A 70,928-nucleotide genomic window follows, 5' to 3' on the forward strand; every position below is an offset into this window, starting at 1 on the left:
ATTATGATAATCCATGGGAAATTGAGAGGAAATGTACAAAATCCTCATTTGGATACTTAATTGTCATGTTAAAAATGTACAAAAATCCTCATCTAGATACTCATTGTCATGTTATATATTTGCCAAGTCAAATTGATTTCGTCTTTTTCTATCGTAACTAAAGGTATTTCAAAGAGTAAGGCACGTGGTTGGTGTGGCAAGAGCACATAATCATAAATATTTTTCATCGGGATATACATGAAAAAGATGTGTGGTTCTATGCCCTTGCCATGTCAGTTGTGTACCAAAACCACGTGCATTCATCATTATTTTATTTTAAGTGCTCTTTTTCATCGGAATAAATGGATATCTTGTACATTTGAAAAAGTGATATGGGTTTTTGAAGAAAATATTTGATTTTAGTGAGTTGGGTTTGCGAAGAAAAGTTGAAGAAAATGTTGGAATTTAGAATATTGAATTTGAAAGCCCTTTAATATTCAATGGATTTAAACCATACGATAAAAATCAAATCTCACTTTATACTTTATACTTTATGTTTGATTGCACATGGAAAATAGGGTGGAAAATCAATTTTCATGAAAAATGACATTTTCAAGTGTTTGATTGCACATGAAAATGGAAATTCATTTTCCACCTCAAACAAAAAATCCACTCATATTTTCCATCCCTAATTCTTCCCTACCATCATCATTACACTAACCTCGTCGTCGTCGTCATCATTGTCACCGTCGTCACCATCGCCGTTAGCTCCATCTCCAACCACCTTCTCTCTCTCTCTCTCTCTCTCTCTCTCTCTTCTCTTCTCTCTCACCTATTCCACCACCACGCTCCCCTCATCATCATCTTCCTCACTTACCTCCGTCGTCGTCACCTCCGCCGCCTCCGTCACCACATCCTCCCCTCCCTTTTCCTCATCCTCTTCTTCTTCCTCTCCCCCTCCTCTCATCTTCTTCCTTCTTCTCCTCTTCTTCTTTTTTCTCATATTTTTTTTATGATTTTATCTAAGTAAAATCAAACAATGGAATTTGATTTTCCAACCCTACCCATTTTCCACAACTATTTTTCCATGGATTTCAAATTCCATGGAAAGTGACTTCCATGCAATCTCACATACCCTTACTTTATTTTTTATGCTTTAATTGTTAATATTAATTTTATCTTATGTAATTTTAATCTCACATTGACTACTTTCCATGCAATCTCACATACCCTTACTTTATTTTTTATGCTTTAATTGTTAATATTAATTTTATCTTGTGTAATTTTAATCTCACATTGACTAGGAAAAGAGTTGATTTGTAACTCTTAAATAATTGTGCTTCTATTAGAGGAAAATCCAAAGTTCCAATGAGATTTGGATCCACCGGTCCAAAAAACTTAATGCATGCACACAAAAAAAATGCAAAATCTTGAATTTATATCTTTATTTTAATTATCAATGCCATTTATTTAAAATTTTAACTGTTTTAAATTCATTTGTATTGATATATATTTTGAATCATTACAAAACGAATAGATTTGTGATTGTTCTAAACAATCACATTTTTTTATTTATATATTTTTATTTAGTCAATTTAAACATAATTTTCTTACCTTTTACTTAAAAAATTCCATTGCTTTATCATCATCAGTATACTTATATTATTCATTCTGAAAACACACCACCATCATTACACTAACCTCGTCGTCGTCGTCATCATTGTCACCGTCGTCACCATCGCCGTTAGCTCCATCTCCAACCACCTTCTCTCTCTCTCTCTCTCTCTCTCTCTCTCTCTCTCTCTCTCACCTATTCCACCACCACGTTCTCCCCTCATCATCATCTTCCTCACTTACCTCCGTCGTCGTCACCTCCGCCGCCTCCGTCACCACATCCTCCCCCCTCCCTTTTCCTCATCCTCTTCTTCTTCCTCTCCCCCTCCTCTCATCTTCTTCCTTCTTCTCCTCTTCTTCTTTTTTCTCATATTTTTTTTATGATTTTATCTAAGTAAAATCAAACAATGGAATTTGATTTTCCAACCCTACCCATTTTCCACAACTATTTTTCCATGGATTTCAAATTCCATGGAAAGTGACTTTCCATGCAATCTCACATACCCTTACTTTATTTTTTATGCTTTAATTGTTAATATTAATTTTATCTTATGTAATTTTAATCTCACATTGACTACTTTCCATGCAATCTCACATACCCTTACTTTATTTTTTATGCTTTAATTGTTAATATTAATTTTATCTTGTGTAATTTTAATCTCACATTGACTAGGAAAAGAGTTGATTTGTAACTCTTAAATAATTGTGCTTCTATTAGAGGAAAATCCAAAGTTCCAATGAGATTTGGATCCACCGGTCCAAAAACCTTAATGCATGCACACAAAAAAAATGCAAAATCTTGAATTTATATCTTTATTTTAATTATCAATGCCCATTTTATTTAAAATTTTAACTGTTTTAAATTCATTTGTATTGATATATATTTTGAATCATTACAAAACGAATAGATTTGTGATTGTTCTAAACAATCACATTTTTTTATTTATATATTTTTATTTAGTCAATTTAAACATAATTTTCTTACCTTTTACTTAAAAAATTCCATTGCTTTATCATCATCAGTATACTTATATTATTCATTCTGAAAACACACAACATCGTCGAGTTCGAATTTACGTTCTAATTAGAATACACTCTTGAAAACGTAGGTTGTTGTATCTAAAGAGCAAACTATGGTACTATAGTAGGGGCAAATTTCAACAATTATGAATTATTTCAAACTCCTTCCATAAGAAATCAATACACATTTTATAACCGAAAAAAGATCAGATTTTATTTTATTTTATTTTTTAAGAATCCTCATAAGTGAGTTTTCAAAAAATTAAGATTATGCAAATCATAAATTATGGAAATTTTTGGGTTTCTCTCCAATCTTGATGTCCGTTTGCACTAATTATTAGTTGTCAGGATATGCACATTCTAAAATCTGATATGCGCATTCTAAAATCTGAGATATATTTCATGAGAGGTTCTTACACACTTTCAAGTCCCCCCCCCCCCCCCCCCCCCCCCCCCAACATGATGAATACATGACCTCTTTACTACAAATACAAATTGAATCATACTGGAGTGACCTCAAGATTGTACCTTATATCAGACATCTTGATGTGAAAATGTGTAGGAACCATAGATGCTTGCATCGAGATATGAGTCAAAAAGCAAATTGACCTGAAACAACTCAACTTAAAACAGAAGCAGCGCACATGTACAGGCATAGCAACATATACTCAGACAGAAGTACCTTGAACTCTATCAACTGCATCAGACGTTTTTACAAGAACCAACACAAGACAAACAAATGGATTTTCAGAGAAACTTGATTCGTGTTTCTATATCAAAATAACATGAACAATGAAGGCTAGTGTCAGCCAAGGAACATGAATGCTGCAGTGACAAATAGCCAAGAAAGACAAGTAACAGCAAGCTAGGCTGCTTGTGGGAGTGAAAATGCAGCTGAAGAGATCACCAAGGATGTAACAAGTTGATTACTTTAAGCAAAGTACGATCCAATCAGACTAGGATCCAAGTGTCAAACTGAGTTTCATGCAATTGCAAAATTTACAGTAAACTACCTGAAGCTTAGGTCAGAATACAAAAGAAACATATTTAATGGTTGTATAACAGCGTATCTCATATTTACTTTGATGTCCATATATAGACCTGTCCCCCGGCTGTGGCTCCTGCTAGTGTCCCAACTCTGTATGGATGAGCAGCAAGTCGGCTTGGAATTGCAGATAAGAGTGGGCTTTGTAACGTTACCATTTTTCTGTTAATGGCAGATATGACATCCACTCCCCTTCCCATATTACCAACGAAGACATGAGAATCATCCCAACCCCATATAGCTCTGTTCATGCTTGGAAGAGAAAAATTGTGTGGCCATTATTTTCTATAGCTGTTAAACTATCCACTATTTAAATTTAGAATGATAAGGTAAAATAACATTGGAATAAGAACATTATAATGGCTGTTATATTGAAAACAACAATAACAAATAAATAGCAAAACGGGTAATATATTATGGTGCATTACATAACAAATAAAGTAACGGAGGAGTGGCGTACCATTATAATGGCATTATAACCACCATTTTAAACCATGGTAAGAACCCAGACTAGGCCAGGCATTGGTAAAATGAGATTTTGAAAAGCAAAAGCGATGCTCACAATGCCAGGTGTATTAAAATATGGGTGTATATCATTAAAAGAGATTTCAAGGAGCTTGACCCGAAGGAAGTGCAAGTGTAGGCCTTAACTTGTTAACCAACTAACCACTCCAAAAACCAATATGTTCGAGAGGGGGAGAACTATGAATATAAGAGGGTCACAGGGCTTAACTGGGGTATGACACACCCGAGAGTGAAGGAAAATATACTCAACATGACTCACTACATTAGAAAACGTTGGCTGAGAAGCCGTAATGCACCAGTACCAAAGCCCCTCCTATGCGCATTAGGTTGTTAGGCTTCATCCCCCTAATGGGGGGCAGGGCGCTACTTCTTTAGAGTGTAGTGTAATCAGGGCATGCTTTAGTGTAATCAGGGGGCTTACTTCTTTAGACTGAGAAGCCATAATGCACCAGTACCAAAGCCCCTCCTATGCGCATTAGGTTGTTAGGCTTCATCCCCCTAATGGGGGGCAGGGCACTACTTCTTTAGAGTGTAGTGTAATCAGGGCATGCTTTAGTATAATCAGGGGGCTTACTTCTTTAGACTGAGAAGCCATAATGCACCAGTACCAAATCCCCTCCTATGCGCATTAGGTTGTTAGGCTTCATCCCCCTAATGGGGAGCGGGGGCCTACTTCTTTATAGTGTAGTGTAATCAGGGCATCCTTTGAGCCAAAAGATCATTTTCCAGTCCTAGGATCCTAACTGAGGAAAAGGACTCTTATCCACTGAAGATGGGTCTCGAAATTGCATCAAGGGGTTGTTGGAAGTCTTTCCCTGAGTAAAACTTTTATTTTATTTCTTTAACATAAAAAATACAGGTGAAACAAACATTGGTTACATCTTTAGATCATGGATAACAAGGTGTAAGAATTTCATGAAATTGTACAAGGGTCATTCCGAGTTCACACAAGCAATGTCAGATAGAGGGTCCCTTGTCAAATTTTACTAGAAAACATCAAGTGTCTTGTTTCCACAAGCAATTATTAACATTTTATCCAAATCAAAATCATACCTGAAAGAAGAAATCCATCTCCCAGTCTGATTATTATGGTAAATCATGGACATGTCCGTGAAATCAACTCCATTCAGTATTCCAATTTGGTCATCAATACTATATAAAGAGATTGTAACAGAAAAGATCAGCAACTATTGTTACATATAACCCAGTGAAATACTAAAAGTAGGAATCTGGAAATCTTTATTCTTATTTTTCAGCATTTAATGGGTAAAGTGGCCGCTTTGAAGCCAGCTGAACATAAGAAGTCACACTGCCACCAGCCTGATCGCGTTTAAGGAATTTTAATTTACAGTACTTTGCAGCATATGGACGGAACTCAATTGCGTATTTTAGTACTCGATTAAGTTTTGATTAAGCTCAGACTTGACACCAGTATGGTTTTGTGTTTAAAATGTGTTCCTTCAAATGACGGCAGCAACAAAATATTAGTTCAGTCAATAACCCCAAAAATTAATGAACAAAAGAGGTCCTGCATTTCTGTGAAAATAAACAAGCATGCAAAACAATTAGGGTAAATTTGGTTTGGCATTATTCCATGACGACCCCTTAACCTTTTCGACAATTGCACTTACCTCCTCTTTCACACTGTTAAATTTCAGATGCTATTTTACTACTTTACCCTCTAATGTTGTCTTTTATTTATACTAAAAATTAAATTAAATTTTGAAACTATAAACTGTCCCTGTCTAAGCATTCACAACAAAACCCATTTTTTTCACAGGGATAGTTTTGTTTAGAAAAAAGAACTACATTTTAAAAGGGAAAAATTGTCGTTATAAAAGGTAAAAGAAAAAATCATTTTTTAACTGTATGGTTGGCGGCAAGTAGACGGAGGGGGGAGGGGGGTAAGTGAACCCATAAGATAACTATAAGGTAGGTAAGTGCAACTGTTGAAACGTTAGGGGATCGACATAGAATTATGCCAAATCATAGGGGGTGTAAGAGTAATTTACGCAAACAATTACTACAAACCTTGTGGTTGCAAGACAACTTCCACTTGGTGAGAAGTAAGCAGAATGAACAGCTCTTTTATGATCTACCATCTTCAGTGTTTTCGGCTTATTTGTATTAATACTTCTCAAATCCCAAATGCAAGCAGTCCCATCCGTGGAACTTGTAGCCATCAGGTTTGTGTTTTCTGAGCTGAAATCTATGGTGTTGATCCTTCGTTCATGTAATATCCATGAGTTTGACGGTTTTTTGGTTCTCTGATCCAAAACATTCAACTCTCCATGAGCCCCACCAAAATATAAGGACTTCACATCATGTGGCCGATGAGAAAGAGATAAAATGGAATCATCACAGGAATAAAGCAGATAAAATGACTCCTTTTCAACATCCATGAAACGGATGAAACCATCTAAGCAGCTTGTGAAAACCTGCATATATGGCATTGGAACAAACTAAATTAGGTCCACATATATAACATTACTAAAGTAAGTGGACTACATAAGCGAGAAGTTCAATGCCATGCAGAAGTAATGGAATGCTAGATGTGGGGCTTCTCATTGAAAGAAAAGGACAGATGTTTGTAGAGGAAATAGAATAGCTGAACAGATAGATACAGCAAAAAAGAACGCAACCTTGGTGAGACTTTAGCGAATTAAACAAATATTCACAATTCAGTCATTATTTTTCTAACGTAAACGGAGTCAGGGAAGATATTGTAAACAAAAGAGAATTAAACAACTAGTTATCCACAGAAAAGTTGAGTGAGGATGCAAAGATATTTGGGTGCTCAACCACGTGTCACGCACCAAGCCACACTGAGGAAGACCATCATTCTAGTGCACCAAACTTTGGACAAGCTATGCAGAAATAAGGGTGTCAATGGATAATTGAAATTCGAATCCGAATTCGAATTCGAATTCGAAAAATCGGATATTATCCGAAAATTTCGGGTGTCGGATTCGGATTCGGATGTTATTTAAAATTCGAATGAATTTCGGACACGAATTTGGATATTGCGATATCCGATTCGATAATATCCGCTCCGATATAACATATGTATTCTATATTCATGTTTTACAACAAAATATTTATATATATATACATATGTTGTATATTCCTGTTTTACAACAAAAACTTTATTTCTTTTTATCTCTCTCTCTCTCTCTCTCTCTCTCTCTCTCTCTCTCGGTCGAACACTCGAACCCATTCTGTAACTCAACGGCTCAGCCATCGCCATTGCCATCGGCCATCGCCCTTCAGGCTTCATCGTCTTCAAGATTTCAACCGTTCAACGATCTCAACCCCTCGCAGTCTGGCACTCACCTCACCGTTGGAATCTCTCTCAGTGGCTCAGCCCGACAGGCGACAAGTCGACAACCCCTCGCGGTCACGACATCGCCGTTAGACTCGTTGCTGGTACTCATTCTCCCTCTCCCTCTCTCCTTCTTGCAGATCTTGGAAAGCTGCTTTCCATAATTTCGGATATAAATTTCGAATATTTTCAGATATAAATTTTGGATAATTTCGAATTTAAATTTCGGATAATTTTCGAATATTAAATTTCCGATTCAAATCGGATAATATCGGATATCCGATAATTTTTTCGGATACGAATTCGAATATTCATTAGTGATATCCGATCGGATTCGGATTCGAATTCGGATATCGTTAAAAAATTTCGGATTCGAATTCGGATATAGCATTATCCGATCAGATATGTATCCATTGACAGCCCTATGCAGAAATTACCATGAAAATAAGTGAATTTCAAAGCTAGTTCTAGAATGCTTATTAAGGTCCCAAAATTCGAAATAAAATGTAATAACCAAGCTAGTTTAATATTGGAGATTCCATAAAAATAATCCAAAGCAATCAGAATCCTAACCCCAAATAATTTTGAACTGATGGTGTTCATGTTCCACGCAGAAAGGCATCTGATAGGTCATTCAAAGATGATTTCCATGAACACCAAAAGCATGCCTAACTGCCTATCTAGTACATTTTTTTTCAGTAACTGCTCATCTAATATTTCAAGAACTTCTATACACTCAATCCATATTTATTTACCAAGCAAAAAAGGAATTATTTAAAATATATATATATTTGAATTAAGCTGGCTCATAAAAAATTACTACTGTGTATTCACTACTTGTTAGCATGGGAATTATTAGCTCTTATCCAGATTGTATATGTATCCACCACATATCTGATTTATGCAAAAACAGTCAAATTGATTATAAAAACGAACATAATTTTCAAATATTGAATATGTACTCCATGGCTTTTCTTGCACTAGAAATTTAGGAATTCTATGCTAAAGACCATGCCACATAGCAACATGTGGCAGCCTCAGCCAAATAGCTATACCTTTGAGAAACTATAAACAAGATGGAAAAGAAGGGAAATGTGAAAATCAAAAAATTGTCCTTTGTGGATGATGAGGCACCCATAAGGTATATTGGAGATGACGGTTCGATGAAGCATGATAGAATTCAAGTCAATGTGGAGATTATTTGATAATTGTCTCAAACTCTCTTCGTTTGTGGGTGAGAGTATCGGTCTTTCTCTTGATCGAAACATTGCCTCAAGACAAGATTTTAAACCTTGTCTAAACATACAAGTCTCAGCCATTGTACTCAATAATCCAACACCAAGAAACATTCCTTGGGTGTGCAAACATGTAATGTTGCAACGTTTGTTCAAATCCAGGTGAGACTTTCAATATGGCAGTATATATAATACAATGGAACGAAAAAATAAACTATTTAAATAAATAAAAAAACCTTTGAATTGGTAAAATATATGCACCTAGTGACAATAATTTTGAGAATTCAAAGAACCAATCTACCATATCTTTGATACCCAATATGCCATACCTTAGATAGAGAAAATGGTTGAATCAAAATCCCCGAAATGGGACCTGTATGAGGGTGATACAGATAAATTCCATCATTGCCCTCCTCCTCACATTCTACATCCCAAATCGCAATGTTCCCACGCTTGTTCCCAGCAACAATCACAACCCGATCATCCGAAGGAAAGAACTCGACAGTAGATATCTTTTCAGGTATTACCCGTGCAATATTCTCCGGTTTCAAGACCAACGACTCTAAATCGAGATCTCTATCCAATTTCCTCTTAATCGAGTAAGCCAATGGGGCATTTTCCGACATACCCTTGATGGTATTGATGAGATTTTCATCATTAGAGCTACTGATATTCACATCTTGCATACGGAGACAAACCGATTCTCTGCGGTTAGGGCTTGGTTGGGTTGAGAATTTGAGGGATTTAACTGAGGAGGATACAGTCTCGTCTTTGATGGCATCTCTGGTGGAGGATTCAGGAGATATTCCTCTGGTACGAAGGGATCGTCGGATTACGATGGGAATTTCAGATTTAGGCTTCTTTTGTGGAGTAATTTTGAAACTTTTGGTTTCGACTCTGCCATGAAAAAGTTGAAGAATAGCAAATGTGAGAAAAGCAAAGACCTTTGTGTGTGTGAGTGAGTGTGAGTGTGTGTGTGTGTGTGTGTGTGTGTGTGTGTGTGTGTGGTGTGTGTGTGTGTGTGTGTGTGTGTGTGAGAGAGAGAGAGAGAGAGGACCTTTGACGCTTAGTTGCAGTAGAGAGTTCGGTAGCTTTGGTATGGATCTTGAGAGAAGCCATCATCTCATCGTTGCGCTTTATGTTCTCCAGTCTTCTTCGTTCGTACTCTGTTAAAGGTTGAGACGCCATTAGAGAGAGCTCGCGAGCAGAGAGAGAGAGAGAGGGGTTGTGCTCGGTTATTTGTGACTTCTATTTATTAACGTATAACGATTATATTGCTGTAAGTACGCGGGAAAATGAAAATGGCGGGAAAAAAATTTGTGATGATCGACATCGAACATCGTCAATTGATGAGGAGATTGGCATCGAATCGAATGTGAGATTGTGAGAAAGCGTGGTGTGGGATCTGGGATGTTGTTGTTTTGTTGGTACTTAGAACTCAAACAAGTATAGAAATATTAGTCCCACATCGCTCAGAAGAAAAGAACCCAAGTCACAACACACTATATAAACTACGATAGAAAGTATAGGCAAATCACGCAGCCGCGCGGTGAGCACAGAGCGAACTATTCTTTCGCCTTTTACTAAAGAATACCGTGTGCTCGCCGCACTCAGCGGCATACGCCTATTTTTTGAGGGTTTCATCTTTTAAGGTTGAAATCCTAACAAAATAAATTAAATTATTTCTATATTATTTATGTAACTACATATTAGTTTATAGGATTTGTATTTTTAACATCGTAAAATAAACAGAAACCACACTCGAGCTTTTATGAATTTTAATTTTATATAATAAAATAATCCAATTTACTTGTAAAGTGAAAATTTGATAAAGCAACGTGTTTTTGAAATTGATCTCAAAATAAATGTATTAAGATGTTAGTTTTCATGATAAACTTTAATTTATATTAAAATCGAATATGTTTAGAGAAAATCCCAATGCACCATATCAAAATGTTTAAGTTGAATCTTTATTTGCTCTTTCGAAAAAACTTTGGAACTTTTCGTGAGCATACATCCTCATACCCAATTCGTTGAATCTACGACCATAACACTTCTGAACTACCCAACATTTAATCCATTAAATAACTTAGGAAAATGCTCAAGTAGCATTGAAATTGAGTTGGGACATTGTTTACGTGGATGTGTCTAAAGAACCATAGAAACTTTTCATCGACATAAAAGTGAGATGCATCTATGGTTCTGTGCACACCAATGTCTCAAACAATGTCAATTTCAATATTCCAAATAGGCTTGTTAATGAGTTGTCAAAATTTTGAATCCGATATAAATTCAAATTTATAATTTTGGATTTGAAACATATTACAAATAATAATTATATTTATTTAATAAATAACATTTTTTTCCTTTAAAAACTCAATATCATTTTGTTTTGTTTCATTATCCCTTCTCCACTCTTCCTCAATTTAAAAACTCGATATCATTTTGTTTTGTTCCACTACCCAATCTCCCTTCACCCTTCTCCGCTCTCCATCAATTTTAAACAAGGAGTGAGAGTGGCCATCCACCTTTGTATAAACTCTTCCCCAACGACCTATCTTTATATAAACTCTCACCAATACTAAATTACCTAGTGTTGATGAAGAATGAATTAACCTATATTACCTAGTATCAATGATGAGGAATGAATTAACCTGAACAACCCAACTTGACTACGGTTCGGATTGAACATTAAATGCCAAAAGTCGAGTTGGGCAAGAGCGTGGGTTGGTGTTTGTCAAGATTGGATTGGGCGCAGGCCAACCCAACCCACCCAAGTTGCAGCCCTAAGAGAAACAGATATCATCAAATATCTGAAAAATAAATCAGATTTGAATTGGGTCATTGATTAATGATAACTATCTGATTCAGATATCTGGGAAAAAAATCAGATTCAGATTTGGATATTGCTATATTCGATCCAATTAATATCCATTGCCGACCCTAATTCCAGATTGATGAAATTTTCATGTTAATGTAATTGCAAAGTGTTGCATCATATAGCACCCTAAACCACCTGTGTAGTGTTCCCTTTACACCACCCTGAGGTTCCCAACCCTGGATAGAGGATAGTTACATCAGGTTAATTAGATGTATAAAATCCACCACCCCCTAAAATTAGGTCATTACATATGCAGTTTGCTGTGACAACAATCACAATGTTTAGCTGCTGGAACAATGGAGAAGCTGAACGATAAAAATAAAGCAAAACCACATTGATCGAAAAGAAGGCAAATTTAAACAGAAGGGCACATATGTAAAGCAAGATTACTGGAAACTTTCAGACACAAGTACCTTGAACTCTACGAACTGCATCAGATGTTTTTAAAAGAACCAACAAAAGACAAACAGAGAGATTTTTACAAAATCTTGATTCAAGTTTCCATATTAAAACTACAAAAACAATGAAGGCCAGTGTTACCCAAGGAACATGAATGCTGTTTCAACAAGAAGCCAAGAAAGACTAGTAACAGTGACGTAAGTTGACTGTGAAAGTGTAAATGCAGCTAAAGAGAGCCAAATTTTGTAATCTGGGTGCGATGAGGATGTAAGAAGTAGATTACTTCAAGCAAAGTAACGCTCTAATCAGACTAGGAGCAGTTTTAAATATCTAAGATGGTAAGGTGGGGGTTGAAGTAGCTAAAATAACTAAATGAGCTAAAATCTAAAAGACTGGTGAACGTTTCCAAGTAAGCGAAAAACTTGCATCTGTGATCCATAAATTAGAATCAACAAGCACACAACAATAACATATTTGGCAGAAAGAACCTCAACTTCACACTATCTTGAACAAAACATTAATTGGAAAACAATGTACTATTTGATCAAGGGTAAAGAACCAAAACACACCTTAAAGCTTGAAGAGAAACCAAAAATGCTTAAAATCGGGGTCAAGAAACTTTAAATTGGATGATACGATGGTATCGTTTTCTCCCAAACATTTACTTAACCATTTTATTTCACACAATCCACGATGTTATAATAGTCTAGCACATCAAACTTCAAAAGGAAAAAAAAAAAAAAAGAGTTAGGCCATTGATGCAGCCCAACATAAAACTATGTGCAAATTCATTTGAAATCAACCGGTGGTAAATTAAATTTTATACTCCATAAATAGAACAATAATGAACTGGAATTTCCCATTCAATATGAAGATAAGATCATAAATGAAAACATATCAGCAAGAATTAACACACCACACTTTTACAAAGAGAACTTCAATGAGAAGCAAACTGGAAATCCTCATGAATTATTTTTTTTGATAAATATAAAAAATCCTCATGAATTATAAAGAAGTCTCTTTATCTCAACTCCATTTCAAACCAACTTCTTCAAGGCACATACAACATACAAGTGCTGAAATTAAGACCTATTTCTCTGAGATTAATGCAACCAAAGCTGACCCATTTCTTAAGAAACATTTTCATAATCACTGCAAAGTTGCTAACCTGACCCAACTATGGTTTTAAAACTCGTTTTGATGTCTCGTCTATGAATGAAACCAAGTTGTCTCGGACAAGATATCCAATTTATTTGAATTGTCTCAGACGAGATTTGAAAAAATGACTTAGAATTAGAACAAACCATGTCTTTGAGACAACTAGTCAACTCATCTCTTTTGTGGACGATACCGAGTGCCGAGACAACTCGGACAAGATTTAAAACCATGCTAACTATAGCTGGCATCTTCCAAATCAAATTCAATTATTCTGTACAAACACCCAAATTGACAGACAACAGATGCTAATTAATACAAAGTGGTTACAGTGCAGAGGTAAAATAAGGTGGCCAACAATGGTACGAGAGATCACCAACGAAATCATCAGTGCAGGTACATGACCCAGTTAAGATCAAGTTCACTTATCAAACAAACACTAATAAGAAACGCATACAAGCTAAGAATAACAAAATATAATGTTCCATGACTCCATTATCAAAGTAAACACAATGGCAATCAATAGCAGTTTTAATAATAAACAGCAGATCAGAAGAACTCAGAACCCTGTAACAAAATTGACCAGATTTTTCCAAAACTTGGGAAATGTTCACCGAATTGGGAACCAGAAGCTAAATCGGCAAAACAACAAATTAATTGGCATCTTGCCGATACCAACATCTTCAACCTGCATTCTTCTTTTTTTCCAGAATCGTATTAAACATTCTTTTATTTTTTTTATTTCCAAAATAAGAACCTTGATTTTTATCTAAGAATCCATTATTTTCAACCTCTTATATACCCTCACATTTTATCTTCTTCAACCTTCAAATCTCAGGAACAATATAGGGTTTTTAGGGAGGTTGAAGATGATGGAAAAAAGACTACAAACAATACAACCATTAGATAGCACAAGATTCGGCAAACCGTTTAAGAACTAACAAAAACCAATCTCATAGAACAAAACAAACCATTTAGAAACTAAGAACCAAACACCAATATCATCATAAAGTCATAAACCCTAATAAAGGATTCTTTGTTGTTTCAAAAATACTAAATTTACCAAATACAATACGATATTATCCTCTCATTTGTTCTTGCAGAAATTAAAACCCTAATTCGATCGAAAGATCCAAAACCTCAGAACCCTAGCTTGGTACGGCGCCAGTGCCTGCGCTTCGCATTGTACCTAACAGTGCGACAAGAAGAGATCGATTGGAAACTGAACTTATAGATCTAAAAACAGTTTTCTAAGATCGATTAGAGATCGAGAGATGCAAACCTAATGGTGTTATCAGTTCTCATGCGGATCCAGTGAGGGATGGGCCTGTTCTGCCTCATCTTCTTCGCTAGTTTCTTCTTGATTATGAAGGTTTTATGTGACGGCTGTAGATCAAACGAAGACCAAATCAAACACTGTAATAGATCCAAAAAAAAACAATATAAGAGAGAGAGAGTCACCATTTTCGCTTCTGGTTCAGCTAGGACGGTACGTTTGAGACGACCAGAAGCGATTCCGTCTACAAAGCTAACGAAAGAAACCCTAATTTCTTAAGTTTCCTATTTATATACAGAAGAACAATTCGCAACTAAACACGAACTGTTTTATTGATAGAGATAACCTATAAATTGACACGTGGCAACTCATTTTCAACACAAAGCCATCACCCCGTCCATATTTTGGCGCAGGCCTGGGTGAAATTAGTTATTTCTATACGTTTGATTGTTAGAGCCTCTCGTATCTATAAAAAAGTAAATATCGGGGTGCCAACATCAGATTTAAGGTTGTAAATAAGTAAAAAGATGGTGTGCCAACAACACTACTTTCTTGGGGTGTAAATAAGTAAATGTTGATGTGGCAACATCAGATTTGTAAATAAGTAAAAGTTGGTGTGCCAACAACAATCACTTAATTGGGGTGTCAACCAATTAATTAATGTAGTTTTAAAACTCATCTTCGTCTTCTTCTCCAAGTTTAGGCCTGTCAATGGATGGTCGAAATCCAAATTTAAATTCGAAAAATCGGATATTATCCGAAATTTTCAAATATCGAATTCAAATTTAGATAATTTTGAATATCTGATATCATTTTCGGATATTAATGAATTCGATTTGATAATATCGGATCCGAAATCAAAAATAAATAAATATATTTTTTATTTTTATTTTAAAATAAATGATTTTTTTTTAGGGTTAAAACAATAAAACATATTACAAACTTATCTTTCCCATTCGAGTCTTCGAGACACAGAAACCTCAGCCCTCAAGGCCTTCAACAACCTTAGCGACCCAGTCCCTCATCGCCTCACGATCTCACCTCGTCCTCACGATCTCACCTCGTCCTCACGACTTCAACCCCTCGTGGTCACGGCCTCACCTTCGGCATCGGTGTTGAAATATATATATATATATATATGGGCCAGGTTCAAACGACAACCATTTCAACACACATATAGACAACGTGTTTTGTCTTATATGGGCAAAAATGTTTGGAATAGGCTGATTTTTTGTGAGGATGATCTCTGTGGTGAAGAGATCATCCTTGCCAAAAATCAGCTCATTATGAAACTTCTAGACCGTCAAATTTTTGTAAATCAATTTTGATGGGGTTACAAGTTTTGGAATGTGATGATTTTTTGCCAGGATGATCCCCTCATCACAAAGATCATCCTCACAAAAAATCAGCCCATTCCAAACTTTTTTGCCCATATAAGACAAACACGTTGTCTATATGTGTGTCGCAATGTGTGTCGCAGGAACCTGACCCTATATATATATGGGAAATGTTCAGCGCAAAACATTTTGACAAACATTTTGGCGCCGTCCGATTTAACGCAAATGAACGGATCAGATTCAATCTCTTCGATTTAACGTATAACTTATCCGTTTTCAATTAATTACAGTGCCATCCTTATACTTTCCATTATTTAGTGTTACCTCCCTCTCTCATTAAACTAAAACAAACTGAGAGTGAGACTCTCCATTCTCTCTCTCTCGAATGGATTCTCTCTCAAACCCTCTCTCTCTCTCTCTCTCACTAACTCGCAAACCCTCGCTCGACCTCTCTCTCGCGAACTTTCATTCTCTCTCTCTCTCAAATCCTCTCGAATGAACTCTCATTCTCTCTCTCTTTCAAACCCTCTCAAATCCCTCTAGCTCTCGACAGAACTCGATAGATTACGAGAGCACAATATGGATCTAGGGACGAAGCGAGTTAAATAGGAGAGCCACCACACCAGTCTTTCTCATACGGCCTCTACTACATCTAAATCGATAGAAAAACTGAAAATTCAAAAATCGTGTCTACCGAATGGAATCACGTCCACGCCCCTCCCTTCCTTTATCAATCAGATAGTGATTGAAAGCTTGATTTCTGATTATCCGATTCCTCTTTTGTTGTCCAGCTTTTACAACAAAATAAGATAGAGCCGTTGGATATTGATCGAGGGTTTGAGAGAGTGAGAGAGAGGGGTTCTGTCGAGAGGGACGTAGTTGGAGCTAGAGAGCGATAATGAGAGAGTGAGAGAGGGGGTTTCAATGAAAAAGAGAGGGTTCCACAGAACTCTCTGTTTTTTTTTTTTTGTTCGATTGAGTTTAAAGAGAAGAAGGAGGAAATACGAAATAATATGTTATTGAGGGATGGCGCTGTAAATAAATATAAAGTTTATAACTTAACGCAGATAGATGTTGGTTTTAATCTTGTCCGTCTGATTTCTTCGTATCTGACGGCTCCAAAATGTTTGTTACGTGCGTGGTAGGGCGCCGAACAGGACCCTATATATATATATATATATATATATATATATATATATATAGGGTCCGTTCAGCAACAAACATTTTGGCAAAAACATTTTTCAAAACATGGGTTAGAGGTATTGGAATGGGCTGATTTTTGGTGAGGATGATCCATCATCCTCACCAAAAATCAACCCATTCCAAAACTTCTAGCCCCAGTTTACAAGTTGAAAAATCGTGAACCGTCCATTTTTTGTAAATCATTTTTGATGGGTTAGAAGTTTTGGAATGGGCTGATTTTTGGTGATGATGATCTCCTCACCGTAGAGAAGTTGAAAAATCGTGAACCGTCCATTTTTTGTAAATCATTTTTGATGGGTTAGAAGTTTTGGAATGGGCTGATTTTTGGTGATGATGATCTCCTCACCGTAGAGATCATCCTCACCAAAAATCAGCCCATTCCAAAACCTCTAACCCATGTTTTGAAAAATGTTTTGCCAAAATGTTTGTTGCTGAACATTTCCCTATATATATATATATATATATATATATATATGAAAGATTTTAGCAACTTCACCCAGGTTAGACTTCTTTTTTTTCTTCTCTCTTTCCAAATCGAATTTTTCGCCTCTGATTTCTTTGTTCGACCTCTTTGATCATCATTTTGTTCAGCCGGATGGCTTGCCAAATTGGGGTGGTGTTAGAAAAAGTTGGTGTGGCAATAAAAATTCTCTAAATATGTTTTGGATAATTTTCAAATAGCACAAAATTTTTGGATAGTTTTCGAATAGCAAATAAATTTTGGATACTTTTCGAATTCAATTTGCAATCGGATTTGAATCAAATAATATTGGATATCACAAATCAAATTCGAATTAGATAATATCATATATTCGATAATTTATTCGGATATGAATTCGAATATTGGTTAGTGATATCCGATCAGATTCAAATTCGAATTCAGATATAGCACTCTGATTGAATACCTATCCGTTAACAGCCCTATTCCAAGGGAATCAAATCAGTAGAGAGAGAAGAAACCTGATAATCCAAATCCATGGAATCCGATCGATTTATGCATTGGAGCTCAATGGAGATTCAATAAAAATGAAGATTTCTATTTTTAAGGTTTTAATTTAAAGAGAAATATTTGTCAACAGTTAGAAACCTATTCTTCCTACACAAAAGTTCAGCAAAATAGGTGGCAACGGTTAAACAAAATCCCTAAAAGAAAAATAGGTAAGTTAAGAGGAATATCGATTTTTTGTATCCAAACTACTTAAACCAAAAATTTTTTTGACAAATGGATCTTGCGTTGGAGTTGTAATTTTCCGACTCCAATGGAGCAGATGAGTAGAAGGAAGGGTATTGCATTGGAGTTGCTCTTAGAGCAAAAAATATAGCAATGAAGATGTTTTGTAGATCAAATACTTTTTTCTTAATCTTTTTTAAAAGGCAAATATATATATATATATATTTCTAAATGCATTAATTGATTGCTTCCCATGATATGTTTTTGTACTTAAACTTTTTTTTCTATTAAAGTATATTTAAAATTTGTTCGCGTGAGTCTTCAGCAAGAATAAAGAAAAAGTAATGAAGATTTACCTCAAATTCAAGGTATTAACCAAAGCAACGCTTAACATGTCACATTTTTTTGCATGAATCAAACTGTTCTACCAAGAATCCCCTCGTGATTGGTAAGAGAGGGGTGATCGATTTAAGATTTTATCGAAAGAGAGAGAGAAAGGTAGAGACGAAAGAGAGATTTAGGATTTTGTCATGAGCAAGTGAGAAAGAGAGTCGAGATTTGTAGAGAGAGGTGGTTCAATCGAGAGCAACAGGGAGATGAGGGAAAGAGATTTAGAGTTTTATTTTATTTTTATTTAATTTTATATTGATACTATTGGCACCCAAATTTTTAATTATTAAACCCCAACTTTAGACGACAGCTCATTCAAATTCAATGCTTTTTTATAGATGCTATTGGCGCCCACATATTTATTTATTACACCAAAACTTTAGACAAATGCTTATAAAATCGACGTCAAAAGCCTCACAAAATTCACCCTCATAAAAAGCAGTTTTTAGATATCACATTTATAAAAATCGATGTCTATTTACATAACGATGTGGATTTTTAAAAGTAGGGTGTTGGTCTCAACCGTTTTTTTGAAGCTGTGATTGGAGAAATAGGCACCATAATGGGGGTAAGGCTAGCCCGACTGATTTAGTAAGATTTTTCAAACAATTCTAAAGGCCTTGTTGAGCCAACATGGATCATCTTATTGGCAATCTAACACCGCAACCCTCTAGATTTCATGAAAAAAAATTGTATTCTTTATATATATATATCAAAAAAGAAAATTGTATTGTGCTTGATGCAATGTTCAAAAATGGAGAATCACTGAACTCTCATATTTAAAATTTAAATTCAATGATGAATAATAACTTCTTTTTGTTCTCCACATTTTTTGATCTGCATCTTGTAACTTCCGGTCATGGTTTTGGATGCCACATGGCGATGAGGTCACGGAAATTTCCTTACTAACTTAGTAAGGAAAGTGTTTTTCAAGAAAATGTCTGCCACTCAATTTTTCGATTTGAACCTGAAGAGTTGACTCAGTGAGCTAATTCTAGTTTTGGTCCAACAGGTCACCTCAGAATCCAATTGAGTTGAGTCGAGTTTTAAAACCATTGTTGGATTCTGGTTTGATGAGTTTTTAAAGTGAGAGCTTTATAAGGATGGGTGTTTTGCAAGTAAAGTTGGAGTGCCAATAGCATTTCTTAAACGGTAAAAACCACCGGGTCAGCATGATAATTGATAAGTGCTGTCCGTTATCCACGTGGCATTTTATCCATTTTCCAAAAGAGTGGTGATAATATGATCCCACGTGGCATAACTTTTATGCATCGGGATGCACAACATACATCCCCATAAATCTGTGTATTTGAGTCTCCCGATGCATAAAATCTATGGTTCTGGAAAACCCCAAGTCAGGGAGTCGATCGAGTATGCCACGTGGGAAACCATATTATCACCACTCAGATTATTATACACTAAATATGTTCTTGGAGTAGTGGATCAGTTCAATGTGAGGATCTAATCTCTAAGTAGGCCTTTTTAGCCTATTGTGAATCTCGATGAATACTAACGGTTTTAATTTAGACCGTCGCTCTACTTCCGTAAAACGCGAAGTACATCAACATCCTATTACATTACTTTAGGACTCTCTCTCTCTTTCGGTCTCTCCCTCGCAAATTTCCCTCTTAAAAAAAAAAAACGAAATCCTCTGTTCTTCTTTCTATCTGAAGTTCTGTAACTCTAAAACCTCAAATCGAAACCTCATTCGATCAATCTAGGGTTTTAGTTTTTGATCTCTCTTCGTCGAATTCTCCGAGATGGTTCATAGCAAGCCAGGGACCAAGAGAAACGAACCTTCGAATCCCCCTGCACCCATTTATGCATATGGTAAGTAATCGATCTATTTTTATTTTACTTTTCATGTTTTCAATTCGTTTTGATCTATCTATCTTGAAAATTCAGGTTCTTGGTGTATTATCTGTTGCGTTTCTAGCAAATTCTATGATTTTTTGGTCGATTTGTTGTCTGAAACGATCTTTCTTTTACGAGAAATGATTCGGTAGTTGCGAAGTTCGAATCTTGTTTGCTTTAGAGGTTTTGAATTGAAAATTTATTATTTGGATTGAATTTTATTCGATTCGGGTGTAATTGATCTCTTTCTTTATTTTCATGTTTTCTATTCGATGTGGTCTATCTATCTTTCAAATTCAGTTTCTTGATGTATTTATCTGTTGCGTCTCTAGCTAATTCTATGCTTTTTAATTCATTTCTTATCTGCAATGATCTTTTTTTTACGAGAAATGATTTGGTAGTTGTGAAGTTTGAATCTTGTTTGCTTTTAGAGGCGTTGAATTGTATATCTGTAATTTGGATTGAATTTTATGCAATTTGGGTTTAAAATTGGTTATTTTGTATTCGGGGTGCGTCATGAGTATGCATGTAAAATTTTAATTTGGATTAGATTTTATGGGATTTGGTTTAAAAATTGGTTTAGGCAAGAAACAAGACAGTGTGTTTTACCAAAACGGGGATGAACTCTAAAAATTACTGAATTCGTTATAATAAAATAATTATAAAAACGGTAAATGCTTGTTTCATATAGAACTTTTCTTTATGAAAAAGGGTAAAACGGTAAATTTGCATTTTTGTGTCTTAAACTGTACAGTTGCAAAATTGTGTCCAAAAAAATACAAAGATAACCTGGAAAATGCAAAAAAAAAAAAAAAAAATGGTCCTAATGAAATAGTTTAGCCAAGAAACAAGACAGGGACAGGGTATGGATAAAAAAACACAAAGAAAGAAAGGAACAAGACAGGGTTTTTTTTTACAAAAAACAGGTATGAACTTGGTAAAAATTACAGAATTGGTTATAATAAGATAATAATAAAAATGGGTATATACTTGTTGATTAGATATTTGAGCAAAGAATGATTAAAATGATGTTTTTAAGTAATAAAATAGATGCATTATAAAGTTAGGCTTCCTAGAGATGGGAAGAGGGGTGAGGTTAGGGCTATTCATTCAATCAAAAAAAAAAAAAAAAAAACATTTGTTTCAACAATTTATTGAATTACCAAGTTGCCTGATTAATTGCTGAATTAATCAGGCAATCCCTTATTTGCCGAATTTTTCTGAAATTTGGTGTATTTTGTACATTTGTACTTGGATTTTCTCTAGAATAGGCTTTGGTTTATTCAGATGTTTGAGTATTGGACAAAGTAACTGATAATATGAATTTCAAAAATCACTAATGGGAGATTGGATCTGCTCATCGCAGTTCTTGAAGCAAACTTTTGTCTATTTCTTTGTATTCGTGTACAAGTCTTTTGATTTTATTTGTGTTAGCTATCAGTTTATAATTGTTCTTAATGATTTAATTAATTCAATGGCTGACCATATTATTCAGCCAAAAGGCCCAAAACTGAAACTGCTGCCAAGATCATGTGTGGGGTCGAAGAATTGTTCGGGTTTTACAAAAATAGTTCCTCTGGAATGATCGAGTAAGTGCATTCCATCCGAATGTATGATTTTGTAGATTTGAAACTTGCAATTTGAAAATATGTGGGGCTACAATACATTTTATTTTTAATACAAACGATTTATGAATATTATACTATTTATTAAAATTTTCATGCATGTGAAGCTTATGCCTTGAGCCTTATTGCCTGGTTGCATGCCTTAGCATCTAAATTACTAATACTTGTCACTGTTGTTCGCTCTTAATTACACTGTTTTATGCTATCTTATCAGTGGACTTCCCATTTTATATGTAAAATGTCCTGAAGTTTTATGTGACCATGAAGGCAAAATTTCTCATACTTCTTGCATATGCGTGAACAGCCCAAAAGGAATTGAGACACTTTGCTTCGATCTGGAAATCGATCACACTGATGTCAGAATACTGATGCTTGCTTGGTAAATTGCTTATTGTCAACATATCAGTTCTCTGTTTCATTCACTTAAGTAAATACCCCCAATGAATTGAATGTACTTTGTCAGGATAATGAAAGCGAAAAAACAAGGATATTTTACCCTGGTATGCATGACTATTCTCTTGTCTGCACTAATCTATATAACTATTGATTGAATCCTTTGTTATGGAACTCCATATTTCTTGATTAACTTTTATTATTGGAGATCTAAGGTAACTGATCTATAGGTTGATATTCTCACAGACAACATATCAGCACATGTGGCACATGCAGGAAAGATGGACTATTTAGGAGAACTATGCCGAATTCAAATTTGACCATATGGTCATTAGCATCTCTTCTCGTTAATCATAATTTTTCATCCTGTCCATTAATGCAATAGATGGGACGGCTTCTCTTATCTGTTCAGGTCAGCTTGGGTGTGGAAGGTCACTTAGGGGTGCATGGTATGTGGAGCCTGATGGTACTGGTCATTAAGGAGGTATTGTTCATCAAGCCATGTGTGTCGCCAGTCGAGCTCGGTACTGAGCTCATTGGGGTGGGGGGGAGGGGAAGGGGGCCAGCAGCACCCCTGCCTGGAAGGCGGGGGTTCAGGCATTAAACCCTAGTTAGGTTTTTTTCCTGGGGGTATATATTTCTATTTCAGTGAAAGGGTGTAATATGTAACTACGAATTTTCCCTTTATAAAGGAATCAGTGTTATCTGTGGATGTACCTCAATCTTAAGGGAACCACGTAAAAATCTTTGTATTTTGTGTGTGATTGCATCTTGCTTTATTCTCTTTCTTTATTGTTCTTGGATTGATTTCTCTGCAATGTGGAATCAATTTCCAAGGTTATTTTCATAATTTCACCGATATTAGGTAAAACCCTAGTTAGGTTTTTCCTGGGGGTATATATTTTTATTTTCGATGAAAGGGTGTAATATGTGACTACAAATTTTCTCTTCATATTGGAATCAGTGTGATCCATGGACGTAATTCAATTTTGAGGGAACCAAGTAAAAATATGTGTTTTGCCTGTGATTGCATCTTGCTTTATTTTTTTTCTTTTGTTGTTCTTGGATCAATTTCTCTACAAGGTGGAGTCATTGCGTGGTGGCTCCCGTGTCCTAATGTCAACTTACATCAGGAATTCACTTCTTGACAGGATGAGTGGAAAAGAGGTTTCACATTGCTAAGAGTTGACAGTATCCTCAATTTAAAGAGGTCATTCCCTATGCTTGAGGAACAGGTACTTGTAATCGTAAATATAGTAAGCTGTTCACACTTGTATTAGACAACGCTGATCCTGTCTTTTGTATTCTCAACAGGTTAGGAGCCCACACAATTTTCGGAAATTCTATGAGTACTCATTTCAATACTGCCTAATAGGTATGCTGAATTCCGAACTGGCTCGGCTTTAACTTGGGATTGGGTTTGTAATATTAGATGTGAATTGAGGAGCAGGTTGAGTTGGGGTTGTTTTATCCTGTCCATCAGCTCGACCTTCATTTTCTTTGATTAATGAATTTTACATCTTGTTATTAATTGTATCAGATGATATGCAAAAGGTTATTGACATTGAGACCAGCTGTGAATTGCTGAATCTTGTTTTAGGCTCCAGATTTCGTCCTCAGGTTGATTCACTTATCGAGTACCTTAAGGTGAGCATTGGTTCGATCTAATGTAATGTTTGTCCGAGACCATGACTTGTGATGCAGAGAGTTCTGATTTAATCAGTTTATACAATTTTGGCAGACCCAGAAAGATTACAAGGCATTAAACTCGGATCACTGGATTTGCATTTTATATTTTTGCGATGAGGTATGGTTGATAAATTTCTTCTCTTTGTTCCATTACGTTTTCTAGATTATGTTTTCTTTCATATAAATTACAATCCAATTTCAACAAAGATTTGAGCTTTACCAACTAAATGACAAGTTATATAAAGTTCTGCTCTCTCTTTTCTTTTTTTCACATAGGGGGCAAATTTGTTTCTGGATGGTTTATAAATTTATACAAAACTCCCTTTGGGTTTCTATGAGGCAATCTTGCCAAACCACGTAAATTTTTGTGTCGTATTCTATATTTATTTCTGATTTGTATATTTTTCTGAACTCTTCCTTTTTTTTTTAAATAACTTTACAGATAAGTTTCCCAGACCTTAAGAACTTTAATCCTGACTCTGCTTGGCCCCTGATCCTAACTGATTATGTTGAATGGATGAGAACGAAGCAGTGCTAGATTCCACGTCGTCTGTTGAGCTTGATTCTCCACCTTGATCCTATTATTCACTCAAGAAGGTACTACACTTTTATCGAAATTTCAATTTCAATGTCAAATGAATGTCAGAGTTGAGATTTGCATCTAAAGAATTTCGCATAATGTTTGATCTGTCTGGATTACAGAGAAGCTCATGGAATTTCTTGGGAATCCTTTTTCACTTGTGGTCAAGCGATGTTTGAAAGAGTCTTGAAATGTTCACAAATTTTATTTTATACATTTATTTTTTCCATCTTTAATGTCATCACCTATTGTCCAAAATTGGTATTCTTAAAGCTATATACAATCATTAATGTCTAAAATAGGCAATTAAATGTGCACAATCAATGTTAGATTTTATTTTGTTTTTAAGTATTAATCTTGAAAACATGGTTTTAAGAACTCGGGAGGCCCATTAGGTAATGGAAGCTGAGGTAATATTTTTAAAACACTAAACAAGTGTTTGGGAATGTTACTTGCAGTCCGTTGTTGAGAAAAATTTAGAGTACTTGACTCTAAATGCACAAATATTGGATATAAACAAGTAAACAATTTACTTGTACTATACCCTCAATAAAAATATCACTCACAAGTTGAAGAAGAAAATAACACTCTATTAATAAAAACACACTTTTACAAATACTCGTACATTTTACAACCTCTCAAGACCTCTTATTCACAACTTATTTCTCACAACTTGTTTTCTTAGTACTTGTTTATAAAATGAGATAACTCACCCCTATTTATATTTGTGGCACCTTCTTAACTAATGGCTAAGATTGTGCCAACACATTTTTAATCTAATGGTTATAATTTGTCATCTAGAACTTTCCATCAAAATATCTATTAGTGTAGAGTTTGCCATCAAAATATTTACTATTCTAGAATTTTCTATTTTTCTCTTATGTAAAAACATCTAGAGTTTTCTCTAAGAAGATTATAGAAATTGGGCTCTAAATAGCCATTGGGCTTGGGCAATAAATGTGGGTTTTTCCCAATTTGGGCTGGTGTTGAATTTTAACATCCGTTTCCCATTGTTTGGCGTTCAAAAGCACATTTCACACTCAAATTATTGCTTGATAACCTTCATGATTCTCGTCTTCCACATATGCGAGAAGCTGTAAACAAGCACAAAAGCGGGAAGATAATGTATTATACTTTTCTTTTCATCACTCTTTACGAAATATCAAAATTTCCCTCCCTTGATGGGATAGTTTCATCCCTTTTGATGTAGTAGCTTCGCCTCACCTTCCTCTCCTCTCCGCTCTACATAAATATATAGATATCAGCCTTGTGTCTCTATGACGTGTGGAAAAAAAAAATCTCGTCTCTCCCCTCTCTAAATAAATAGATAGCAAGCCATACCCATGTTTTTAAAGGATATCCATATGGGACTTGTATCCAAATTTTCGGTGGATATCCAAGTTATTGTGAAGATGATGGAAAAACTTTAATTTTGAGTTATTCGTATATTTTATTTTGAATTTATCGTATTAAACTCAGATAAATGAATATTTGAGTTGGATATGATGCATATCCATATCTGATCTTAAAAATATTCGGACAAAAATAATTACAGATAAATTTATCCAAATTCTTAATTAGATAAGAAAAGTTATATCCATACCCAAATATCTCGGGTAGGATGAATAAGGTAAACGGATATTATTTGACCTATTACCATTCCAATGAACAATATTTTTTGACCCCTAAAAATGTCTTTGGTGGCCAAAAGTTAAGTACTAATTTTTCTTTAATTATAAACCTTAAAAGATTAGATTTTTAATAAAGTCATATTTATGATTATTTTTTTAATTGAAAAAATGAGTCTTTCGTGAGAACTTTTTTTTTTTAATAAAATGCATTTCTGTCTATAATAATTGGTAAACTAGAAATTGTTCAAAGATTTCTACGTCTTTTGGAATTTCTACTTTTTGGATTTTGTTTTTTTTTTTTTGTTTTTGTCCTTTATTTTTATATAGAGGTGATAAGTTAAAAAAGGTTCCGTTGCCGCGACTCGAACCCGAGTCTCTCAGGCAATCCCTTATTTGTCTATAATAATTGGTAAACTAAACAAGTGTTTGGGAATGTTACTTGGTAATTCGACCCATAATGTAATCCCACTAGACTCCCTTGTTAAAAGGGTAAAAACGAAAAAAAAGTTGGAGCAAGGTTGATAATCTTAACACTAGTAGACTCCCTTGATGAACACGACATGAAATTAGTGGGTTTGAATCAAAGTTAATTAGATTTAGATTATTATTAAAAAAAAATTAAGGTTAAAAGAGTAAATTATGAAAAACAATAAAGTGGGTTAAAAATGAAATATATAAAAAAAAAAAAAAACCATGATCCCACTGGTGCAAGTGCAAAATCCATTGGTTAAAACTTATCCTTGAGATATGTATCAACCAATTTGTAAACACACTTAAAATTTATCCTAAATATGTGTCCCTTGTCGTACCCCCTAATGTTGATGTGTCAAAAATGTAGACCTTTGAGGGTGCTTATGGTTATTGATAAAATGTTTTTTTTTTTGAGGAAAATTAGTTTTCTGAAAGATGAGAGTTAATACTTTAGTTTTGCGAGGAGGGAGTAATTGTGAGAAAAATTATGATATAAATTCCCACACCCCCCCCCCAAGAAAAAAACTTACTCAACAAGAAATTTCTTGTGCATAGAAAAATAAATTCAAGATTCATAGAATTCAAATTGATCAATCATAAGATGTCATGTGTATTAGGACATCCCCAACTTACAAAAATACTCATATTAGAAAAGCCTTAAATACACACATGGTGTCTAGTAATTGTTAAATCTTATATTCTAAGAAATCTCGAATTGAAATTTTTGTGCTTAAAAAAATTCTCTCGAGGGATTTGAGAGAGGTGTTGTTTCTTGAAAGAATTGAGGGTTTGGACAAATTCAGATATAAAAATTATAAATAAAAATAAAAAAGCATTTTTTTTTTTTGGGGCTTAATCCAAAGTTTTAAATTAGGACGATTGCTAAATCTCCACCTGACTTCAAAATTTAAAATTAAAATTTAACGGTAAAAAATAATTTTTTTATTTTTCTTTTTTCAAAGTTCATAGAATTTATCTTCTATAACCCTAGAACATCAAATTATATTTTTTTATCTCAAAAGATGAGCTCAAGGATCCTTTGTAGGAGTGAAATCCTTACTAACTTAGTAAGACTAGTCAAACTCTTGGAGATATACTTTAATATCTGAAAGATGTCGTCAACATGACAAAAAGGACTGAAATAGATTAATCCTCTCTTTTATAATGACTAATTTACTCTTTTAGAAACTACAACAGAATATAGTGGGAGCGGTTGAACTGTAGAGGAATCCTTCCACATGGTTTGCTTTCCTTAAAAGGGCTTTAAACAAAAGCTGTCAATGGATCGGGTCCATACGGGGACCAATCCGATTAGGATCAAATTGGATCTGATTGTGTTGGATCTCAATAATCAATATTAGTATCCAAATACGATCCAAAACAGTTGGATACGATCCTGTTCGGATCAAATCCGATTAGTTTGGTATGCAATATAAGTAATAAAATAAAATAAAACATATAATATTGCTTATATTCTAAGATTTTATTCTATCAGGACACGATTGATCAAATCGGATACTTATTGGTACCCAATTCCTTGATCTAGATCCAGAAAGTTCTTGGATCGGAGTGGATCAAATTTTGAGTATGAACTGATCCATTGACAACCTTATTGGTGAATCAATAAATTTAATTTATTTCTATGAATTTAAATATATTTTATATATATATATATATATTAAATAAGTCCAGGAAAATTTGATTCGTTCGAGGTGAGAATAAATCATCTAAATACTGATGATTATTGAGAATAAGTTCATCCTGACATTACTAACTTTAAAAATTATTAAATCGCAAAATATATCATTCTATAATTGAAACTTGAAACTCCATTAAAACCCTGGAAGATTTAAGTCCATCGAAAGAGTACATTAGAAAAAATACGATAAAAAGAAAGATTCTCATAAAATTTAAAGAGACAAGGTCCCTACTCCCCACCCACTAATACAAATCCGAAAAAAAAAGAGACAAGTCGACACGATACAGTATGTGGTTCCCTATCTTCATCGAGCTTGAAACAACCCAACAAGTTATAAATGAACCATACAAAACAAATTGCAAATAGAATTGCACCCACTAATGATCTTAGCCATTTGTCTCACAAACAATTTGTACAAGTTGCATGTGTGGGTGGTGTCGACAAAGGCAATACTTGGGCCATTCATGATCAAATAGTAGACCCACATTTAGGTTCCTAAGGCTTTAATTTGTATCTTCAATGACCAACATCCCCACTACATTATAACCATTAGAAATAAAATTAAAGACCAAAATATTTTTCTTTGAAACAATTTGAAAATTACACATTGAGCCATATATGGCCCCTCTTATCTCTTCCTTTTCCAAACTTGGGTTATGAAAGAAGGAACTGAAAAGGGGGTATAAATGATAATTATTTTCATTACTAGACGATTTTTTATTTAGTTATTTTTTAATAATATTTTTAATTTTTAAAATTCTCTTGACAAATAACAAAATGTGTACTGTCGCTATTTTAAGAATAATGCTAAAGTGATCTCAAGATTGGACCTCACATCGCACACCCAAATGTGAAAGTGAATGAGAATCATAGATGCTTTTCCTCGAGATATGAGTGAACAAGCATCTATGACTCCTATCCACTTTCATGTCAAGATGTGCGATATAAGGTTCAATCTTGAGTTCATTCCAACTCTCTCTCTCTCTCTCCCTGAGATTGGGATATAGTTGATTTGGAGCTGATTATATTAATTATCCAATTGGACCCTTAGTAGAATGCAAAAAACCCCTCGATTGATGCCATAAGTTATTGAATCGGAATTGGCCGAATTTCTATTTTAATCCAAAATTTTGACATTTCCACACTTTATTAATATCCTAAACCTCCTTGGAGCAAAGATTATTCAAAGTAAATGATCATCCATTCAAAACCCTTTAAATAAAAGTTTGAATTTTGACTAATACTTCTCCCACATGGAACGGTAGGGCCTAATAGCGAGTCTCACATGCATGTCAAGTTGTACATATTTGCGTATAAGGCTTCCCACATGTAGTACTTCTCCTACATGAGACCCAACAACCCAGCATGAGCACATGTACCACACAGACGCCAAGTCTTAATTAAGGCCCCATGACCTGTTTGGGACTCAAGAAATTGGGCCGGTCAATGTCGTTTAGATCTCCTAATTTACCTTAAAACTGATTCAAAGTCATGTTGTTTTAAAATATATTTTAAAGAGTCCTGATAATCTGATGCCCCTGGCCCTCTGACATCATGATTTTAAAACTCGTCCAAGACCGAGACGTATCGTCCAAGTTAACTCGGTATCGGAGCTGAATGAGACCAACTCACAAGTCACTTTTTTTTACCAAGATTTAATACCTCAAGTTCAATTTTTTGATCTTTTGTACTAGACGTCTCAAGCGTATCGAAAAACTCATCCGAGACAACTCGATACCTGGCCTGGACGAGACGAGACACAAAATCGAGTTTTAAAACCATGTCTGACATACCCTCTCATCACAAAACCGTAGATCATTTGGCTCAGGATACACAAGAATAAGATTTATGATTTTACGTATCCCAATGCAAATGATCTACGGTGCTGTGTTTGGGGCGTAAGAAAATCATTATTCTCTTTTTAAAATAGAACTAGTTTTCATATTTAATTTTTTATTTTATATAAAAAAAAAATACATAGAATTAGTTCCACATTGAAAGCTTGAACAAGACCTAGGTCTAGACTTGGACCTTAAATTTGGCATTTTCAAACATCTTCTATTGAATGGTGGTTCAATTATAGTCCATCTCGATGACCAGCGTATTTGTAAGATTTTAGATTAGTTAAATGAATCCTTTTCTTCTATTCAATTTTGTTCATAGTTACGGCATCTGTCATTGAAATTGTGTTCATGTCTACTTTCACTATCTCAATTCATGATCTTTTAAATATTACTTCTAAGTAGGGTAATTATATGTATTATAAGTCATATCAATTCTATCTGGTCAATGGGATTTGATTATTTTGGTTTAAATTTTAACATTACCAATTAGAATAATGATATTTTCTAACACCCCCTCTTTGTCATACATCATAGATCGGTTGCATCGGGATATGTAGAATCATAAATCTTTTTCTTATGTATCCCGAGGCAAATGATCTACGATTATGTGATGGGGACGTCAGACTATCATGACTCTAACAATCAAGTCTAGTTCATTACTTTTTTTAGTCCGAAATCATTCCTTAATTATTGGATCTCGTTCTATGATTCCCCTAAATCCTAATCTAACAACATCAATAAACCCTAATTCGATGAGAATTTTCTTCTGAAATGAAAGTGGGTTCTTTGCCACAGTTAATTATTAAATCAAAATAACCAACAACAATAAGATCTCAAGCTTTTGTTCATATATTTTCAAATATAATTTTGAGGAAGAATTTGAATGATTGGGAGATGAAAAGTCATAATTATTAATATCTTAATTAATTATTGATAGGTGAAGAGTAGGTTGGTAAATTGGCCTTGATTCATACCAAAACCTCCCAAATCTTCTATTGCAACAAGATTTCACACCTAACATTATCTTCAAGGCAAGATTTTCTTCTCTAACAAAACCTATAATCATTAAACATGATTATTTTATGTTTGAATATATAAAAATAAAAATTTAAAGATGAGTCACTTGGGATGATGTTAGAAAGTTATTGAACAAAATGCAATATTCTAGGGTTTTTTAATTCGTTTACTCCATTGATGACATACTTGTATGTATGTCACACGATCAGATGATCTCAGCCATTGAACCTGGGTCAAAGTCAATATATTAGTGTTGATTAGGAGATCTAACGGTGGTGGGAAACTCGTGGGTTCAAGTCCAGCTTAACCATAAAAATAAAATAAAAATATTTAGAGAGGTTCTATTGCCACACCAACTTTTTCTAACACCACACCAATTCATATGTAAATCAACAAAGAATTAGCAAACATATTGGGGTGGCGTTAGTAAAAGTTGGTGTGATAATAGAAGTTCTCTAAATTTATTTTTAGGGAAAATTACATAAAGGACTTTGGTGGAGGGATTTCTTTATAATTAGTTCCTAAGTTCTAGGGTTTCTCTTAATAGTCCATTCAGTAAAACTTTTCTTTCTAATAAGCCCCTGAACCTCACTCCCCACATTTCTCACGATTGAAACGTCGAATATGCCATAACCTTTCAAACTCACAATTTTCATCCAAAAAATTGGATTTTCGACATCTCAATCAAATTTCGGATATTCCATTATGATGTAAAAGATTTGAGAAGGAAGAAATATATATATATATATATATATATATATATAGAGAGAGAGAGAGAGAGAGAGAGAGAGAGAGAGAGAGAGAGAGAGAGAGAGAGAGATTTTTAACTCTTTTTTTAATGAAAATTAATCAAGGATGATTCTTTTGATTTGAAATCATCTAAAAAAGTTCTTACAGAACCAACAACCTTCCCATTCCGCTTGTCAAATTAATGAGTTATTTTTGTTCTGACTATCTTATTAATGGTCCATAACTGTTCAATCCGTCAATAATGATGTGTTCTTAATATTCATTCACACTCTCAATTACTCAAATTAATTTTAACCAAATCTGTGATAAATCATACACGATTTGTATGCTGTTGATGTGGCAAGAGCATAGAATTCCAAATCTTTTTCCTTGTGTATCCCAAAGAAAAAGATCTATGGTTATGTGCCCTTGCCATGTCAACCGCGTATGATTTATCACATGCATTCATCACGACTCTTTTTTATTAGAATAATACATGGTACATAATTGGCCTCGTTGGCTCATAAATGTTTGACCCTTGATGAACCTATACAAAATTGTCCCTGAATTTGTGAGTTTTGTTGGCTATATTCATGATTTATTTATTTTTAAATTACAATCGTGGATCAGGCTGGTTTTGATTATGTGGATCCATGATTGATCACACATGGCACTTTTGGGTAGCTGGAGTAATCAAAATTGAATGACCCTAGTGTCCTTGAAAACATGCTCTTTTGATTATTTTTCTCGGTAAGAATCGAACCAAGTCCCTTAATACCTTAATTAACGACTCATTCAAATCTAATTGACTTGACCCAAATGATTCATGAATCTAATCTTATAATAGAAGTACACATAAAATGGCTCGGACCTTCAACACCTAAGACTAAGAAGAATGGCCCCCACTTCATGCATAATCTCAGGTTCAATTAAATGGTGATTGAAGATGGCCCCATTACCTTATCATGTAAAAAGGACTTGATTTGTAAAAGAGTCGTGCTGGGGGTGACACTGGGATTTACTGCAATTTTTTACATTTCTAACATGAGATGTGCACATAATCGTAGATATATTTTCTCGTGACACGAGTAAAAAGCATTTACGATTATATGCACACCTCAACATTAGAAATATAAAAATCACAGTAAATCCAATGTCACCAGAGCATTAGTGTTTGTAAAATTATGACTGAGATAATGTCCCATATTCAGGAGCGGTGCCAGGATTTTGCTCACATGGGGGAATCAAGAGTAGAATTTTTTTTGTAGAGACAACTAAGGGTGAAAAAAAATAAATGTGGGGGTAACTAAGATTTGAAAAAAAAATTATGGGTCACTAATTTATAAGCTTTAAAAATTTGTGTGCCCTCACTCTAAATCCGCTCCCGCCCATGTAATATTAGAGTGATCGTATGCACATGTGTATATATATATATATAAGAAAGGAATTAAATTAGCATCCGTCAAATTAAATAAAGAGTCGTGATTTTCTAATGCCCCCTCTCACCTGAGTTATTCCATTATATGTAATATTTTTGTGAGGAATAAAAAATAAATTATTTTTATTTATTTAAGATATTAAAAATATATTTTAAACATCTATAAATTTAATATATTGTTATTTGATTCATCATAGTCAAGTTTTTGACGACTAGATTGGCATTGGATCAAGTTTTTAAATAAATCATTTTACAGTCGTGAAAATTTGATACTCCTTCTGACATACTCCCAGTACAAAATCGTAGATCATTTAACTTGGGATACGCGAGAAAAAAGATTTATGATTATGTGTATTCCGAGGTAAATGATCTACGATTTTGTGACGGGGCGTGAGAAAATCATTATTCATCATTTTATATAAAAAATAAATCCACTAATAAAATTATTTGCATCATTAATTTGAATTGATTTTATATCCATAAATTCCTCTAACGTGTTAACAAACAACAAATTTTGAGTCATACTTCAAAACTTTGATACAACCATGAAACAGCAAAATATTTTCTCATCCTAACGTACCAACTCATCCTGTCTCCTCTCTCTTCCTCTCCTTAAAACCCCATCTCTTCTCCCCCTCTCCTACAAAACCCTAATTCCCCACAAAACCATGAAACAAATCACAAATGACCGTTAACTCCTCTTTACTTTCTTGCTTTCGACCCATCTTTCGCTCCTCTGCAGATCTCCAGCCATCAACAACAATGGCGTCACCAATCTCTCCAAACCCCAACCTCACCACCTGTTTCTATCAAACCGACGTTGGTGTCACCGCTCTCACCTGGTGTCGCCACGTCATCGGACGTAGTCTCCATGTAGATCTTCAATTGGACAATCGTGAGAAACCTCTCTCCCTCTCTTTTCATCTCCACATAAAACCATTTCTCTTCTGGAGGAAACAAGGATCAAAGAAATTCAATCTCAAGAACTCAAGACGAAAGATCGAAATCTATTGGGATCTTACCAAAGCCAAATTTGCCTCAAGTCCTGAACCCCAATCTGGGTTTTACGTCTCTTTAATTGTTGATGGAGAGATGATTCTTCTTGTTGGTGATTCTCATAACGAAGCTTATAACAGAACCAAAGCTCGAAAGCCAGAGAGAACCACCCAAGTTTTGATTTTAAGAAGAGAACATGTGTTTGGGAACAGATTTTATACAACAAAAGCGAGATTTGGAGGCAAAACTAGAGATATCTCGATTGAATGTTGTGTTGATGATGAACCCAGACTTTGTTTCAGTGTGGATCGTAAAAAGGTTTTGCAGATTAAGCAATTGAAGTGGAAATTTAGAGGAAATGAGAAGATTGAAGTTGATGGAGTCCCGATTCAGGTCTCGTGGGACGTATTTAATTGGTTGTTTGATGATGTTGATGATGGGCATGCAGTGTTCATGTTCAGATTTGAGAAATTAGGGTTTGGAGATGAAGCAGAGGAGATGCAATTGTGTGGTGGTGGATATTTGGGGATGAATGAGATTGAGAGGAAATTGAATAAGAGGAGCTCATCATCGTCTTCTTCATCGATTTCTTCGGCTTCGTCTGGGTGTAGTTCTTCGATTATGGAGTGGGCGAGTACAGAGGAGAACGAGTTGCAGAGACAATCTGGGTTTTCTTTGCTGATTTATGCTTGGAAGAGCTAAAGATTGCTAGATTTCTGCCTCGGGGTTCTGTTTAATTCAAATTTTATTATAGAAATTTTAACCCATTTATTCATGATTTTAGTCCAATAAACATTGATTGATAGATAGATCTATAATCTAACACTGTCTCGTCTCTGACAAAAAAAAAAAAGGGAAAAAAAATCCCCTTTTTTTTAATTTCTGAATCTTTCTTTATTTTTATTTTTATTTTATTGGAGTACAAATCTGATTGATTTGTTGGTTGAATTGTATCGTTTTGGATTGAACGATTGGTAAAAAAAATAAGAGAAATATTATTTGTTCTTGAATTCTCTTGGATGATTTTGTGCTCTCGTTTCTAAAGCTCTGTTTTATCTTCAATTTCATCTATCTAATATTTCTTGAGAGATTCTATTGCCACGCCAACTTTACTAAGAGCATTCCAATTCAAAAGATAGTGACGGAGAATAATTAGTACACATGTTGGGGTGCTCTTAGTAAAAGTTGGTGTGGCAATAGAATCTCTCTATTTTTTCTTTTTCTTTTTGTACCAACTGTTTCATCTGAACCAATCTCAATAAATATGTAGCCAATCTCTCTAGGAAAACTGTGTTTATCTTCTTGGAGGCTTCAACTCGGGAAAAGCACATATTTCATAGAGATTGATAACATTTCCTAGGGATGAGTGCAATTATAAGGGATATCCTCTCATATCAGTCATTCGTTTGATGGAGAATCTCAAACGTTGTTTGAGGCTAGTGTTTTCATAGATTCTATCAATCCTTGGCACAGAAAGAGATGAATCGACGTCTTGAGATTTGTATTGGCGTGTTGACCAGCATTTGACCATTCTTGCTTGCTCTGCATCCCTACCTGTACTGCCAGTCCAACAAGAATCTTGGGCCAGGTTGGTTTTAAGGGTTTTGTTAACGTGTGCCCTAAATACACTTTGGAATCCGAGGGTATTTTGATAAAAAAATATATATATTTTTAAGGGTATTTTCGGTATAAAATCTAATTTCTAAAGTTATTAAATGAAAATAGGAGAATCTGTCTCATGGTGCCTAAATTATTAAATGATAATAATTTCATTTAATAATAATAAAAAATAATACTTAATCACAGAGTTTAGGGAGATAACTTTAAATTCTGATAGATATGAAAATAGGAGGAGACAACCTTGAAAGGTGGAAAATATTATTAAAAATTAGTAGAGGGAATGCTTAGCTTACCATAATCAAAAGCTATTGATTTAGTTTACTAGATTAAATCAATAGTACTCCATTGTATGGGTTGAGATAAGGAGACAACTTGTCTTATATGACTAGAAATTTTGAAAGAATAATTATTTTCTGACCCACCCCACCAACATACACGCGCTTTTGTCACAGAACTGTAGATCATTTCCTTGGGATACATAAAATTATAAATCTTTTTCTTATGTTTCTCGAGGCAAAATGATCTAGGGTTCTATGATGAGGGCTTATGTCAAGGGGTGGGGGGTGTCATATTACCCCGACTCATTGTGAAATGGGTTGATTTTTTTAAGAATGATTTCTATGATAAAGTGATCGTTCTCGCAAAAAATCAATCTATTTTAAAATTTCAAATCCCATCAAAAGTGGATTAGAAGTTTTAAAATGAATTTATTTTTGTGATGATGATCTCTATGGCAAAAAGATTATCCTGACCAAAAAAAAAAAAAGCTAATTTTGAAACTTCTAACTCATATAAGATAAATGTTTTCAAAATAAGATTTTCTCCTGATCCTAACCCTAAAATAAATTATACAAATATTTTCACCAATCAAATAATTTAGATGATTATAAATGAGTATTTTATTATGTTATCATGCTTTAAAGATTGATTATATTTGTTGATTTAGTTATGCATACAATTATTTTACAATACTAATTCTTGATAAAATAATAAATGAAATTATTTTGAATCTCTTTTCTCTCGCGACATGGCGACACCCACACCTCCTCTTTCTTGCTAATGGGTGGGAGTTTAATGAAAAACATACATGGGTGGGTACAATTAAATAACACCCTTCTTCTGGAATCCATCCATCATTATTGCAAAAAACATACAAACAATAAGACATGATTGAATACTTAATGAATTGGATATGGGTTTATTTTGTATCTCCTTTCTTTTCCCCCTCGCACTCACACCACTTCTTTCTTTTTATTTTTATTTTTTATAATGGGGTTGTTTGGATTTACGTCTGACTGGGAGGGGGGAGGGTGGCTATATGAGCCAAGGCCAGAACCAATGCATATGGAACCCTCCCCCGGGCACGTGCATTGCTTGGACATCACACACACCAGGTAAGTGAGGAAATGCCCTTACAGGCGGCCTTGAGGAAATATTCTTCATATTGGGTATCAAACATAGTAACATACAACTTACGGACTCTCACCACTTATTAGATTCAAAATTGCCATTGAACCACCAGCTTGGGACCACCTCTTTCTTATTAATGGATGGGAATTTAATAAAGAACATACATGGGTGGGTACAATTAAAGAACGTTCTTCTTCATAAATCTATCCCTCATTATTACAAAAATGATAAAAACAAGAAGACGTGGATCGAATATGAACCTATTCCAATACTAAATGAATTGGATATGGGTTTGCTCTGATGACTTGCTGGATTGGCTCCTCGATGAATCTCAACATTTGAATATGAGATTGATGTGGACAATATTATACAAAAAAGAGAAAAATAAGTCTTTCTTCTTAATATGTCCCATTTTTATACTAATCCAAAAGACATATAAGATTGATATTTAAAATATCAATCTTGATGATTCAAGATTCTCAATTTTCGATCTTTTCGAAATACCCAAAATGGATATATTAGTGAAATGAACACATATCAATTCTTACGACTAAATCTTCAAAATTACGATAATCTCGTTCTCCATTCATTATTCATTGTGTCATATAAAATTACATCTAAATCATAGAAATTACGAGTATATTATTTTCATCTGTCATCCACAAGCACAAATCATGGATTGCAATCATAGTTGAGAAACCTATGTAAAGTATAAGAAATGAGAAAATTGTCGTGTGGGTACTTTAAAATTTGTCTTAATGTGAGGGGTATTTAGGAAGAAAGATTTTACTAATTGAATTATCAAGTTATTGCAAAAACATTAGGGGGTATTTTGAAAGAAATCCCTCCCACTCGATCCATTAAGTAATTTTCCCCACATATATCAGGTCAAGGCATGGTTGCCCATATCCCAAATACTCAATCCAAATATCCTAAGCTATCAAATTGGATTTGGTCGTTCTTTTTTTTTCCTTCTGAACTTCTTTTGTTATCACTTCAGATTTGAATCCAAACAGTCAAAATAAGATTTAATCCAATAAGTTATCAGATCAGATACGGCCTCAATCCAATCGTTATCAAGTTTGTTCTAAATTGACCCTAACTTATTGCCTTATTGCTAATCCAACTACTAGTCATGGGTTTAAATCTCGTCTAACTTCTCGATATCGTTCACCAATGAGATGGATAGACAAGTCAAACGTATCGGATGAGATTTAAAAACACAGTTCATTTTTCTCATTATTAAGCGAGATGACTCAAATGTATTGAAAAACTTGTCCGAGATGACTCAATTTCTTACATGGACAAGACGAAACATCAAAACGAGTTTTTAAACCATGCTATTACTTAATCCAACATGCAACAAGAGACATCCATAAAAATAGATACAAAGTATCTCAATTGAGTCAACAAAGGGATCCTTTACGAGGATTATAAGAATCCTCAATACAAAGATTTTAAATGTTCGTCTCTTTTGATTGGTCTTGTGGGCATTTTTATTTCTCTTTGATTTGATAGACTTTGAATATGGCAGTAAATGTTGTAAATGTGGTTTGGATTTTTTTGTAGGTTTCAAGGAAATGGGATTTTTTTTTTTGGGGTTATTTTAGGGTTTGGTCGTACCGGCACCTATGACTTATTAGGGGTTGATTAGCAACCACTGTAGCACGCACAAATGGACTACCCGTTGGGTTATATATGTGTATTCAAAAGGGCCTGAAACTTGTGATCAATATTAGAGATACCTCCTGTGTTTTTAAACTGATGACCCTTGACCTGGGTCTTCGTCTATTGAAAAAAAAAAAAAAAGAGTTGTGCTGGAGTGACCTCATGATTGGACTTCTTATTGCACATTTTAACGTGAAAGTGGATAAGAACCATACATACTTTTTCACTCGTATCTCTAAGAAAAAAATATCTATGGTTCCCATACACTTTCACGTTTGGGTGTGTGATGTGAGGTCTAATCTTGAAGTTAGTTCAGTATTATTTATAGAAGTAAATGCCCTCATTTTTAACTTCCAGTTGAAAACTATTTGATTTTCTACCCGAAATCAATCACATCTTCAACGATGAAAATAAATAGTTTGCATTCATGACCAAATACATATTCCCTATTTTTTAATTTGATGGTTGAAGGTGACACCATTTGGAAAGACTATTAATTCTAATTTTATACTCTTTTTCTAGCAATTTCAATGGAGGGATTCAAATTGACATTTTTTTCTTTTTGAAGATTCTGTCCACTTTTGAACTCCATTCGGTCTTTGACTTCAACTCACTATTCTTTCCTCTAAAACATAAAAAAAAAAAAAAGTTAAAAGAGAAGACTAAAATTGATATTTACAGAAAAAGACAAGAAAAAAACCCATATATAATAAGTATTATAAAAATGTTATATTAAAGATATAAAAAATAATATAGACAAATTTTCTTTATTTTGAAGGTAGGTTGGAATTTGGTTTAGAGGTCATCATCTCTAAATATAGAGATTTGAAAGACATTTGGAGATGCTCTTAAAGGGTATATTAAAATAAGGCATGAATGATGTATGGATGACGAGTAATCTTGGATTTCATTTAATTTTGTGCCGATTTAAAATACTAGTTGACCTATAATGAATAATTTATCAAAACGGTAGAGTTTTCAAAATTATTTATCAAAATGGTACATTATAGCAAATAATTCAGAAAATGGTAAATTTACCATTTTTGGAATTAATTTTTTTATCAAAACGATAAAAATAATAAAATATATTTTTTATTATCAAAAATACCCTTTTTTTGTTTTACATATGTATTTACAATTTTAACTTTAAAAAAATGAAAATCCAACTAAAAAGATTCACTCTCTTTCGGTAATCCAACAATCATATGTATTTACAATTTTTTTTTTACCGAAATCAATTATATTTTTGTAATTTCAGTCAAAAAATAAAAAGGGTATTTTTGATAAAAAAAAATACATTTGACTGTTTTTACCATTTTGGTAAAAAAAAATTAATTCCGAAAATGGTAAAATTATCATTTTCGAAAATATTTTGAATAGTGTACCATTTTGGTAAATAAACGAAAAGTTGTGCATGTTTTGGTAAATCTGCCACCTATAATTACTATCCAATTCTTAAAAAAAAAAAAAAATACAATTGTCTGTGCAAACAAGATTAGTGGTCTATAATTAGTAGGTGAAGACTCGTTTTGAATTCTGATCTCATAAACTTTAACAAAGTTCGTCCAGAATGACTGCGTAGGGCACCATGTTTGACATTGAGCTGACGTGGAAGTCTACACAGAATCGCTTGATGCTTTTCAAACGTATCTCAAGGAGAAGTATTTGTTGTACACCTCTCGAACAGAGCCACTCCGACATTTTCAGCTCATTTCAATTATTAATGCAACCAAAACCTACGACTGTCATGTCAACAGGTAAGTCCAAGTCCGACCCGATCGAGCTTGGGTTGATTTTTTGGGTTATATAAAATAATAAATTTATGCACTTTTCAAAGCCATTTGATACTACCTTTAAAAAGAAATAAGAGCTCAAATCTCCATTCTAATTGAAAAAATATTAAGAGTTAAAGCGTATTTGTATATTAGATAGTAAATAATATATTTTTGAAATTTTAAGAATTAATTCATGTGGTTATAGGGTTATAGATAAAAAAAATTACAATTTTTTTATTTTTGAAAAACAAAAAAAAGAGATTCCTTTTCCTTTTTATTTTTGGATAAATTACACTTTAATCCCATGTGATTTGGCATAATTTCATGTAAACCCCTTATATTTTGACAATTAAACTTACCTCTCCTTTTACATTTTATTTTGGGTGAATTACAAAAAGAGAATTAAATTTTTTTTATTTAAAAAAAAATCTATATATTATTTTTCAAAATTACACAAAAACAAAAACAAAAACATTTTTAATGGAGGATGGAGGCTAAATTGTCGGGGTGTTAAAGCACATTATTAAAACACTGGTCGGTCCAACGTCTTAATCATTCCAAGGGCATTTTTAGTAAAGTAATGTATTTTAACCACGTTAAAAGATTGCAACTTAATTCATTTTTCATAAATTTTAAAAAATTAGACTCTTTTTATAAATATTAAAATATTTAACCTTTTTATATAGTAATTTTTCCTATTTTCATTAAAAATAAATAAATTTTAAAACTATAAAAATGTTCCCCCTAAATATTCAGAAATCATGAAAGGGTAAAATGGTCTTAATAAAATGTAAAATTCATATTTTTAGCGGTTGGCTAACGGAAAATAGACGGAAGAGTGGTAAGTGAACAATTAAATAACTATAAGGGAGGTAAGTATAATTGTCGAAATACTAGGAGTCGACGTATAATTACGTCAAACTATTCGGGTGAAAGCATGGTTTTTAAACTCGTCCGAGACCGAGACGTATCGTCCGAATTAACTCGATATCAGAGCTGAACGAGACCAACTCACAAAGTGATTTTTTTGACCGAGTTTTACATCTCATGTATAATTTTTTGAGTTATCTCACGAAACGTCTCAAACGTATCGGAAAACTCATCCAAGACAACTCGGTATCGGAGCTGAACGAGACGAGACCAGATATCGAGTTTAAAAATCATGGGTAATTTACCCTAATTTTTTATCTTCATTTTACAAGAAGAAAGACTGGGTGGTAAGTAAGTAATAACCTAACCATTATTTCTCCTCACACGTCTCTCTCATTATCTCTTTGGTTCCAACAACGTCGGACCCAATATATAAGTCTTCAAAGTTCAAATTAATGGAGTGTTTTGTGTTTCTCAATTGCGGAGCGATCCCTCTCTTCTCAACATCCTCAATTCGGTCTACTTTGCGTCAAAAAGCGTAAAGACAGCTAAGTAAAGTTTGCCTTTTATTTGTTTCTACTTTGAACTGAAAAGAACTTACTTTGCTGATGTAGCCACTTAGATTTTGACACGTGGATAAATGAGTCTAGCAATGGCACATCAACTAATCGAGAAAAAGTTTCAATAAAATTCCCATACAAACTTTTTTTTTTTTGGTTAGATTCGATCTGCTTTTGATTTGAAGAAGAAGAGCAATTAATTTATTAGAAAAAAATATGAAAAGTTTCAGACAAGAAAGAAAAATTTACAGAGAAACGCTGTTAGCAACTTAGCATCAAAAGATTAAATTTTTTTTTTTTTGGGAAATCTTAGAAACCCTAGGTATCAATCTTGATCGCCATTAAAGCTCCACTGTAGAAGGTGAAGCGAGAACCAAAGATGGAGAAGGAGGATTCTTGCGTCTACTATTAGTTCTAATTCGAGCAGAACTAGTAGAAGATGGGGTTGAAGTTGAAGAAGAAGAAGAACACGAAGAGATAAACTTACTTGAATGACTCCTCAATTTCTTCCTATCTTCTCCTTCGCAAACCTTAATTTCTGATCTCCCATGTGGAACCTTCCCCTCTTTCAAACTCACGGGAAGAACACAAGTACACATCAAACCTTCAATCAAACACAGATCAATAAACATTTGTTTTAATAGTTTCGAAAATAAAATAAATCGATCGATCAATGAATGAGATTCTTAGTTTCTTACCGATTCTAGCGAGTCGATTAATCCAACGAGGAATCGGTTTTCCAGTCATTCTGAGACACGCGTCGTTGCAGAAATGGTTACAGTTCTTCGTGATTAGATTGTAAGTGTTTCCTGCGTAATCCTCCGCGAGTTTCTCCATTAGAGATCTGACTTCTTTCGGACCTAGATCTGTTCTTCCAATTAAAATCGATTTTCGAAATGTGAATCCAGCACATTCTTTTGGTTCACCTTCAAAGATCCCTGTTGTAGGGAAGTCATGAGAGCCGAAAGCGTATTCGACGCCATGAACTGAGAGAAAATTGTAAAGCAGAGCGTACGAAAGAAATCAATAACCCTAATTTACACGATCTAAATCCTCAACAACGAGATTAACGAAAAGCAAACCAGACTTCCTTAGAATTATTAGATCTGGAGAAAAAAAAGATCAAAATAATGAGAAATCAAAGAAAAATCTGACCTTGAACACCGGAATGGTAAACTCCAAGACCAAGCCAGTAAGCGTAGCCATTAATGGAGGTGAGATCGTAGACATTGAGGTATACAGGAATGGATCCAGTTTTTCTCTCACTAGACATGATTCTTCCAAGCATTTTTTTTTTGTGGAAATTTGAGAAAGAGTACTACTTCACGAGAACTGTGATTTCGAAGAGAAATCCAATTTTCAAATATCTTTGAAATCGAAACCTAAATCAATCGATTAGAGAGAGAAGGAATTTTGGAAGAATTTTCTAATGTAGTTTTTTTAATCTCAGAAGAGAATCTCTTTTTAGTTTTTTTTTTTTTGAGTTCCACCACACAGAGCCGCCTCCGGACCCTCGTCTAAGTTTCTTCTCTCTTCGAAATCTGAAAATTTGAAAAATAACCAAATTATCATTAGAAGCGTAACGTATAGTTTAGGAGAGTGATAGTATACATCAGTGATGGATACGGTATCATCATCTTCCCACGATACCTTGACTTAGGTTTTAGTTAGAAGACTTAACAGAAAATGACCTAAATACATCAAGCCAAACCCCATTAATTTTCTATTATATTTGGATTGTTAACCACAAGGGTAAATATTTTTACCTTATTCAAACTCATCTTCAATTCAACTTAATAATATATTATTAAAAAAAATCTAGGATCTAAATCAAAAAGACCATTTTTTTTTCCTCGGAAAATTTTATTTTTTAGGTTTGAAGGTAGAAGGGGATAGAGTTTAGGACGAGTGTAGAATACCTTCAATCTTAGGCGGTGAAGGCCTCCTTTCAAGTGGGTCTAAGCCATCAATGAGATATCTCTTTGGAAGAGTTAGAACTCAACTCTAACCATGTATCAGGATTTATGGGCCAATGGATAGTCTTATGCATGGTTTCAAAACTCGTTCGAGATTGAGTTGTCTCGGTATCATGCACGGACGGACAAGTCAATTTTTCAAATGAGATTTAAAACCCCACGTTCATTTTTCAAAATTTTTGAAGCGAGACGTCTTAGACGTATTAGAAAACTTGTTCGAAACAACTCGTTTTTTGGAGCGAGATGTCTTCGACGTATTAGAAAACTCGTTCGAGACAACTCGTTATCTGGCATCAGGCATGCATGAACTAGACAAGATGCGTAATTGAGTTTTAAAATCACGGTCTCATGTAGGCCGTCAAGTTGTTAAACTTTGTCTTTTTAAACAAAATAATGATTTTCGTGTGGCATTGGAATCGTAGATTTTTCCTTGGTAACCAAATCTAAAATTCCTTCTATCTTTTATTTTTCTAAGAAACCATTTTGTCCTCGTGGTTTGCAGCTCTAGTCTTGGGGAGAAAATCGGCTAGTTAGAAATTGAAGATGAGAGCCAAGTTTAAATAACCCAACTAGTTTCCTCCGTTTTGGAATGTTGTAGTATCTAGAGAACGTTGAGATGAGATTTTGTGTGGTGTGTACGTGGCACAATTTGAACGGCTAGATTAGGAGTCCGAAGTGTTTTCAACACCAACTAAAGTATCCTATACTATTTTATAGAAACGGGAGACCGTATTGGATCCTGAGTCTTTCTAGGAAACAAATAGGTATAAAATCTGTATTTTTTTTTCTCCCATTTCAACCGTTCAGTGCGCAGGGTCTTGTCATCAGCTTAACATAATTTAAAAATAATTATAATTTTTATATTAGATCTCATCATTATTACTTCCATTAGGATGATCCTCGAGAATAGACTATGAATTTTTTTAAGTCTGCTTAAGTTCGACGGCTTCAGAATACAAATTTTTTCATACATAACAGAGATGTTTCTTGGGTACAAAAAAGTCGAGTACAAATTTCATAGGATATTCTTTTAAAGGGTATTTGTGTAATTTTATTAGTATTATGTAAAAATTATATATATTTTTTGTGAAAGATGGCAATCTGTAATTATGTTTTTCTTTTCGTAGTGGAATCGGTTTGATCGGTTGACGTAACATCTACAATTTTTTCATCCAGAACAGAGATGTTTCTTGGGTATAGAAAAATCAATTACAAATTTCATAGAATATTTTTCAAAGGGTATTTGCGTAATTTTATTGATATTATGTAAAACTTATATATATTTTCGGTGAAAGATTGTAATCTATAATTGTATTTTTTTTCTTCGTAGTGGAATCAGTGTGATCAGTGAACGTAACATCTACAATATTTTCATCTAGAATAGAGATGTTTCTTGGGTACAAAAAATTCAATTACAAATTTCATAGAATATGGATCGATCAATGTTAAGTGTTTACGTGCTACATGTTTGGTTGTGTGCACAGCTTGGTTAAGAACCTAGGTGTTTAAAACTCCAACAAAACACATGCCATGTAGACACCTAACCTATATTATAGGGACGAGACACTCTATTGGAACTAGGAGTGGATCCTTCGTAGTTCTTTATTCCTGTAGTGCCCTTTCATTTGATTTGGATGGTCATGATTTCTTTAAGAAATTCAAGATTTGTTTATACTAGGACTCTCAATGGGTGGGTCGGAGCCATGCTTAGGTAAACCTTAATCCAATCTTAAAGAGGCGGTGGGTGTGGGTTATACTTAGATTAGTCCTAAATTATCATTTTGCCTTAGTCGATTCTAAAAAGATCGATTTGAATTGAGTCCCCCTACTCTTACTGAGTTAGTAAGGATTTCACTCTCACCAAGTGTCCTTGGGCTCACCTTGGCATCCAAAAACATTATCCGTTGCTTCCGAGTTGTAGAGGACGAAATTCTATGAATTTTGAAAATAATAATAATAATAAAAAGTTATTTTCCACCGTTGAATTTCATTTGTAAGTTTGAGAGTTATTTTGAAGTTCGGTAGTTGTCCATTTTCGAAATATTGGATCTAGTTTAAAAAAAATTATTTCTTGAATTTTTGTTTTTGGGTTTTTAATGAAATTTAGAGGGGTTGTGGTGTTGGATTTCTAATGTGATAATCCATTTGGGCAAAACGACCCTTGATAAGACTCAAAATCTTACTATATTAGTAAGGAAGAGGTTTTACATATAAATTTTGAGCTCTACAAAAATATAAATGTATGGATCTTTCCAAACTGTTTTGATGCTATTTTACATGGATTTTGGTTAGTTTTTGCTACAAAATCATAAATCTATTTATGTAACACACACACACACACACACACATATATATATATATATATATGGGTCCCGTTCGCCACCCTTAGTTTTACCACACACTTTAACAAATGCGTTTTGTCTTACATGGGTTAGAAGTTTCGGAATGAGCTGATTTTTGGTGAGGATGATCCCTATGGTGAGGAGATCATCCTCACCAAAAATCAGCTCATTCCAAAACTTCTAACCCCATCAAAATTGATTTACAAAAAATGGACGGTCCACGATTTTTCAACGTGTAAACATGGGGCTAAACATTTCGGAATGGGCTGATTTTTGGGGAGGATGATCTTCTAATCATAGAGATCATCCTCACCAAAAATCAGCTCATTCCAAAACTTCTAACCCATGTAAGACAAAAAATGTTTGTTAAAATGTGTGGTAAAACTTAGGTGCTGAACATTCCCTATATATATATATATATATATATATATATAGTCGGGATCCATTAATATCCCAATTGATTCTCTTTAATTTATCTCTCTCATCTTCCCTCCACTTTCTCAGCACTCCACGCTTCTTTCTAATGCCTCTATCCTACTCCTCTCTAAAAAACAAAGAAATTTATTTTAAAAAAATTTCTCCTACCATAGCAGAAAGAAAATTGTGATAAGTCTTGAAAGAACAAAAAATTAAATCCAAGAAATTTTCTTGGTTAAAGTAACGCCTATGTTGAAGCTGCATGTTTATTGTGCGTGTTGCCAATTAGTTGAGTTGTTGATTTTTACGTGTTTAGGAGACCCAACTAACATGAGTTGCAAACTCGGTAATGGTCGAGCTCTCGATTTTTTGGTATTTCAATATTCACCCTAAGAGCATTTCTAACCAGTCTTCAGAACTCTAAATATAGAGATGATGACTTTCGAGCCTAATTCCAATCGATTTTCATTTTTTAAATTACCCTTTCTATATCATTATTCATACCTTCAAATATAGAGGGGTTTAGAAATTTTGAAGGACATATCTAAATTATAATTCACCTTTTCTAAATATTTATTTTCTCTCAATTTTTCATAAATGTCTTTTTTGACATTCTCTTATCGTGGAACATGTTTTAAATATTATTTTATTTTATTTTTATCCCCAAGAATAATATTTTTAGAAAAAACGGTAAGTGATTTAAAGAGGAGTTTGATTGGAGTTCAATAGGGTTTGCAGGAGCCCTCAATCTTCAAATTTGAGAAGAAGATGTCGATTTGATGCAAAAATTTGAGATGTGGGCTAGAGACACTTTAAAAGCAACTCCAACCGAGTTTCAAATCTTTATTGTTAGATATGGAGTCCTCCAAACCAAACTTCAACCAGGCTTCAAAATGAAGGTTTGGACTCAATATTTCATGTCTTCAAATATAAAGTCATGAGAGAATTTTTGAAGTCCTATCTCTATCATTGTTTATCTATTTTAGAATGTCTATTTTATCAGTTTTTTCATAAATATTATTTGAGAGTTGTTATTAGCACCCCAACTTTTACTTATTACACCAAAATTAAAAAAATTAAGAAAATAAGTGAAAGGACTGGGAACGAGTAAAAGTTGGGGTGCCAACTATTTTTTTTTTTTGTGTTGTTGCTAGATCCCTATTTTTGGGGGGATTAAGATTTGGTATGAGCTTAATTATAATTGTAAACAACTAATAAAATTGTTTGAACGAGTATTATAATGTTGAGAGTATAATACAAACCAAACCTTTGAAGAGTGTATTTTAATCTCTAATTGGGGTAGTAGGCTATGGTGTCAATTGCAGAGTTCTATTATTTTGAAGATATTGCATGTTAAATGCGCCTAGCAATTTAGCTAAGTCACCCAAGCCATAGTCAAAGTTTTTTGTCATATATGGGTTAGGAGCTTCAAAATAAGTTGATTTTTTGGTAAGGATGATCTTTACGATGAAGAGATCGCCCTCACAAAAAAATCAACTCATTATGAAACTTATAACCCCATCAAAAGTGATTTACAAAAAAAAAAAAAAAACAACAAATGATCCACAGTTCTTCAGCTTGTTTTAATAGGGTTAGAAGTTTCAGAATAGATGGATTTTTGGTGACGATGATTTTCTTACTAGTTCTCTGGTAAGGAGATCACTCATCAAAAATCAGATCGTTCCGGAACTTTTTACCCATATAAGACAAAAACATGTGTATGTGGTGTGGGTGCCCTTATTAGGAATTGAGGTGCCTTAACACAGGGCCTTTGAAGTCTGAAGATGCCAATTTGAATCCTTGGTTTGGAGATAGTCAATAGAGGTGAAATTTGTGAACATTTGGTGCGTGAAATTCTTCGAAATCTTGCGAGGCTACCCTCAATACTCTTCTCTCCATCGCGACGTGAGTGAGCTGCATCAAACTGACAGGTAATCTCTCTCTCTCTCTCTCGCTCGCATTGAGATAGTAAAGTGATACCTGATGTTCTCTTCCTCACCCATCTCTAGCTCTCCATTTATGCCCTTGTCTTCAACATCTAGCCAAAGATTCATCATCTTCAATCTCTAGAGTTAACCCATATTTTATTTTATTCTTAAAAGGCATTTAAAATCATCAGAAATCTCAAACAAATCCATATGACGATCATCCGAAAGGGCTACAGAGTAAGCTATGTTCGAATTGAAGCTTTTTGATAAAATGCCAATGAAGAATATGCTTTCTTTAACTTCATTAATAGGGTTTCAATTTTATTTTTTCGACTCTGGGTTTTACAGGATTTAAGTAAATAAAATTAGGGTTGTTTGTTTTTCGTCTGAAGGAAATTGCTTAGCCTCTTTAATCAACATTAAAGAGGATATTTTAATTATTTACTGTTTATATTTTATATCTATTTTACTATTTCTATATTTTTCTGATTTTGTATTCATATTTTACCTCTCTCATTTATGGGTCACAAGACTTTTTACAACTCTCATAGGCAAACCAAACACTAAAGTTATAATTAACTCTCTCATGAGTCACGATCAGCTTTCAAGAATTCAACGTCTGTGGTGAGCTCTCAGTTTCCAAACACACCCTTAGATGATTACTCCAACATTATTTTTACAATACATAAAATAATTAAATTATGTGTAATGTATGGAATGAGGGTATATACTCACCATTTAGTAGAATGCATTCTCTCTTTTATTTTCAATTCGCTCAACTTATTTGTTTTAAGATGACAATTTCTTGAAATCATTGTACATAATTTTTTATTTTTTTTTAAACTTTTGCTTAATCCTCAATTTTAGATGGAAGAAAGAAAGGGAAATAATGTGTAACCATCTCAATTTTTTTTTTTTTTTTCATTTTCTTATTCGTCTTGGATAGGTAAGTGTGATTTGAATCCAGGATCTCAAAGTTGCATTGCAATTCATCAACCAATTGGGTTATGTGTCTATGCCTCCAACTTTCTTCTTATTGTCCCTACCGAGTTTTCCTTCGTCTATGATCATCATGGAAATAATATCTTTTCTCAATCGAAATTTTTTAAGAACTCTAAGAAAAATAGAACGGAATATTTCTTTTTTATCATTGATCAATGCATTTTAAATTGGAAATCAACTCCATTTTTAAGGAAAACTTTCACACTATAAGTTATAGAAAATATCAAAAGTAGAACTATCACATAGTGTTGATAAACCGTTCTCTAGCTGTCAACACTATGAGTTAGCTCTATCAACACTTGTAACACTCTTGAAGTAAGCAAAAATCTCTGTAATTATTTAGGAAAAATTTCCATTTTTAAAGTCTTGGATGAAGTATATATATATATGGGTAGCGTTCTTTTGACAAAATACTAGACAACATTCTAGACAAAGTTTTGTCTTATATGACTAAAAAGTTTCGGAATGGACTGATTTTTTGTGAGGACGATCTCTATAGTCAGTAGACCATCCTCCTAAAAAATCAGCCAATTCTGAAACTTCTAATCCCATGAAAAGTGGTTATAAACTAATGGTAAAAATTGACAGTTCACGATTCTTCATCTTATAAACTAGGGTTAGAAATTTCAGAATTAGCTGATTTTTTGTAAGGATGATCTTCTCATCATAGAGATCATCCTCACAAAAAATCAGCCTATTCTGAAATTTTTAGCCCATATATGACAAAATGCTTTGTCTAGAATGTTGTCTAGGATTTTGTCAAAAGAACGCCACCCTATATATATTTAAAAAAAATTAATCTAAATCATGAACCCAAAGGGTTGAGATATCATTTGGGTGAATAGGGCACCCCACGAGATCCAAATAAGGAGATGTATTGTTGTTGGAGATGAGATGACTCATTTGAGTCAAGTCTGTGTTGGTACATGCTGAGACAAATTGGGAAACCGAGTTTTGAAACCACCCTAAGAATTGAACTTAGTGGATGTTTACTTGTTTAGGGAAGAAAAATGAGAGGTTTTCAAATGGGAGAAGTTCGGCGAAGGTTCGCAACAGGAGTCCGTTTCCACCAGCGTACTAGGCTTCTTTGCACTGGCACCAACAACACAAAGCCTGAAGCCAAGAAGGCTGGTGAAGCAGAAAAATCAATAAGAGACTTTGATGCGTATCGTCAAATAGAGAAGCTCGACTTCATGACTGCAGCTAAGATTCTCTTCACCACTCCTCCTAAGAAGAAGAAATTCGGGTAGCAAGCACTTACTTTATCTTCAATCCTGTTTTTAAATGTGAACTTAGGGTTTAGGGTTTGTGATGTTTCAAGAGCTTTGTGTAAATGAGAATGATAAGCCATTGCCAAGTGATCTTACAATTAATCCAAAATTTATTCAGTGTTTGGTTTGATCTAATGATGCTATCCTTCTGATCAATTGCATTATTTGGATGGTCAAGACGAAACAAACAAACAAACAAACAAACATTAGTGAAGAAGAATGATTGATGATTGATTTCATTCTCTCAACATTGATTCAAATGTCAAAGTTCTCTCAACAAAGAACTACTAATGGAGCCCTTCAAACCTACCTTCACATAATAGATTGACTGATTCCAAATGTTTCAAACAAAGACATACAAGTAAATCCATAAATAAAATTCCATTACTTGACAGGCCACAAGATTATCCGTTTTTGTTTCTAATCAAGGTTATTGAGCCAATTGAGCATCGTGGCGGCATGATTGAATACCCAAATTGAATTAGAGTTCATTCTACCTGCCCTGAACAAATAGGTGTTGGCCACATGTCTCACCTTATTTGCCAGTTCAGACAACAGAAGACTACCCAACTTAAAGATGCACACTCCACTCCTTCGTTGCTATAGTTTTTAGTGACATTCTTCTTACTGGTTTGACTGTTGTTTGTGCTTCTCACTCTTTTATTCTACTAGGTGGTTAACTGGTCAAGATATAAATGTTTAATCTGTCATCCTGACTCCAAGGGGTTTGTGAAATATCCTTCTAAATCACTCTGTATAAACGTGCTCACACAGTATGTGGGTGGGTGGGTGTGCTGGTGTGTGGGTGGGGTTTGTGTATGGGTGTTTAGGCGTGTGTTTCTGTGGGTGTGTGAGCACTCAATGCTAGTAAACTTCCTTTTATCAGTCTATAAGGTCTGAAACTCGTTCAATCCAGAAACAAGATAGGGAGCAGGAACTAATAGCAAAAGAAATATTTTCCAGCATTGCACATGATAATTTGGGTTATGTTGGTCACCGATCTCACTAAAATCAAGCGTAATCTGTGGTAACACAAAAAATTTCACTCGTCGAAAAAAAAAGTTGTGTGGGCGTTTTGAATATGATCATAAAATGTTATGTTGTAAATATGTGTGATATCTTAAAGTTTTCTTAGTCTATACATCTTTGATATCCTTCTTCACTGCAAATTTCTCACATTAGTCTTTCTTGTATTTCCAGGCTCGATTTCCATCTCGTACAACTGTTCTTTGCTTGCATGCCTTCATTGGGTACCTTAGCTGACTAATTTAAGATTTACCACATTTTTATCTTTGAAAAGTTTCAACTTTTGGGGTACTGTCATCTGAAGATTTATTTCCTGTAACAGCTGTATATTTGGTGGCTCAATATGCTCGATATGAAATCAGAAGAATGGAGGCGGTAATGATACTCTCTTCCTGGTAACTATTTAGGAATTATTTAGCTTATATGGTGTTCTCTTCCATTTGATCTCTCTTCTACTTTTAACTTTTTTGTCACATTTGTGTTGGAGAGGTAGTTAATAGTACACTTATTATCAAACTGGATGCACTAGTAGGAAAGATGGATCCTTCCCCTTGATTCCTTGAATATCCACACAAGAACCAATTGATATCTAAAATAGTGGAAGCCTCCATATGAATAAACATTTCATTATTGATCCAGAGAACTTAAACTATACTCAATTGCTGATTAGGGAAAAATATTTGAAACTATTCCGTCCTTTGTAATTATTGGTTGCCTTCTTTGAAAATTATGTTTGAAAAAAGAGTCAGTTACCGCTCCTCTATTTTCCTATCTTTCTTCTTTGACGACCCTCAAGAAAGACCAAGACACATATCTAATATCTAAATTGCTCTTTATCATTGACCCTTAAACCAAAATATTGCTTCCCCATCTTCAAGAAATTCCTCAACTAAATACATAATGTAGCTAATATCTTGATACAACCTTAGGGGTTCAAAACAGTCAAGGATGGAAAAAATCTTGTAAGTGAAAGTGTATTGGCATATATTTAGTACTTCTCTTTGACCTTTTGGTCATTTACTCATTTTAAATGAGCCTATCTTCTGATCTTTTAAAGTTGCATCTTTTATCGTTTTATTTTGTGTTGGTTGATAATTGTGTTGATCTATTCCACATGAATTGTGCCCTTAATGCCATTTTATGGGTTAAAAGAGGCGGGAAATGCCTTTTGTAATCTACTGGTGTGATCAAAGAGATTTCGAGTTTGAATTGATTTCTATGTTCTTTCGTTTTTTTGTTTGTTTGTTATTTTGTAATGATTTCACATGAAGGAGATTTGAGCGTCGGGTTTTCATCATAGCTAAAGAGGGAGTTTTTAACTTTACTGTGATCTGGATCATATTCTTACATAGGGTAAGGCCTCTAGCATCATGCTTTACAATCTTTAGAGAAACACCATTGTGGGGAGGTCTGAACTCATTTTAAAAGTCTCTTACACTTCTCCTTCCATATATGATAGATAAAACTTAAGCATAGAAGGAAGCTCTCCTGCCTGATGGTTGCTACGGCTAATTTCCCTTAGAATCTGTTTCAGCACCATTGAATCTTGATGTTCTAGCTAGATATTGGTCTACTAAATGAGACTTGGATGAAGGATACGACCCCCAAATTTCCTTGCCAAAACCACACCCCATGAAGATGTGATCTTCTGTTATTGCCTTGTAGCAATGTCTCAGTCATGTCTGATGATGGCATCTTCCTGTGTCCTTTAACCCAAACCCTCCTTCATCCTTAATACTGCAAATCTTGGCCCAGCTGACAGTATAAAGCTTCCTCTTAAGGTCAGCAGTCAGGTCCAAACTGCGGGAATCTCACGCTAACCTGGCTTACTTGCTTTGCCACCTTTTTAGGAAGAATGAAGCAATTGGCCCAATAGACTTGGACACATGGATACTATTATGCACTGCTTTCTTCTATGTTCATTGTCCTGTTGAAAACAGACCATTGGTGTTGGGACTCCTCATCGAAGTAGTTTGGCTTTGATAAAAAGCCAAACTACTCATCACAGACCATTGTGTTGTGTTGTAGATGAAACCTTTACTGCAAGTCCATCAAAGTGTGGTTCCATTAGCCTTACATTTACTTGACGTTGATCTTAATCAATTGGATGCTTAATATTTCTAAGTTATGGCACATTAATTTATGAAGAATGTGTATCGTGGATATAAGGTTCAATAGTTATTCTAATGGGTACCGATTATTAGCAACTATATCTGTTTTGGTTTCTATCATTTTCTATAATTTCTTATGACTTAATATTCTTGACTACATCGTGTATAGTTTGCAGTATTAATTTTTCTAATTATCACTAAACATGCTTGCTTTACTAGGAAGTCGAGCTAAAAAAGAAGCAAGCGGAGGAAGAAGAAAAAGCTAAAGAAATGGAAGCAAGCGTGTTGGAAGAAACAGAAGAGGCGAAGTCTGATCCGGAGCTATTGAAGGTAAAAGTTAGACTAGAGGCATTAGAGGAGGCTGTGAAAGAGATAGTTGTCGAATCTAAGAAACTTCCGAGTAGCAACTTAACTAAGTACGACAAAGTAGAAAAGCCCGAAACTGTTAAATCGAACTCTGAAAGTAAGTTGGAAGACAACAGTTCCACAGTAGATAACCCTGAGCCAGATTTGAAGACTAGCGCATCAAAACCAGCTATTGATGCCTCACAATAGGTCGGAAAGCTGCAAATGGAGCAGACACAAGAATTGATGAAGTGAGAACTTGTGAATTCAGGTTAATTTGTATAGAGCTTGGGTTGGTTTATCAGAAGCGGTGCAGACCCATTGCAGAACTCATTGATCTTCCCATGCATCAATTCCATGAGATCGATAGGATCCAAAGATCATTCAAATTAGACGGTCCCAATTTCCAGACATTTGATTTTTTTTTAATTATTTTTTTCTAAATTTTATTTTATTTTCTGTGATCTATAACATAAATTTTGTTGTATAAAATTTGATAGTAAGCCACAAGAAGCTGAGTTTAGGCCTTTAGGAGACCCTCAATAAGAGTGTCAGGATGTGGAGAGGGGCACCCCATCATGATTCACGACTAGGTGAGACTCGTGATAGTAAGAGAGATGAGAAGTAACTCTCTAGATAGAGGTCTGTTCACGGCCATAGAGCCATGTTTCCTGTAATCTCAAAAGGGAGGGGAAGACCTGCATGAGGGTAAGTAGGTATCAGGTTCACGTTTATCATCTTGCCCAATTGCCTCGTGGCCGGGATGACTGGTCTGAGTCATTGCAATTCGAATCATCTTGACTCGGGCTGGTACCGAGCCAGGTATGGACCTTGAAATCAATTTCTCCAAAATCCATTAACTAATATATTAAAATTTCAAACAATTTTTTTTTTTTAAACTCTACAATCACCAAATCCCATTTTATATCAACCACACAACATTGAACCCCAAAGGGTTAGCCTAGTGGCAAGCCAAGTCTTGATAAGCTCCTTAAGAAGAGTAGGTCAAGTGTTTGAAACCCCATGAAGCTATGAATGTTTTGAGGCCACCCTCCAGGGTTTGGTTGACCCTCAACTCAACCTGTTGCACGTAGGACTTTTTGTGGGGCTGGTGTGTGTGACCATGGGATTAGTCCCACCTGAACGCTGGGGATACCCACAATATCAAAAAAAAAAAAAAAAAACTACAAAACATTTCAATTCAAAGAATTCTTTATATATATAGAAATGGCAAAACTGATTCAAATTGGTTGACTCGGCCAAGTTTTAAAACAGGGCAAAGTTTTCAACAAAAGGATCGCTTTTTTCAGCTACTTTTGTCTGTGTCAAATGGATGGATCGGTGAGACCCAACTAGTTCTGTTCTGAGTCGACCGAGTCAATCAGCCTGAGTTTTTAAGTTAATGCTTTTAGTTCAGAGGGCTCGTGTGCCATACTGCCATATGGTTTGCCAAGGAAACGTGAGTTGAATCTCTAAACAAACTTGCGTGAGTACAAGATCTCTACTAGTTAGTTTGAAGTTTCTTCTAAAACCTCAATCCTTAAACCCTAACTGTCCAAAAACCCTTCAAAATTCAAATCGAAGCTCAGTTAAACCCTGATTTTCTCTCTTATCCAACAATCGAACGAGCGTTCATGGCTTTCTTAATCCAAGTTTCACGAAGAACACTTCTCTCTCGATCTCATTTCTCACCCAAAACCTTAATTTCACGATTCCATCAGCTTTCATCTCCCCAAATTGAGAAACCCTTCTACAAATCTCTCTTCCATACACGAAATTACATCACAGAGATGCGAAAATCCGCATTCGAAGGCAACATTTTGAGAATTCTCCGAAATGAGATCCAATACGAATGCGAATACGCCCCTCCTAAACAGGTAACAATCATTCTTCCCCAAAATTTAGGGTTTCACTATCTCCCTCTTTCACCAATCTCTGATTTCTTCCATTTTTCCCCTTTTTTATGAAGTCTGTTACAGAATTCAATTCGTTTAAGGTAGAAGATCGGCCAGGCGAGCAATGGATTAGATTGAGAAGTAAATGTGGAGAGAAAGAAGAAATTAAAATCGAGGTGACGATGTTCGATGGATCTGTTCCCGCCTCAAAGTCTGGAGACGGAGACGATGTGAATCTGCACATTAGCTTGATTGTTGATGTTTCGAAGGGAGATGGTTCGAATATTTTGGAGTTCGTTTGCTCGGCGTGGCCGGATTGCCTTGAAATTCAAAAGGTTTTCATGCTTAAGCGTGGAGGAATTCCTGCAAGTTCTTATATGGGACCTAATTTTAAGTATGAAAATTTTGAAGATTGTTGTGTTTTTGGTGGAAATTTGTGGTTTTGGTGGTAGTTTTGTTAATTTGGTTTATGGGTTTCTTTGATTTTCAGGGACTTGGATGACGAGCTTCAGAAATCTCTTTTGGAGTTCTTGGAGACTAGAGGGGTAACTGATGAACTTGCTGCTTTTTTGCATGAATATATGATGAATAAAGATAGAACTGAGTTTATTAGATGGATGAGAAATGTCAAATCTTTTGTTGAAGAGTAGAGGGTTTATTTTATTTTATTTTATAATATACTTGACATGATCCTTTTATTGGATTTTTATGTCTCCATCAAAAGAAATAAATTTAGTAATTTTATGATTTGAGATAGTAATTTATGCTTTAATGTCCAATTATCACTATCTTTATTATAAAAGGCATTGTTTTTATGTTTATTTGCCCACACACAAGATCATATATAGAATCCAAGTTTACAGCTAAAGTAGAAGGAACTTAGTTGGGGATTGAATCTTTGAATATCACTTTGAGCTGCTTAGTATAATGTTGGAAACTTCCCTTCTTCATGGGTAAAAAAATAAATTTATTAAATAGGAGAGAAACCAAAACATGATAGAAGCTAAACTCTGGTGTCTGAGAAAGTCACTAGAGAAAAAAAAATTCTACAAATAGATATCAAAGAATCCCAACTTTGACACCCATTAATACAAGATAGCTTTTGTCTTTGAAATGATGGCTTCTAGGGCCAGCAACACCCTTCCTTTTCTTTCTTTCAAAATCTCCTACCAAGTGTTAAAGGTGATCATCTTCAATGGAATCCGCCTTTTCTCAGAAAAGCTCTAGGTGTACCATCCCCTCCATAAGGTGCAAAACAGTGTGAGAACCCACACAACTGATATGAAAAACAGGGAGAAAGATGGTCAAAATCTCATTAGGAAAATGACAAATAAATAAATGGTCCACCTTGAAGGCACAAACTTAGCTACGTTGGTATGGCACGCGGAGTGTTGATCCCATGACCTGGGTTCAAAACCCATTGAACCCACCTTTCATGTTGACCACTAACTCTTGCTTGCCTAGCAAAAACACAGTAGAGTAGACGGTCCACTGTGTGTTCCTTTGCATACGACACTCCTTTGTATACAAGTTTTTACAGGAATTCAGATTCGTACAAACTCCATGGCCTATCTCACTTGTGTGCTCTTTACTGAACTGGATGTGGTACCAAATTGGCTTTGTTCAATCCTTTAAAAATAGTGAAAGCTATGATCTTAAAGTAACTGAAAAGGTAGTTCATTGAACTAGTGAAGTAACTGAAAAGGACTTGAACAATATTTGAAAGCTGTGATCTTGAAGACAGTTGAAGTAACTGAATACCCTACTTTAGATAAAATTTAATGGACATATCTTCAATTTGTTCATTTCCGCTCTTACCATCTCAATCCATGTTCATTTAATACTTCCTCTCGTTCTCTGAGAACTTCGCCTTGCAGTTCTAACTAGTTTAGTAGTCAGCGTTCGTTGAGCATGACCAAACCATCATAGTTTACTTTCCTTTATCATCATCGTCATCGTCTATGGCCTTATCCCAAAGTTTTGGGATTGCCTGTCATGATAGGAATTAGTAAATATGTACACGGGGATGCCTATATGTCCTAGATATCATTTATTTGGGCTTGGGATTGGCAATATAATGTAAATAAAATATTACACACCTGGAGTTAGCTACCAATCTTTGTGTATCTAATGGAAAATAGCCTCACCCGAAGTTTGAGGCTCGCCATCAAACAAACGACTGAGATGGGAGGATGTTCCTAGAGATTTGCAAGAAATGAATTCTTAAAAAAGCCAGTACAAATTCCTATGAAGCAAGTACTGATATCTAGGAATCCTGTGTTTTTCCTCTCATAGAGACTATGTAGAGTAATGTCTAGAAAAGTCCGAGTGTGATATATTATTAGCTGGATTCAAGTTGGCTCGGATAACTTGAGCTATCAGCCTGACCTCAACCTGACTTGAATCCTATTGATAAAAATGATCCAACACTGCGTTGATAAGGGCTATTAGGTTTTCTACCAAGAGTTGCAATGCTACCTTTGTCTAGTAAACTAGAGAAATTGTGTGACACATTGAGAAAGATGACGTGTCAGAGTGCTACCTCTGATATCATGTTGGTTGGTCAACATGGTATCAGAGCGCTAGGTTCGTATAGGTCATGGGTTCAATTCTTTGATTTCTTTCCACCCTTATGGGTGAAGGGGAGTGTTGAGTGTATATTTAACTCCACTCTCGGGTGCGTCATACCCCAGTCAAGCCCCATAGCCCTCTTATATTCATAGTTTTCTCCCTCTCCAACAGATCGGTCTTTTGGAGTTGTTATTTGGTCTACAATGACCTCTGCAAACCTGAATTTGGACTGACCGGGCACTGTAGGATCAGTCTTAATATTTTGACAGGATTTTCATCGACCCCGGAAAATCAGACATTTTTTGGTTGTTATGTCTCGGCGTAAAGTCCATCCGGAGCGGAAGCACGGCATACTATTTTAGTCTCAAAGATATGTTATCCATAGATAGTGGAAGCATAGTTTCTCACTTGTAAAAGGGAGAAATGACTACTCCGTCCCATCCTGAAGAATCAAAGTGCTTTTCCATTTCCACTGTATTACCTCAATTAAGTCAATTTCAAAATTTGTTAAAATCCAGGCTCTTGTCAAGGCCTATTGATAATTCTAGTGAAGAAAATTTTGCATGGAATTGTTTGTTTTCCCTAGTACTTAGGACAAGGTTATTTAGTTCGTCGGTTCAATTGTGGGTATGAAGAAATTTAACTCATTTCTCATGCTGCGTAGGTTTGTCGCTTATAAATAATTTATGTTATTAGGTTACAAAATAGAACCAAGATGTATAATTATACAGAAACAAAATTTAATATTTCAAAAAGCTTAAGAAAAAACAAATGAGATTAAAATTTCACATATCTCCCAAAAAGTTTTGCATCTAAAAATTTTAGTCTCAATAAATTCAAGTGACATTTATGAAATTAAAACCATCAAATATTAATATTCCAAAAAGCCAAAAAAAAAAGTAATGAGAATGTATGGTTGAACCTGGAAAATTGCCAAGAAAATTATTTTCCCTGGAAAATGTGATTTTCATTTGTTTGATTGGGCATTTTCTTGGAAAAGCAATCCCCCAACTCGCCTCCTTACCCCCACGAAAATGACTTTGCCACCTCCCAATGTTTTATGTTGATTGATTAGCCCAATTTTAATGAGATTAGTAACTTAGCACAAGCGGGAAAGCTAGGTGCCTCGTGCCGCCCTCAAAACTAACCAACGACTCTTACATTTTCCTTGGTGCAATAAAATGATGGAACTTATTTTCCCATAACCATTTTTCCTGTATGAATTCAGGATGACTCTTGTGAACTTGGAGAAAGTAAAACAGGGATTAAAAATCTTCTTTTGGATTTTTTTTCCTTCTAAAGAAGCAAAAGTGCAACTTTATTGTATGTTGTGGGAAAATCATTTTCTTGAGAACTAAATTTTCCCATAAAGGTGGAATTCTTTCGCTCAAATGGCACCCTACTCAAAAGATTTTATGTTGATTGTATATTTTTTACACACTTGTGACATTTTCTCATGTGCAATCAAACACCAACTTTTATTCTCTTAAGGAAATTGAAGTTTTCTAGAAATTAATTTTGTTGAGAAAATACTTCTATTACATACCCTCGATTTAGTGGTCTCACCCCTCCACCATCACCATCAAAGCCTTATCTCAAATATTTAGGGTCGGCTAAATGAACCGTATTCCTCCAATTCACTCTATCTAGGGCCACATGTAATATTCTCTTTACATTATATTCATGGTCCCCTCTTCCTAAAAAGTTATACCAAAAATTTGACTTTCACTTTGTCCATAGCCTTGTATAGGTTCTCTTTGCACTAGAAAGTCTGATCCCAAATCTTTGGGATCGGCTAAGTGAATCTTGTTCTTTCATTCCACTTTGTTCAGAGTCACATCTTTTATTATACATCTTTTTTTTTTTGATTAACGGAGGTATCCAAACTTACGTCCGACTAGTGAGACAGGGTGAGCTAGGGCTTGGATCAAGGCATATGGGTCCCTCCCCCAAGCATGTGCAATGTGCCCTCAAGGGTGGCGTCAAGGAGCCATTGCTCACATGATTTTAAAACTCATTATGACATCTCGTCTCATCCATGAACGAGATCGAGCATCTCGAATGAGTTTTTCAATATGTTTGAGACATCTCATTGGTGGACGATACTGAGATGTATCAAACGAGTTGTATCGGTCTTGGACAAGATTGAAAATCATGATTGCTCATATTAAGTATCGAAAACACAACCTACGAACTCTCACCGTTTATTGAATTTGAAATTGCCATTAAGACAACCCCTCCTCAAGGCTAAATTATGTCTTTTGTTATTGAATCTATGACCATGTTCATAGATCAGCAACGTATGTAAAAAATCCACCATCCCCTAACATGAAATATTTGGGTATATTAGACAGGAATGTATGTAGACACACATAGGAAAAAACAGACAGGAATTGTCAACAAAACAGACTAGTTTTCGGGTGGACAAAGGCATCTTCGCCAAGCCTATTGGGCATTGGTGTTGGTTTGTCGTGGTTGATAAACTCTCATTCTCGTCTAGTCCTTTTCTATCAAAAGCTTTATTTACTTACATTTGTTGTTACAGTTCAATTTTCATTACTTGGTGGGACCCACATTATTATTCAATGCATCTGCACACGTACCTGTAATTGATGTTGATTTGCCACATAGGATTCTATTTTAAAAACCGTCCAAGACCGACATGACATTGAGGTGACATGCCCCAATCCTTAAAATTGTTCATTGACTCGTCGGACATCTCATATGATCAAGGTTTCAAAACTCGTTCAAGACTGAGATGTATCATCCAAGTTAACTCGATATCAGGACTGAACGATACAAACGCATAAATCACTTTTTTTTTTATCGAGATTTAATATCTCATATTCAATTTTTTTATTTTTTGAACGAAATATCTCAAACGTGTCGAAAAATTCATCCGAGATGACTCGATAGAGGAGAATAATATTTTTTTTTTTTTTCGAGATAGACGTGAAAAAGTATTTATGGTTCCTATCCACTTTCAACTCAAAATGTGTGATATGAGGTTCAATCTTGAAGTCACTCCAACATGACTTTTATGATTAATTATGATTAGGAAAGTTTTGAAAAATAAAATGTAAATATTTTTATTTTCATTAAATTATAAAAAATATTTTTAAATTTGATGTATTTATTTGACTCATTGACTTGTCTACGACTCAAGGATATCGAAATCTTTATAGTTGAAAGTTTTAAATGATAAAGTGCTCTCTGTAATTAATCTTTAATATTAGGGCATTTTAGTATTTTCATTATGAAAAGGCCTCCATCAGCATTATCCTTTTATGGTGTGCAAAATTAGTAGGAGCCCTTGACTATTAGTCAATTCTGTTGACTCTTATAATGCCCATCAATCTATGGATTCATACCGAAATGACCAAATTACCCACCCAATTTACCGAGGAGTACTAAATTATTGTTAGTGCATTAAATTTACTTTTATGTATGAAATTGATGTGAAAAATTGAGAATTACTAAGCTAACCACACCAGTTGAGTCATTTTCACTAAATACTCTTATGTTATAAATTATTAGAGTCGTGATAATACGACGCTCCCCTCTGACACACACCCCCATCATTGAACCGTAGATTAGTTGCCTCAGGATGCCCAAGAAAAATCTTTATGATTATGCATATCTCGAGGCAAATGATTTACGATTCTGTAATGGGGGCGTGTCAGAGGCGACCCGAGGGGGGGGGGTGTTTAGAAGATCATCATCATCATCATCATTATTATTATTATTATTGACAATACTTGTATGAGTTAAAAACATTATTTTATAATATTTGTAATCAATTTATTATTATTATTTTTTTCTCTATTTCAATTTTACTTTTTAAAATATCATAAAATTAAAAATTAAAGCATTCTAGAAAATGTAGCAATAATTCTACTAAACACACATTAGCACTTTGTTTGGGTTGAGAGAAGTGAAGAGCAGAGAAATTCATTAAGAGAAGTCAGTTTCTTTCCACCAAGTTTGGATTGATAAGAGAGAAATTAAGATAATTTTAAAATTTTAAGATGTCTTAAAAGATATCTTGAAATAGAATTGAAATTATAAAAGTTTTAAAAGAACTTCTCTCCGTTTCTCTCCACTTTTGGAGAGAAAAAAAATTTCACTATATTTCTCTTCTCTTTTGTCCCCATTTATAACAATCTAAACAAGATAAATTTATTTATTTTCTCTTCTCTTCTCTTCTCTTCATTTCTCTCAATCCAAAAACAAAGAAACTTGACTGAAATTATTTGAACGTGTTCAATGAATATCATTACAATCCCAATGAAAATAAATATTAAAGTACAATTTTAAAAGAGAGAAAGATAAAAAATAAAATAAAAAATGTAATTAGATATACTGAAAGCATATATATATATATATATATATATATATGGGAGCGGTTCGGCAGCCTTAAAGTTTGCCAAGTTTGGTGTAAAACATTTTTTGTAAATCACTTTTGATGGGGTAGAAGTTTTGGAATAGGCTGATTTTTTGTGAGGATGATCTCTACGGTGAAGAGATCATCCTCACAAAAAATCAGTTCATTTTGAAACTTCAAAGCCTAGTTTACACGTTGAAGAATCGTGGACTGTCCAATTTTTGTAAATCACTTTTGATGGGGTTAGAAGTTTTGGAATATGCTGATTTTTGGTGAGGATGATCTCCTCATCATAGAGATCATCCTCACAAAAAATCAGTTCATTCCAAAGCTTCTAACCCATATTTTGAAAAATGTTTGACACCAAGCTTGACAAACTTTAGGGGCTGCTGAACTGTCCGCATATATATATACATATATATATATATATACACGCGCGCGCGCAGACACACACACACACGTAGTTGTTAATATAATTTTAATTTTTTTTTATCTATAATAATTTAAAGAATTATATAATATTTTTAAAAATTCAATATTTACCCCTGGTTTTTGAAACAAAGATACGCCCAAATCTACCAAATCCATTTTAGATTTAGAGGTCTTAATATAAAAGGGCCTCATCATAAGACGACAAATATGGTCCCCACTAGATCACATAATCACATTTAAAAATAAAAATAAAAAATCAATATGAAAGAAATACATCTAGAAGATTAGCTATATCTTTCTTTAAGCCACGTGGCAGACAATCATTGGACACGAATCCATGTGAACATTTATCTCACTTTTAGGCGTACTAACACAGCAAAGATTTGTTTCTTTGTAATTTCATGTTGTCAGGGTTCACTAAATGATTGGTTAATGTGCCAAGTGGCAGTCAAAGAAGATCTGGAGTTGATGTAATACATGTTTATATGTTGTACCAAAGTTTCTTCCCAGTCCTTTTAATGTAGGATGTCTCTATGTGTAAGTTAAGGTAATTATATTGCATTGGTAGGAGATGATGAGGGTGTTAGTAATTTTATTATATTAAAACGACAGGTGGCGGACATCAAGTGGACTATGACTAGCCATCCAAGTGGGCCCATCTAAGATGTTACTTTCTTAACATATCAACGAACCACGATTTACTCAAAAAAGACAAAATATGAGAAAAGGATGTGATGGCTCATGTGGTCCACCTAGATGATTGGTCCACATCAATCCAGACTACCCGTCCATTAGCTAATCTGTACTTTGCACGTGACCCAAAATGATGATCCATCGGTTAATCCTAACCGTTTGATTGGCACTAGAACTGTCGGATCGCATCAAAACCAAAATTTGATTTATTCTGATCCAATAACTTTGGATATGGATCAAAGATTTGGTTCTGATAAGGATTAGATCCGATGAGACGAATATGAGAAATCATATAAATTATATCGTATACTTTATTAATGTATGAAGTTAACTTAAAATTTATATGTCAATTCGGGTTAGATTCGTTCAGGATCCGATCTGATTGTTAATACAATGGGTTCGGGTTATTATACCGAGATTCTATTAAAACCCAAGCCGACAAGAGTCCGATCCTAATCTTGTATTAGTCCCAGATCGCATCAATACGATCCATTGATTGACATCGATTCACACATCATTGACGTGAAGGTAAGCATAGAATAATAAATACTCTTTCACTCATATCCCGATGAAAAGCATTTATGGCCCCATACATGCATCCACATCAATGATGTGTGAATCAATGTCACTTCAACATTTTCCTACCTGTTTCACAATATGATATGAGAATAATGTTGAAGTGACCTCAAGATTGGATCTCACATCGAACACCTTGACGTGAAAGTGTATGAGAACCATAGATGTTTTTTCCCGAGATACAATTGAAAAACATCTATGGCTCTAATCCACTTTCAGGTCAAGATGCCATAAGAGGTCCAATCTTGAGGTCACTCCAACATGAGTCATGATATGATGGTCTCAAAGCTACCAAGCTATTCAAGCCTTTGATTTTGAATTTAAATTATAAACAAAGTTTTAAGAAAGAATGATATTTTAAGGGAGAACTTGGACTAATTCAGGTAATAAAAGCAGGATATTTTAGGATAGAATGAGAACAAAACCTTAAAGGAAACTTTCTATAAAGCTAGTGAGATTAAGAGCTCAATCTGTAACTATTGAAAAAGAGAAACTTAAAAGAATTGCCTCCACATTTAGTGAAAGTTTCATCATTTTTTATATAAAGAGAAACTTAAAAGAATTGCCTCCACATTTAGTGAAAGTTTCATCATTTTTTATATATAGAGATTTGATGTCTTTTATGCTAAATTTATCTTTACCCTCTCTAAATTTAGAGAAAGAAAAACCAACCCATTTCACAAAATCTCACTTGCCAATCAACATCAAAGCAAACTTCCAAATTCCTATCAAAATTTACAAATATGTTTGATAAAAATCCCAAGTCAAAAAAGGGGAAAAAAACACTTAAAGCTCTTTGATCATCAATGTACACAAGATTCATACTGATTTCAAGATAAAAATTGGGAACTAAAGAGGGAAAACTAGCAAAATTCCTAATACCTATCAAAACCTACAAATATGTTTGATAAAAATCCCAAGTCAAAAAAAAAAAATTCACTTGTACTCTTTGATCATCAAATGTACACAAGATTCATGCTAAATTGAGATAAAAATTAAGAACTAAAGATAACAAAATATATATATATATATATATATATAAAACAGAAATTAAAAGAAAAAAAAAACTACTTAGAGCTTGAGAGATAAATCAAGCTTTTGAAACTGATCTTGATTACTCTTCAAACCACTACCACCACCACCACCTGTTGTGCACCAAAAACCACCACTCCCCACATCACTAGAAGAACCTAAAACTTGACTGGTATCGAATCTAGCAACGCCACTTTTCGATGCTGACCCAACCGCCGATATCGCTCGTTGTCGATCGATTGATGGCCTTGACCAACCTTGATGATGGCCATAAAAATAAGATGGCTTTTGTATCATAGAATGAACTTGAATTCCAAGTGATCTATTGAATGAACCATGTAGTGGTAGAGAAGCCATGCTTGAATACTGATGAGGGTGTGATTGATGCAGATGCCCGAATGCCGACGAAGCGAATCCAATCCTTTGGCCTCTTTTCTCTAAAGTACGCTCGCGTTTATGTGCGTTTTGATGCCCTCCTAAGGCTTGTGAGCTATAGAATTTTCTCTTACAATAGTTACAAGAGAAGAACCTTGGCTCGGGTTCGAGAATTTGGGGTGTTTCCAATGGTGTTTGTGATGAACCCATGTTTAAACAATCGATAAGATTGAGTTCTGGCTTCGACCCGTTGTCCGAATTGTTACTAGAGAGAGTAAGATCCAATAAGAGATTTGAATTTGGTTCTTGTTGTTCTTGTAATACTTCTTCTCCAACACATGGTGGACTATCTGAGACTGAGATGATGCTTGAGGTCTCTGAGAGACCTTGTTCAGTTCTCAAATTTTCCATTTGAGTAGAACGAGATGATGGTGAGACTAAGTCACCTTCTTTTGTGATTGAGTTTGATTGAGAGAGAGAGAGAGAGAGAGAGGTAAATATTTATTAACAAGAGGAACAAATGCTATGTGCCTAATAAGGAAATATGATTTTTGTTTTACAGTTACATTGTTCAAGAATAGTAAAACTAAGATAGATAGTGAGACACACAGAAAGAGAGAGAGAGAGAGAGGGTTTATTAGATTCAGAAGGGACAAGAAAGGAGATGCCTTGCACTTATTATCAGATTTTAATTGAAATTCATGAGGGGAACACAATTTTTAATAGATCTATCTAATATATTTTCATAATAAAGATGGGTCCCTTTTACTAGTATGAGATGTTTTTATTTATTCTTCAAAAATTTCACACCTGTCTTGCTATTTTAGTCCAAGATTTCTTGGGTTTGAGATCTCAAGCAATAATTTTTTTTTTCTTTTCTTGGTGGGGGTGTTGGATGTATGTACCTGTCTTGCATGGATTATGGGTTTGGTGATTTGGGGAGATATAAGTCTATAGTACAAGCATTAATATATGACATTAGGGCAGCAATTGATTGGTCCCTATCGGATTAGGATGTATCAGGGACCAATCCAATAAGACCCGGCACTGATTTCATAATAATATGATTGAGTGTAGATGGGATCAAATCTATTTTAATAAATACATTTCATACATTTAAACATAATATATAATATAATTAACACACTTTTTCACATTTTCTCAAAACGAGTCCTACTGGATATGTAGGGACAAGATTTCAATTTTGACTTGGTGTAGGTTTGGATTTGAATTTTGGGTTTCAAGTTGAAGTTTTTGATTCGGATTTGGATTCGGGTATTGTGCAATTTTGGGGTATCTACAGGATCGAGACATGATTGATCCAGATCCAACGTTATCATATTAGAATAGATTAAATTTCAAGTCTAATCCGATCCATTGACAATAAGTGTTATACATGATGATGACCAACATCAATCACAACATATGACATGAATTACACAATAAAAAACAAAAATTGATTGGAGTATGTTCTTGCCCTTGTGCTCGTCAACGATTGATGTTTTGAGATTTGTGCTAATCAAAGGTTGAACGCCATTAAATGCCTTCTCATAAATTTGAACACCATTTTAAGTAAGGATTTAAAATTTTAAAATTAAATCTCTTAGCTTTTGCAGGAAATTTGCAATCTTATTTTAGCTAAGTTAGCTACAAGTTTTTTAATATTGTACTCATCCACTGATTGTAACCTTTGTATCCTTATTTACTACATTCCATTAAAAATTAATTTGGTAAACTATTTTGGATATGTAATGATGAAGTTAGGTGAGTTAATTTCCACATTGAAAAGACGTTGAAGATCATCTTTGTACATTGGTCCTAATAATAAATAGGAAAATAATGTATTTAATGACTCATAAGTCCAATGACCATGACACATGATCATGAGATCAATTACACTATATTTTATATCTAATGATTTTTCTATTAGGTCATGATCTTTCCTTCCTTTTGTCAAAAGATTGCCACATTATTTTATTGTATTTTGAGGTTAAATAATTGGGTGATTAAAATAAACCGTTCTATGTTTTGATGAATATTTGAGATAAGCCTGTGTTTTCGTACGGATGACATGTCCCGTTACCACCCTCTTATGTAATAAAGTAAATAAAATCACCTAAATGCTTTTATTTACAATCTTTAATAAGAAAAACCTTAATTATACTTGGGTATAATTTTTTCCTGTCATCTTCAAACTGAAGATTTTACTGCCTACATGATATGACTTTGAGTAAGTAAAAGATGATGAAATTTTGGATAGGAAAATCAAGGGTTTTTCTACACAAGGCTAAGACAAGGTTGAAAATGATGGATTGAAGATAAGTTGAAAACAAGATGCCAACTTACTAAGTTGGTGAAAGTTTGTAAGTGTTAATAGTTGATACCATGACATTGGTTCTACCCCCCCTTCTCACCCCCCGAGGTCACACGCATTGCCTCCTCGGAAAGTCTTACGTGCAATTAGTTGAGTCAAGGGTCAATTGAACCTGGAGGGTTGTCCCAAGAAATTCATAGTTTCGTGGGGTTTCGAACACTTGACCTACCCTTCCTGAGGAGTTTATTAAGGCTCGACTTGCTTATTAAACTCTAAACCCCCCTTACTTTAAAACTAACCACTAATCTTGCTTACCTAGCTCAAAAAAAAAAAAAAAAAAAAAAGTTTGAATAAAATAAAAATAATTAATTTAGAGCTTAAAGATGACAGATTTTTGGAAGAAAAATTAGTTTTGTCATTAAAGGTCCAAGTTGAATGCACTTTAGTCATTTTTATTAGTCTATCACAGAAGACAGAGGTCAAGGGAGCAGATTTTGTCATAAATTTCAAAACATAGGGGGCGTCTCAAATATTCCTTGATTTTGGATAAATTATTATGTTCAATTAGTTGTTAAGATAGGACAAAATATCTTTTCAAGTCTTCAATCTTTCTCAAAATTAAATAAATATAAATATTTATAAATTTAAATACCATTGCAAGGACAAATTTTTGTCACAGCTCACGTGTCGAGGAATGATAAATAATCCCTAAAAATTATAAATATTAATTCTTAATGTACATCTGCTATGTTTAGATTACACTCAACAAAATAAGATAATAAAGTATGGGTAAACAGCCACGTGCAATAATAGATTTTTTTTTTTTTTGAATAATGATTTTTTGACACACGCTACCATCACAGAATCGTAGATCATTTATTTTGAGATACGCAGATTTAAAATCTTTTTCTGACGTATCCCAAGGCAAATGATCTATGATTTTGTGATAGGTGTGTAGGTTAGAGGAGGGTGTCAGATTGTCACGACTCTTTTTTATTTATTTATTTTTATTTTTAAATAAACGAGTGTTGGACATGGTGGGCAGGATCTCCCTCCAAAAAGGGAAAGGTTTGGAGTTTAAATCCCCTCGTTGGCAACCCACCCATGATGATTTATCCCAATTTATTTGGTATGTGTAGTTTGTGGGTTATTGCTAGGGATTTGGGCAAGATACGGTGTTCTAAGAGGTCAATTGCCTTGCCCTGCTAGTTGGACCTACAGTTCAACCACCTCATCATTAAAAAAAAAAACCCTAATTTTAATATCGATCCTTTTACCATAAGGGTGGCGTATTTCGTTCACTTTATGAGATATTTATCAAAAGTGCCATACATCCATTTTAGTATTTATTTATTTTAATAAAACATGTATACATTGTACTAACATTAAACTGAATTTACCTTTGTATATATATCTTTTTCTTTTTTTCTTTAATTTTATACAAACCCTCAATATAGTGATGCCTTTTTTCTTTTCTTTTTTCATAATTTTGTAAAAAATAAAAATAAAAAAACATGTTCATTTATTGAGAAGATGCCAATCTGTCAAAATGGTTAAATTGTATGAGAGTTGATATCACGGCGAAAGTTCAAAAACCTTCCTTCACCTATTAATTACTAATTATTAACTTACTTGCTTACTAAAAAATGTTCAAACACTCGATCCCAATAAGAAAATGATTGCATTACCGCGCACGGCTTTCACACCGTTGCTTGGATCCCCCACCATTTTAAAAATCCTTGGGAGAAAGGTCTTAATACATTTATAACTCTTAATAGGTTCTAAAGCTCCTTCGATATTCTAAGCTTGAGACCTTT

General features: G+C 34.3%; 8 protein-coding genes and 1 non-coding gene across 12 annotated transcripts; 5 read left to right on the forward strand and 4 right to left on the reverse strand.

Annotated features, from left to right (window-relative positions):
• Positions 1-3,579: 3,579 nt before the first annotated feature.
• LOC147392682 (uncharacterized) lies at positions 3,580-10,394 on the reverse strand. Of its 2 annotated transcripts, none has more exons than XM_086456102.1 (5): positions 9,798-10,394; positions 9,070-9,637; positions 6,215-6,621; positions 5,237-5,335; positions 3,580-3,910 (listed from the first exon to the last, which is right to left on the reverse strand). In XM_086456102.1, the coding sequence occupies exons 1-5, from the start codon at positions 9,926-9,928 to the stop codon at positions 3,691-3,693; spliced, it is 1,425 nt and encodes a 474-aa protein (XP_086312228.1). In that variant the 5' UTR covers positions 9,929-10,394; the 3' UTR covers positions 3,580-3,690. The 2 variants fall into 2 exon arrangements, with proteins under 2 accessions (XP_086312228.1, XP_086312229.1); XM_086456103.1 differs by having other exon boundaries at positions 3,580-3,901; positions 9,798-10,392.
• On the forward strand, positions 10,281-10,395 carry LOC147392683 (U5 spliceosomal RNA). Its single transcript, XR_015182477.1, has one exon. It is a non-coding gene; the product is annotated as a U5 spliceosomal RNA (small nuclear RNA).
• Positions 10,396-14,148: 3,753 nt separating this feature from the next.
• On the reverse strand, positions 14,149-14,788 carry LOC147392684 (large ribosomal subunit protein eL39-like). The gene is made up of 3 exons (XM_086456104.1): positions 14,637-14,788; positions 14,458-14,561; positions 14,149-14,364 (listed from the first exon to the last, which is right to left on the reverse strand). The coding sequence occupies exons 1-3, from the start codon at positions 14,637-14,639 to the stop codon at positions 14,316-14,318; spliced, it is 156 nt and encodes a 51-aa protein (XP_086312230.1). The 5' UTR covers positions 14,640-14,788; the 3' UTR covers positions 14,149-14,315.
• Positions 14,789-20,175: 5,387 nt separating this feature from the next.
• LOC147392685 (uncharacterized) lies at positions 20,176-25,008 on the forward strand. 2 transcript variants are annotated; one of them, XM_086456369.1, is made up of 11 exons: positions 20,176-20,382; positions 21,902-21,995; positions 22,336-22,410; positions 22,495-22,531; positions 22,837-22,908; positions 23,576-23,659; positions 23,739-23,799; positions 23,965-24,071; positions 24,166-24,231; positions 24,556-24,710; positions 24,816-25,008. In XM_086456369.1, the coding sequence occupies exons 1-10, from the start codon at positions 20,313-20,315 to the stop codon at positions 24,649-24,651; spliced, it is 762 nt and encodes a 253-aa protein (XP_086312495.1). In that variant the 5' UTR covers positions 20,176-20,312; the 3' UTR covers positions 24,652-24,710; positions 24,816-25,008. The 2 variants fall into 2 exon arrangements, with proteins under 2 accessions (XP_086312495.1, XP_086312496.1); XM_086456370.1 differs by lacking the exon at positions 22,837-22,908.
• Positions 25,009-34,127: 9,119 nt separating this feature from the next.
• On the forward strand, positions 34,128-35,528 carry LOC147392686 (uncharacterized). The gene has a single exon (XM_086457159.1). It carries the CDS (start codon positions 34,207-34,209, stop codon positions 35,218-35,220), a length of 1,014 nt encoding a protein of 337 aa, XP_086313285.1. The 5' UTR covers positions 34,128-34,206; the 3' UTR covers positions 35,221-35,528.
• A 6,213-nt stretch (positions 35,529-41,741) lies between these two features.
• LOC147392687 (deSI-like protein At4g17486) lies at positions 41,742-43,964 on the reverse strand. Its single transcript, XM_086456226.1, has 3 exons — positions 43,577-43,964; positions 43,120-43,407; positions 41,742-43,025 (listed from the first exon to the last, which is right to left on the reverse strand). Exons 1-3 carry the CDS (start codon positions 43,707-43,709, stop codon positions 42,763-42,765), a joined length of 684 nt encoding a protein of 227 aa, XP_086312352.1. The 5' UTR covers positions 43,710-43,964; the 3' UTR covers positions 41,742-42,762.
• Positions 43,965-48,826: 4,862 nt separating this feature from the next.
• On the forward strand, positions 48,827-56,106 carry LOC147392688 (uncharacterized). 2 transcript variants are annotated; one of them, XM_086456251.1, is made up of 5 exons: positions 48,827-49,087; positions 51,093-51,332; positions 52,558-52,607; positions 52,706-52,758; positions 54,714-56,106. In XM_086456251.1, exons 2-5 carry the CDS (start codon positions 51,097-51,099, stop codon positions 55,047-55,049), a joined length of 675 nt encoding a protein of 224 aa, XP_086312377.1. In that variant the 5' UTR covers positions 48,827-49,087; positions 51,093-51,096; the 3' UTR covers positions 55,050-56,106. The 2 variants fall into 2 exon arrangements, with proteins under 2 accessions (XP_086312377.1, XP_086312376.1); XM_086456250.1 differs by having other exon boundaries at positions 48,831-49,087; positions 51,088-51,332.
• A 192-nt stretch (positions 56,107-56,298) lies between these two features.
• Positions 56,299-57,481, forward strand: LOC147392689 (uncharacterized protein At2g39795, mitochondrial-like). Its single transcript, XM_086456249.1, has 3 exons — positions 56,299-56,716; positions 56,809-57,128; positions 57,225-57,481. Exons 1-3 carry the CDS (start codon positions 56,474-56,476, stop codon positions 57,382-57,384), a joined length of 723 nt encoding a protein of 240 aa, XP_086312375.1. The 5' UTR covers positions 56,299-56,473; the 3' UTR covers positions 57,385-57,481.
• An 8,940-nt stretch (positions 57,482-66,421) lies between these two features.
• LOC147392690 (zinc finger protein 1-like) lies at positions 66,422-67,356 on the reverse strand. Its single transcript, XM_086456610.1, has one exon. It carries the CDS (start codon positions 67,206-67,208, stop codon positions 66,462-66,464), a length of 747 nt encoding a protein of 248 aa, XP_086312736.1. The 5' UTR covers positions 67,209-67,356; the 3' UTR covers positions 66,422-66,461.
• Positions 67,357-70,928: the final 3,572 nt, after the last annotated feature.

This window comes from Akebia trifoliata, chromosome 10 (genome assembly GCF_017979445.1).
Source record: "Akebia trifoliata isolate Shusen 1 chromosome 10, ASM1797944v1, whole genome shotgun sequence".
Lineage (NCBI taxonomy): Eukaryota > Viridiplantae > Streptophyta > Magnoliopsida > Ranunculales > Lardizabalaceae > Akebia > Akebia trifoliata.

Excerpts from the sequence above, each read along its gene's own strand:
- LOC147392682 (XM_086456102.1), bottom strand. The coding sequence starts at position 9,928 with ATGGCGTCTCAACCTTTAACAGAGTACGAACGAAGAAGACTGGAGAAC. Across the intron at positions 9,638-9,797 it reads ACTGCAACTAAGCGTCAAAG|AGTCGAAACCAAAAGTTTCA; the intron begins GTCCTCTCTCTC and ends TTTTCATGGCAG. Across the intron at positions 3,911-5,236 it reads AGATGGATTTCTTCTTTCAG|CATGAACAGAGCTATATGGG; the intron begins GTATGATTTTGA and ends TTCTCTTCCAAG.
- LOC147392684 (XM_086456104.1), bottom strand. Across the intron at positions 14,365-14,457 it reads AGAACTGATAACACCATTAG|GTACAATGCGAAGCGCAGGC; the intron begins GTTTGCATCTCT and ends TCGCACTGTTAG.
- LOC147392685 (XM_086456369.1), top strand. The coding sequence starts at position 20,313 with ATGGTTCATAGCAAGCCAGGGACCAAGAGAAACGAACCTTCGAATCCC. Across the intron at positions 23,660-23,738 it reads TCCCTATGCTTGAGGAACAG|GTTAGGAGCCCACACAATTT; the intron begins GTACTTGTAATC and ends TATTCTCAACAG. Across the intron at positions 24,072-24,165 it reads CACTTATCGAGTACCTTAAG|ACCCAGAAAGATTACAAGGC; the intron begins GTGAGCATTGGT and ends CAATTTTGGCAG.
- LOC147392686 (XM_086457159.1), top strand. The coding sequence starts at position 34,207 with ATGACCGTTAACTCCTCTTTACTTTCTTGCTTTCGACCCATCTTTCGC.
- LOC147392687 (XM_086456226.1), bottom strand. The coding sequence starts at position 43,709 with ATGCTTGGAAGAATCATGTCTAGTGAGAGAAAAACTGGATCCATTCCT. Across the intron at positions 43,408-43,576 it reads TTACCATTCCGGTGTTCAAG|TTCATGGCGTCGAATACGCT; the intron begins GTCAGATTTTTC and ends ATTTTCTCTCAG. Across the intron at positions 43,026-43,119 it reads TAATCGACTCGCTAGAATCG|GTTTGATGTGTACTTGTGTT; the intron begins GTAAGAAACTAA and ends GTTTGATTGAAG.
- LOC147392688 (XM_086456251.1), top strand. The coding sequence starts at position 51,097 with ATGAGAGGTTTTCAAATGGGAGAAGTTCGGCGAAGGTTCGCAACAGGA. Across the intron at positions 51,333-52,557 it reads CCTAAGAAGAAGAAATTCGG|GCTCGATTTCCATCTCGTAC; the intron begins GTAGCAAGCACT and ends TTGTATTTCCAG. Across the intron at positions 52,759-54,713 it reads AAATCAGAAGAATGGAGGCG|GAAGTCGAGCTAAAAAAGAA; the intron begins GTAATGATACTC and ends TTGCTTTACTAG.
- LOC147392689 (XM_086456249.1), top strand. The coding sequence starts at position 56,474 with ATGGCTTTCTTAATCCAAGTTTCACGAAGAACACTTCTCTCTCGATCT. Across the intron at positions 56,717-56,808 it reads AATACGCCCCTCCTAAACAG|TCTGTTACAGAATTCAATTC; the intron begins GTAACAATCATT and ends TTTTTTATGAAG. Across the intron at positions 57,129-57,224 it reads TATATGGGACCTAATTTTAA|GGACTTGGATGACGAGCTTC; the intron begins GTATGAAAATTT and ends TTTGATTTTCAG.
- LOC147392690 (XM_086456610.1), bottom strand. The coding sequence starts at position 67,208 with ATGGAAAATTTGAGAACTGAACAAGGTCTCTCAGAGACCTCAAGCATC.